General features: G+C 40.2%; 2 protein-coding genes across 7 annotated transcripts in view; both read right to left on the bottom strand.

Annotated features, from left to right (window-relative positions):
• SEMA4G (semaphorin 4G) overlaps positions 1–7,646 on the bottom strand; it is a 12,623-nt gene extending 4,977 nt beyond the window's left edge. For 2 of the 3 annotated variants that reach the window (XM_068548385.1, XM_068548386.1), the window contains exons 1-8: positions 7,553–7,646; positions 4,067–4,546; positions 3,824–3,972; positions 3,495–3,557; positions 680–778; positions 465–558; positions 202–315; positions 1–12 (exon numbers count right to left, since the gene is read on the bottom strand). The exon at positions 1–12 is cut by the window's left edge and continues 158 nt beyond it. In XM_068548385.1, coding sequence (XP_068404486.1) covers positions 1–12; positions 202–315; positions 465–558; positions 680–778; positions 3,495–3,557; positions 3,824–3,972; positions 4,067–4,190 — 655 coding nt within the window. In that variant the 5' untranslated portion in view covers positions 4,191–4,546; positions 7,553–7,646. The remainder of the gene's footprint in view (positions 13–201; positions 316–464; positions 559–679; positions 779–3,494; positions 3,558–3,823; positions 3,973–4,066; positions 4,547–7,552) is intronic. The other variant, XM_068548387.1, reaches the window with a different exon arrangement.
• Positions 7,647–12,541: 4,895 nt separating this feature from the next.
• Positions 12,542–53,857, bottom strand: SLF2 (SMC5-SMC6 complex localization factor 2). 4 transcript variants are annotated; one of them, XM_068548381.1, is made up of 20 exons: positions 53,629–53,857; positions 50,997–51,040; positions 49,764–50,488; positions 48,361–48,418; positions 43,202–44,190; positions 42,146–42,216; positions 39,316–39,438; positions 38,172–38,339; positions 36,936–37,038; positions 33,790–33,865; positions 32,847–32,988; positions 28,546–28,648; positions 27,442–27,618; positions 26,201–26,298; positions 25,536–25,623; positions 22,520–22,651; positions 22,004–22,081; positions 20,248–20,334; positions 18,235–18,303; positions 12,542–15,824 (listed from the first exon to the last, which is right to left on the bottom strand). In XM_068548381.1, exons 1-20 carry the CDS (start codon positions 53,766–53,768, stop codon positions 15,789–15,791), a joined length of 3,507 nt encoding a protein of 1,168 aa, XP_068404482.1. In that variant the 5' UTR covers positions 53,769–53,857; the 3' UTR covers positions 12,542–15,788. The 4 variants fall into 4 exon arrangements, with proteins under 4 accessions (XP_068404482.1, XP_068404483.1, XP_068404484.1 ...); XM_068548382.1 differs by having other exon boundaries at positions 43,202–44,187; XM_068548383.1 differs by lacking the exon at positions 49,764–50,488 and having other exon boundaries at positions 53,629–53,645.
• Positions 53,858–72,089: the final 18,232 nt, after the last annotated feature.

The raw sequence follows: 72,089 nt of genomic DNA, 5'->3' as shown, positions 1-72,089 counted from the left end.
CAAACTCAGCATCTGTGGGTCAGGCAGTTCAGGTGGCTTCTGAGATAGGCTGGGATCTCCCCCAACCGCCCTCACTCAACAACACACAGGAATAGACACCATCACCTGGGGATATGGGGATGGGATGGTCAACTGCCCAAGGGAGTAAAGATGAAGAAATAGTCCCCTGCCCCCCATCATCCTGTGCCTCGTCCTCCTAACCATTGAGCCAGTGCATTGGTGCCTCCTCAGTCCTCAGGGAGTGCGGGTGGCGGCTCCGGCGGATGTCAGGGATGCTCCGGAATTCATACCGAGTAGCTGTGTAGAGGCCTCCATCTGAGGCAGGGACATGCCAGCCATGAGAGACATGTCACACAAAACAAGACACATAACACATGGGTGGCAAGTCCTAGCAACGAGATCCATGTCCCACAAACAGCATGCTTGTGGATGAGGGGCCGATGTGGGGAGGAGGGCATGCTTACCAATGATGAGGCCTGTGAAGCCACGGGCTGGGTCATAAGGACACTTCTCCTTCCCCTCCTCAAAGCTGGTTGGCAAGGTGAAGGCCTCAGCATCCTGGGGGAGTGAAGGAAGGGCCAGAAGTCATTGATCCTGAGGATAGGCCAGGGTTGTTGCCGAAGGTCAGACCAGTCCAGGGTCAGGGACCAGCAATCAGGGCAGGGACAGGCATACTCACAATGGCTGCACAGAGAGGCTGGAAGGCGTGAGTCCCGCACGCGTAGAGGTGAGTGGCATTGAGGCGCTGTAGGAATCGCACGTGGTTGAAGCACTCGGTCTGTGGGACAGGTGGGGGAGGGCTGTGAGCCCTGGGCCTCCTTAGAGACTGCTTCCATTAGGCCAGCTTTGTGGTCTGCCTCTTGCCCCCACCCACAGGACAAATAGTTCTTTCCAAGAGCCTGGTGGGCCTTCTCACTGCCCAGAACACAGACTATTCCCTGGAACTCACTGTCCTTTGGTCTCCCAGGGGCATGACCCCTTTTCCCTTGGCTATCTCTTAGATTGCCTGACACACTTGGCTGGCTTCTCCTGCATCTTCTGTAGTCCCCTGCACCCCCCAGTTCGGGGGCTCCAAGGGCTCTCACCACCCTAAGATGCTTCTCTCTTACATCTCCTCAGCACTGTCCCCCAGTCATGGAGCTCCCACACCTGCTTCGGGGTGGCACTACCCAGTCTACCCCCAGGTTCCAGCCATTGCTCCACCTGATACCCCACAGACACGTCAAACTCATGCTGTCAGAAACCAAGCTCATCCCCTCCCCTCCCTCACCTGCATCCTCCCTCTTAAAACTGTTCATCCAGTCTTTCCCACTTCACTTCATCAGTCCATCCCATACTCAGTCCAGAAACCAGGCGTCATCTTTGCTGCTTCCCATTCCCTCACCCCCACATTCAGTCTCTCTCTGTGATTAAGTCTTTGTCCTACATGTTTCATGACTTGGTCTACTCCCCCTCCACTACCACCACCCTAGTCCAAATTACCACCATCACCTCTTCCTGGGCAGCTACACGACCACCTGGCAGTTCTCCCAACTCTCTGCCACTCTTTACAGAAACCATTTATTTATTCAGTGAATGAGGAATACATGCACACAGTGTAAAATTCAAAAGGTAGAAAGGGATATGTTGTAAACAGTCTCCTTTTTATCCTTGTTGCCTTCAAAGGAGACTGCTGTTACCATTGTCTGGATTTTCCTTCCAGAGAGATTCTACCAGTCAGCACCCTCTTGCAACCCACTTTCCAAGGCATATTTAAAAAATGTAAACCAGATCATGTCACTGCTGTATTTAAAAACCCTTCAGTGACTCACCAGAGTCCTGAACATAGGGTCCCATATGCTCCCGGCCCTACATGATAGGGCCCTACCCCTTCCTCTGGCCTAATTCACCCTACTGCAGCCACACTGGCCTCCTCTGCCCATCAAATGCCCTAAGCTGCCACCCTCTTGACTTCTTTGCCTTGTTAATGATTTCTCCTCCTGCCTATTACCCAGGGTTTGAGTCCATGCAGGCCTCTTTGTCTCATCCCACTCCCTCACTAGGTGCAGTACTTTGGCATCCATCCCTCCTCTCCACAAGCCTGCTCAGGCCTCCCTCCTCTGACCCATATGATGCCCCCAACCTCCTTACTGCCTTTCGTGCCTCCAGACTCACTCTGTTTTAAGCCATCTAGTGCCTGGGACCAGATAAATATTCTTATAATAGTGTTTCCCCAAGATGTTTACATTAAAAAAACGGGGGAGCTGGGAGGGGGAATTCTGTGGTCAAATAAGTAGGAAACCACAGGTAAAACCTACCTTTACTGAGGACTCCTCAAAGCCTTAAGGGTATTGCTGTGCATTGTGGGATTGAGCATGCAGCATTTCCCAAACTCATCTAAATATTAAACATCTCTTTTGAAAATTAATGCTCCTCAGAACATGCTTTGGGAAATGTTCTAAAGCCAAAGTGTGGTTCGGGACCAGCAGTGTCAGCTTCATCTGGGAGCTTGTTAGAATTGCAGAATCTCAGGCCCTTCCCCAGACCTACTGTGTTAGCATCTGCATTTATAATACACCCAGGTGATTCACTGCACATTAAAGTTTGAGACCCTCTAAAGTGTCAAATGGTGAGGGTGCCCATTGTCCTAGAATGAAATCCAAACCCCCAGCTGGGTGTTTACAACCCTCCATAAACTCGGCTCCATCTGCCTCACCAACCCCATTTTCTACCCATGTTATACTAAGAGGCAGCCTTTGATGGCATCTCCTGGAGACGCCTCTTTAAATGCAGCTGCCTCGACACCACCACAGACCCACTGAATCAGAATCCCCAGGCCAGTGGGCCTTGGGAATGTGTATTTTTAAAAAGCTCTCCAGGGATCTCCCTGGTGGTCCAGTGGTTAAGACTCTGTGCTTCTACTGCAGAGGGTGTGGGTTTGATCCCTGGTCGTGGCCAAGAAAAAAAAAACCAAAAAAAAAAACCAACCCACTGTGTAAAAAGCTCTCCAGATGGATGTTACATAGCCAGACACAGGACCCCTGCAGACACCCTGTTCTTTAGCCAGAAAGGGCTGACACTTCACTAATACACCTCCACGGAAAACTGGGTACTTGAGCTATTCCTTGACCAAAGCCTCATTTTTCTCATCTGTAAAATGGAGGATAATACTATTTCATAGGGTTATTTTAGAATTAAATGAGATAATAGCTAAGTCAGCACTTACTAGAGATTAGTTATTGTTATCATGATTATTATTTGGGAGCCCAGAGGAGATTAAGATGCTGTCTCAGACCAAGCTAGTAGGTCACCAGACGTTTGGATTAAAAATACTGCTCCCAAAAAAAAAAAATACTGCTCCCAGGGCCTGCCACTCCAGTGGCACGTACAGTGCTTACTGTGGTTGCTGCAACTGACTGGCTGATCTGTACCTCTCCATCTGTGTCCCCACCAACCCTGACATCCCCCACTGAAAAGAAAGAGGAAAGGAGCTGGGGAGAGGGCGAACCACATACCTGGTTGTTTTTCCCTTTTTGATGACATTTACTTTGCATCTCTGGGGAGGCCTCCCAGTGAATCTGGAGGGGGCGGTAAAGGGAATTGGCTGATGCATTGAACCCAATGCCTTTGCCTTTCCCCATTACCTGTGGGACAAGGTGATAGGACCCCAGGGCGGGGGTAAGTTTCAGGAAGAGTATTGGAAGTAAGGGAGACCTGGGCCAGGAAGGGCAGTGCTGTCTGACCAGGAGGTTATGGAAGGCTGACAGGGTTTCCAGGAAGTTGAGGTCCCAAGGAGCTGGATGAAGCTGGAGACCCTCTGGTGGTCCAGGTTCCAGGGGCTGACCTCTTTGTGAGTCCCGTCTCCTATGTTGTGGGCATTGAGAGAGAACAGGGCGCCTCGGGCTCCCACCAGCAGCCTTGCTGAGGCCTCCTCCAGCAGCAGCGTTGAGTAGTTCTGGGCTCGGCCCTTGAAGTGCTGGGTCCCGGAGAGCTCTGGGGAGAGGGGGAGCTATAAGCCCAGGTCTGGGGCTGCCTCCCCACGCCCAGCCCTGGCTCCTGCTGCCTTTCGAGGTTGGGGATGTCTAACCTTCGTAGGGGATGGTTATCCGCGGGGTGGCATCTAGTTCTCTGGATGGTCTCCGCAGCAAAGGTCCAGGGACTGCAGTTGCTGTGAGGAAGCTCAGGAGGAGGGGCCAGAGCCTCCCCCACATCTTCCTGGGGAGGCCCGGACCAACGAGACCCCCAAGGGGAGCCAGGGCCAGAGTTAAGGGGATGATGGGAAGAACAGTCACAGGGGTTAAGGTCCAGGGAGTTCACTTAGAAGGTCAGGAGTCATGGGGCCAGGGAGGGTCCTGGAATTGGGGAGACATGGAATCACAGGGTTGTGTGGCCATGGAATCCCAGGTAAGAGGTCAAGAGGAGGGATGGATTACACGCTGCCTGTCGGCATCAAATACAAACGCCATGGTGAGAGGGAGTTGTTGGGGTCACAGAGGGGTTGTAGGTCACTGATGGGGTCACCCTGCCCCGACAGCAGGGCTAGTCCTGGTTCTCTGAGGTCTGTTTTCTGAAGAAAAAAAAACAGGAAAAAAAGCCCTTTCATCTGTGTGTGGATGGAAAGTAGATAGCATTACCCTCAGACTTCAGGTGGTACCAAAGGGAGGAGGCCCAGCATCTACGAAACTCCCACAAGAAGATGGATTCAGCCATTCTGTCCCCCTCGCTGTTCTGATGCAGGAAGTTGGGTGGAACTTGTCCGCTTTCAAGACCCTAGACTCCCTTCAACCCAAACCCGAGGTAATAGCCCTCCTCTGACCGAGTCAGAAGCTTGGCTAGGCCTCCATCTTGGTGGAGCTCGGGTTCCTAGGGAGAGTGCCTTTTCCCAACAGGGAGACCCAACTCGGGCAGCAGCTGCCCCTGCCGCCTGCGGGGGTGCCTTATGCAGGAAGGCCTGGGCAGACATGCTTAATGGGCCTTTGTTTATTTTGTCCTGTTTTCCCTTTGTTTTTTCTTTTCCCTGGCCTGAAAGTTCCCTCTGGAATTTCTCTTTAATTAGATACTTCTCCTCCTCGGCATTCCTCTACAAGGGGGTGCACATCTCTGCCCTGCCCATGCGAGTCTGTACTATACCCTCTGGCTAAGCATCCACACGTGCCCCTACCTGCAAACAGGCACTCACAGGCACCTCGGGGTGTATCTGCCTCCCTCTGCTCTCCACCCCCCGCCGCTGTACAGTTGTAATACCTGTACAGGAGCCTCTAGTGTGCAAGGTCACTTAATTGAGACATGAGCAACATGTAAAAGGTGAACGATAGGATCCCTGAGCTCTTGGCCACCTCTCCTGGCACATCTTAGAGACTATTCCCACACCTGGACCCTCCCTCACGCCAACCAGCTGGGGGTGGGGTTGGGATAGGTGGCAGGTCTGATATGATCTCTGTAATAGGCCTGATCTCTGAAGTTCCTGAGGCTTGGCTGGGCTAGGGGTGGAGAAAAACCTGACCCACCCAATCTCATCAGACAAGGCCAAGGGGGCAACTGGCCTCTCCCTTTCCTTCCAGGTCAAATATTAACTATGTGGCCTTGAAGAGAGGGAAGGGACTGGGAACTGGCCAGAGGGAGAACAGGAATTTGGAGGGTTTTTTCAAGAGGTAAAGGTCACCACTGTGGTGGGCAGAGCCCAGAGAGGGGAGAATGGAGTATGAGTAGGCTGAGGAGAGTGCCAGGCTCACAGAAGGGGCATGGGCCCCTGGTGTGGGGGCTGGGGCAGCAAGAGGCCCCAGGCAAACAGCACATGCCCCACCTCTCACTGTGGAGGCACACCTGTTTACCTTTGGGCCTCCGGTCTGCTTAGTGCAGAAGCGGGGGTGCGGGGAGCCCTATGGCTAGGAGGGATCAGCCTCTAGAATTGGGCAAGAAGAACACAGCCCAGGTCAGAGGAGCCACTCAGAGTGTGGTGCATGGCACACTTAGACAGGTTTAAACGAGTCACATATGTCCAGAGGAGGGTGATGTGCATGCACATAGGTACACACACACATACATATTCATCAGAGGGCTGTGAGCACGTGTACTTGCAGGAGAGTCATGCGCACACACATTCACAGGGAGGTTTGTGCACACATATGTTCACCTAAAGGGCCTGCCACATGTTTATACATACTTACACGTAAAGTTGTATTTACATGCCCATTTGTTCAGCAAGTCACCCAGCCTATAGGGTTAACAAGGAGGGTTATAAACCCACACATGTCCCTATGAAGGATTGTACACCTATTCACAGGAGGGTCCTGCACATACACATGTACATGTAGGGACATGCACACAAACCCATTGATATAGTGGGTCAGGCACCGTCATGTTTGCAAAAGTATCAACTACATGCGTATGCACACAGTCCTCAAACACACAGTTACATCTACGCAGAGACAAACATATGTACATACAGGGGTCCAGTTCTCACTGCAGGCTTGGAGGCTGCCAGTGTCCACTGGGGGTGAGATGCAGAGCAGAACCCTGCCTCCTTTCCCGAAAGTCCCAATTCTAAGGCCAGAATCCAAGTATGTGTTTGTGAGTGTGTGTGTGTGTGTGTGTGTGTGTGTGTGTGTGTGTGTAGTGATGGGGGAAGTTTCTGACCTCGCATGCTCAAGTAGGATGGGTGCATGGGTCAAGGCTGCTCTGTAAGGGAGGGAGGGGCTACCTAACCCAGGCAGGAGGAGGCCCCTAGTTTTAGCAAAGTAAAGATGCAATGGAATGTGTAACTTAGTCCTCCTCTACTCCCATGTATACTGCAGTTCTAGATATGGGAGTTGGGCAGGAGCTCTCAGCCCCCATTTAACCTGTTGGGAGGGAGGATGGGGCTAAAGGGGGGGGGCGGAGCTGCCACCCCCCTCCCCCAGTGGCAACAAGGCTTCAAGGTCTCCAGTCCACATCCCACACTCCACCCCCGGTTCCACAGCTTGGGTTCCTCCCCCAGGGCCAGCCCCCTGAACTCTGACCACCTTCCCTCTATTAGATCTTAGGGCGGAGGGAATTGAGGAGGGGAGCCACCCCGCAAACAGGATCAGTGTAGGATGGGCAGGCTCTCGACCTTCATCCCAGATGTCCACCTGCCTAGTGTAGGTGGTATCTCCCTCTGCCCAGTAGGATGGCGGTCCCTCCTGGCCTGAGAGCCCCTCCCCCGCTACCCCCTCTCTCCTCCATCCTGGACAGTCCGCGGTTCTCTCCTCTCCTCAGGTCTAACCTCAGTCTCTACTGCTGCAGCTCGAGGACAAGCTCTCCTTCGATGCAGCCAGACGCTGGGAGACGTGACCCAGATCCCAGGGAACACTGTTCGCCACGCGGGCGCCCGCCCCACGCCAGTTCCCGACTCTGCGGTGGCGGGTCTGCGCCCAGCGCGGCCCGAGGCCTGGCCCGCGCCCCTCTAGATAGAGCCTTTACACGGGACCAGGGGACTTGGCGGTGAGGAAGGCCTGGCCTAGCTTGGCGGGTTTAATAGACGTGGGAAGGCCTGGCCTGGCCCCCGCCCCCCGGTCCGGGCACCGCCGCCGCCCGCACTCCACGCCTCTCTCACCTTTGCGCTCAGATCCCCGGCCATAGAGACGGCGGTGCGCGGCTCCGCGGCCCCACAGCACCACAGCACCACAGCACCAGCGGCTGGAGGAAGGGGCCGCGGCCGGAGGAGGGGAGGGGTGGAGGCGGAGCCGGGGGTGGGTGGGGCGGGAGCCTGGGAGGCGGGGCCAGGGAGGCGGGGCCAACAGGGTGGATCGCGGGGAAGGGCGCTCCCCACCCTACACTATAGGTCAGGGCTCACACACTGCCCTCGGGTGTCTGGCGTGCCCCGCCCCCTAGGGCCGCGGCCCCGGTAACGCCCCCTGGTAGTGGCTTCACCACCCCGTGCGCCCTCGAAGGGCTGATTCTACCTTCCCACCCCTCAGCCCTAGAACCCCTTGGACTTGACTGCTCCTGGAGATGTGCACACGTCTCCTCTCGGGGCTTAACTCTCCGAAGGCCCTCTGGCCAGTCCTCTAATCTGGAGCTCACTTCTTGTGCTCCTGACACCTCCTTCTGCTCTCTGCGTAGGGCAGAGGGCCAGAGTAGGTGGAGACCAAGAGTTGGGGCAGCTCTCACCACAGAACAGTGTCTTGATTCCTAGCTCAAGGGTCTCCAGCCGCCTGCTCTTTCAGCTTGAGGTCTGAGGAGGTGAAGGGGGTCAGGCTTGGAGGGATGAAGTAACAGCTTGACCAGAAGTGCACACAGAAAATGCTGTTTTTCTGATTAAATAAGCCACAACCATTTGCACCCATCCACTCAGCCAAATCTTAGATGTAACTGGGGTTCACCTCCTCGGGGACTGGGTCACTCAGCTCCTTACCTTACAGCTCATCTTGAATATCATTCTTACTCCAGATCTTACAGTGAGCTCCTCCTAGGCAAATATCCTGCTCTGCCTAGGCTTAATCATCTTACCCAGCAACAATCTAGGAAGCCTCCTCAGAATCAATTCCCCAACTCCCTTAAACTCAGCTAGGGTAGTCCTCCCATGCCATCTGGCCCTGCAATTTCCCCTCAACTCAGGCCATGTTTCCTTCCCACCGCCTATTAAATCCCCCTCTAGGGTTTGAATCAAACCTGAGCTCTAGCCATGATATGGCCTGATCCTCCCTCTCTCATCCGTGACAGTACTTTTTTTTTTTTAATTTATTTATTTTATTTAATTTTGGCTGCATTGGGTCTTCATTGTTGTGTGCAGGCTTTCTCTAGTTGTGGAGAGCGGGGGCTACTCTTTGTTGCGGTGCGCAGGCTTCTCATTCTGGTGGCTTCTCTTGTTGCGGAGCACAGGCTCCAGAGCGCAGGCTCAGTAGTTGTGGCGCATGGGCTTAGTTGCTCCGCGGCATGTGGAATCTTCCCGGACCAGGGCTTGAACCCGTGTCCCCTGCATTGGCAGGCGGACTCTTAACCACTGTGCCACCAGGGAAGCCCCCGTGACAGTATTGATATGGGCCCAAGAATAAGACCAAAATGATGAGGGCCACAGGGTCATAGGTAACAGTATCACATTTGCCTAAGAGTCTGAGCTCTGGAGGAGCAGGGGGTGGGGGAATAGGCAGATGAGCACTGGCCTGAGAGAGAGTGAACAGGATTAAAGTAGCTGCCATTATTTAACTGAAGGGACCCTGGGAAAGACATGTCATCCCTCTTCTCAGAATTCCCCAAAGCTCAGTTTGGCACTTCATCACATACAGTCTCGTAGTTTGTGCGGTTGTGTGTGACTGCAGACTGCTAGACAGCAGGGCCCACGTCACACTTCCACCACCCCAGCACTCTGTAAATAGGATGTGTGTGTATGCGGAGGGGGAGATAGCTGGGGAGAGATGTTTATATTAAAGTATACACAGGGAATTCCTTGGCAGTCCAGTGGTTAGGACTCTGCGCTTCCACTGCAGGGGGCAAAGTTTTCATCCCTGGTTGGGGAACTAAGATTCCAAAATAAATAAATAAAATGTACACAAACTTTTACAAAGAGTGTCCAACTTCTTTTTTTTCATTGTAGCCTCATTCCACCCTGAGGGATTAATAGCCCTATTTTATAGATTGGAAAACAGGCTCTAAGGGGTTAAGCAACTTGCCTTGAAATCAGGACTGGAAAAGCCTGAGAAGAGGGAAGCAGGGTAAACCTAAAGGGGAATTGTCAGAGCAAAGGCAGAAGTGTGCAAGTTTGTGCACAGATGAGTAGGCAGACAGGAAGGGGCATGAAAGAGGAAAGTGAGTTTGATTTGATGAGATGAGAAGGTTCCTAGTAGGAAACAGAAGGGAAAAGTCAGCAAGTAGTGCAGAAAAGACTACAGAAAAAAATCCTAAAAAAGAGCTGATGGATTGAGTAAGGAAGTCCAAGCTGGGAAGACCAGGAGAGACATGGCTATGAAAAATATATCTGCAGTCCTTGTGGGAAAGTGGGTTGGGGGACAGTGGAGGGAGGGCAGGAAGACTGCTAGTCCCATGGTACCAGACAGGAGAGAAATTAAACTGCAGGGGGCCAGTGGGCTAAGGGACACAGCTCCTCATGTTCTCACAGAACTCAGTGCCAACCTCAGATACCTCAGGAGGTGGCAAGAAGGCCAAAGTGACTTGGTGGTCGGTTTGGCATCCCACTTGCGTACACTCTACGAGGCAAGCCTTTCTCCTCTAAGGTGCTCTGATGGCCGATTCAGAACCTCACACATTTTCAAATGAACGGAATGTACAAATCATAGAGTTGAGTTCCAGCATGGCACTTGCTAAACTGTAGCTGGGCAGTTACTTTGCTATCTCTGATAAGATAGATTCAGACCAAATCCATTTCTCTATGCTGTCCTCCCACTTCAATCTCTGAACTTAATGAAATGATCAGATGTAACAGCAATTAATGGAACTTTCTATAGGAAGCCCCTTCGATTGACAATACTCCTCTCTACAAATCAAGCTGATAAAATACGAATGAGGGGATAGTGACAGTGAAAGAGATTCAAAATCAAACCAAGCAGTTAATCCTAACCTAGCCATGAATCTGTATCCTGGGACATAGGAAGGTCGTTCTTTGAGTGGGTTGTTACTTACCCCTAAAGTCACTACCCTGGCTGCTTCATAGGGTGGCTATGAGAGGATCCCATTTGAAAACCTTCTGGTGTACTTCAGAAACACAGAACACAAATATGGGTTTTATTTTTGCTAGGCTATTCTCCCTAACTCCGCTGTAAGAGAGTGGCAGAGGGCAGTGCTGGTTGTCCTCAGCTACCTACACACCAGCGTTTGGCTCCAGGCTTTGCACAGAGCATTTACTCACTGTAGCAGAGATCCTAGGTGAAGGGGGTAGGTATGAAATCCTGAAACTTGAGCAGAGGTTCCCTGAGGCAAGAGAACTCTGGCCTAGTCAAGTTGTCCTGCTTCCTGTTCACTGTGGCAGCATTTCTGTTCCTACTTTGCCATCTCCAGCTCTGGTCTGCCCAGTACTCTCCCTTTAGGTGGTGTGATCTTTATTTTGGCCACACATACAGCTGAGGTGCTTCTTCTGTAGGCACTGTCACCAGTGCAATAATGCTGTAGTCTGTCCCACTGTGCCTCAGAAGCCTGTTTTGCCTGTTAAGTTTTCCTCCTTTGGAGTCAGACCCAAAGCTGGGCCTTCTGGTTTGCCCTCTCTCGACTCCAGCCTGGGGAATGGTTAGCAAGGAAAAGGGAGTGTTAGGACATGTCCACAAATGATGGAAAATCACCACCCACCATTCCTTTCTTAGCTTTAGCATGCTGGGTTTTAAAAAAAAAAATCACAATTTTTTGCCAGCAGAGACAGAGCTGGACAGAGCAGCTTCTGGAGGTCCCTGTATCAGAAGGAATAATCACACATACACTATAATATTAAGAGATATGGTTTGCTCAGATGTCAGTGAACCCCAAAGTGCCAAGATCAATTTTGTCATCTGAGAAGAGCCTCAAAGTAGAGCTAAATAATAACAGCTATCATTTATTGAGTTCTTGCTATATGCCAGCCACTTTGCTAAGCACTTTTCATGAATTAGCTTATTTAGCCCTCACTAATCCTGAGGTAGACACTGTTATTATTCCTTTTAACAGATGAAGAAACTAAGGCTCAGAGGAGCTAAGTAACTTGTCAAAGATCACATGGCTGGTATGGTGAATCTGGGATCTGAGGTCAGGACTAAGGGCAAGGTCAAGGCCCTTAACTTGTAAAGGCTATACTGCCTGTCTCCCAGTAAGTATTTAAGGCAATTTCTCTGCTTTGCCTAGGCTGTTGCCCCCTACCCCTCCATCCCATGTCTGGAGAAAAGTGCTCACAGGCGGGTTGGTCTCCTCCTAACCAGCCTGTCAGAAGGGAGAAAGAAATACTGGCATGGTTCTGGAACTCAAGCCTCTGGCAACCATGCCCAGCCCTTCTTTGAGCTCGTAAGAACAGTTTCTCCTGTGAGGAGGTCTCAACCTATGTCTCCTCTCAGCTGGCATATCCAGAGCTGTATCTGCCTGGCAGGTTGGAAGTGGTCCTAAGCTCTGCCTCTGCACTGTATGGCTTCCCCTTTCTTTGCCCTGAGCTCTAGAACAAGGGAGCCAGGCCGAGGGAATTCTTTTCCAGTCCCCTTTGCCTAATAACAGAAAATATTTTCACCTGGATTTCAGAAAGTAAGATTCATGACAGCTGTTTGTATTGTTTACCACCGAATCCTAAAAAGAGTGCTTAGCATGCAGTAGGTACTCAACAGTTGTTGAATGGACATAGTGAATGAGGTAATCTAAAAATGAGATTACCAAATTCCTGACTGCAAAGTATGCAGCAAATTATTAATTGGGTTATATAAAAGTGAATTATGTACAACTATGGCTTTATGTATTCCAGAAACAGGAAACATCAAGCTAAAAAACTGACTGGAGAATCCAATGCAAGAGGAAGAAAGGAAGAAATCAGTTTAAAAACTAGGTGGGGCAGGGGAAGAATCAGGACATTCCAGATACTTAACCATCCCCACTCCCAAACAAATATTACTAAACACATGTCCGAAGTGAAGAAAAAGCCATTTTAATAACAGACACATACATTCATAGGACTTAAAACAAGATGTAAATAGTATAAAATTAAAAAAAAAAAAGAGGAAAGAAAAAGGAAATCTGCATTTACTTGTAAACTTCATAAAAGCTGGTGGATTAACTGGCTGATAGGACTGCCCAGGGAAAACAAACACACGGATAAGGAGGTGCACCAACACTGTTAATGAATAAGAAATAACTGCAGATCATGCTCTACATGCCCAAGCCACCTGTACCCTAACTTGTCTCCTTAGAGACAAACCAGAACAGTCCTCCCCTAATTCTCCAACTCAGTCACTTGTTAATGGGTCACCTCTTAAATTTTTGTTTTTTTAAATTTCAAAACTACTCTTGGTTTAAAGACTCCACACATTATTACTGGCCAGTCCCCACCAACTATACTTGTTTTGACAGAAATAAAAATACAAATGCTCCAACTGAGCCTGGATGACAACACATCATTTTCTTTTACATCTGGGGAGATTTCTGTGAAGTCCAAAGCAAGCTATTACTTGTACTTCAAAACAAAAACAAAATGCCAGCCTTCTAAAAGGTGACAAAGGCACCACTGCCCTCAGGAGATAGACAGAAAATGTACAAATGCTGTTACTTTACTGCTACATAGATGCATTTTGTGCATGGAAAGCCTCTTCATTTAACATGATATAACCAACAGAATTATATTTTAGGATAACAAGAAAAGCAGTTTAGAAAAGGCAAACAGTTACACACAGAAGCATAAACACAAGTACCTTATTTTTCAGCTTGCAGTAAGGGTAATAAGTTTGACATACATATCCAGAAAATTAGACAAGGTGATTTTTGGCCGAGTAATATTGCCAAACACACCACCACTCAGTGCAAGCTTTGTTTGCCAAGTCCAAAAAAGTGGCCTGACATTCTCTGTGCAATGAACATATTCTCCCCCACTACCATCCCATTCACTGGGCAACAGCAGCAGGAGGGAGACAAAGCATGGGGACTCAGAGGGAAAAGGATAATACTTAATTTGGGAGAAAAACCATGGGCTAATTGTGCTAAAGAGACTCACAAAAATTTTTGAGAACGCCAATGCAAATACTGGCTGGAATATGACCTGGAGACTAAAGACACCTACCAAAGTCATAAATACAAGGGTCCAAACTGATGTTTGGCCATTGATTTTAAAGGGACAGATGAAGTATTTTTCTCTAATGGAGAAAGACAATTAAAAATAGAGACTTTTCTTATTGGAACTGCTAAATAAACATGTATCAAAGTGGTTTTAAATTTGATGGGCAGTTATCCTTTGAAACTGCAATACAAAAGGGTCACTTAAAAAAAAAACCTGAATAACCCACTTGTCCCCCTGTCAATGTACACAATTAGAAAATATTTACACACTGTAATTACAAGCAATATAAGCAGTATTTTATACTTTGAGATATTGTACACTTTACACAATGCAAAATGAGAAAAATATGGACACTTATAAAATTACACACAAATAATGTATCTACAAAGTATTAAATTACAGAGAGTGAAAGCCCCCATCGTTGGGCAGATAGATGCCAGAGTTTCAAGCTTCTGTCAATATAACTCTTTGTATCTATCTCATTAACCATAAGTGGCATTTTCTAACAATACCCTTGAGAGGTAGTATCAAGATAATAATATTCTTACCAGTAAACTCAACACAGAATAAAACTTTTGTTGGTCTGACTCTTGAAGCCTCATTCAGCCCGGGTTCTTGGGAACTGGATTAACTTAGTCTTCCCTATAAAGTCTAACTGCTCAATGCTTGACATGGGCTCAAAAGTTAGATACTATTTTAAATGATAAATTTAAGATAAAATGGTTTTTACTCCTAAGCCTCAATTTAGAGGTAGAAAGCTATTTTTAAAAATTTATTTTCTCCCCTCTCAAACCATAAACGTCAAGCCCAATTCCCTTCCCCTCCATCATCCTTCCCTCACAACTGGAGGAAGCAGAATGCTCAGGAGAGCAGTGTCATCCAAGTCAATATTGAAAGAAAGGAAAACAAAGCTGGCATTATCTTTCAAGAAACAAACCCTCCTAAAAGGGACACTCAGTCAACAAAAGAATTTTTCAGTTAGCTAGTAAGAGGCTATTACTACCTAAGGCTTCAAAAGGCCCTTAGGCTAAGACCAGCATGTGCACTTCTACTAACCCTCCACCATTTAAACCAAAGGATGGCTTTCCAGTGTTTAAGAATTTAGAGCAGCTGTGGTTTTCAAGTGCAACAAATTTAAAATACAAGCACACACGCGCACACACACATACACACGCGTGCGTAGTGTACCAAAGAATAAATGCCATTCAGGTCTCTGCCAAGGTTATATACTCATGAAAGTAAGATTTTTGGAAACTTGTCCAGATCTTTAAGGTTTTACAATATAGACTTCTATAACATGGCTACAAAGGGCCAGAATTCTAAGATTTAGCCAAGGTTCTAAAATTTAACCAGTATTAAAAAAATATATATATATATATGCACTTAAAGAAAATCCAAAACAAACTGCATATGTATGTTTCGGAATAAAAACAGAGCCACTATTTTATAGCTTAAACTCTTCCCCTTAAGGGGATCTGACAATATACCAAACTTCTGTTTCTCAACTGTTTGTTCTGATGTATTTTAAAAACCCAACAGATTTATAATCTTGAATAGCCAAGAAAAATGCATGGATTAAAACCCGCCAGTGGTTTACAGGAGTAACAGAAGAGATTTATCCTTTCTGTTAGTAAACTCAGTTCTAAGCGGTCCCTTTGAGTCGTAAAATAACCAAGATGGAAAATTAAACCAACTGGAACTTGATCTTGGTTTCCATGTCCATCTCCTCAAGTTCATCCAAACCCTTTCTTACATCCTTTCTGTGATTATCCAAGTGCGGCAAATACAATCCAAACAAACAAACAAAAAAGATAACTGGCTTACAATTTAACAAGAGTTAACAGGGGAAGGTTAGACACGCAACTATTAGCTGCTTCCACCCCTCCCCTCTTGTTATGGGATTCTGCTCTTTTAAAAGGCTGGTTGCCTTTTTAAGCAGATCGCATTTCGTATCTGCTTCAGAAATGGCAATTTCTTCATTACCAGCTTCATACTAGATATTCAAGTAGCACATCTGCTGAACATTTTCTTAGCCTTCCACTGGGTTCTGTACTACTTTCTACTCCTTTAGGAAAGGCTCTTATTGAATTTCTCTTGGTTCATAATTTTGCTGCTGCAACTCCTGTTAAGAATCTGGTACCCAGAAGTCATGAAGCTGCCCCTAGAAAAGGGAAGGGGGAAAAAAACAGAATAAAGGAAAATCAGATTATGAATTAATCCTTATAAAACCACTAATCATCAGACAATGGGCTTTGATAATGAAAGTAATAAAGTCTTGATATTATACATTGCTCTGAAAATTTACGGTAATCAGATTCAAGTTTCACATTTTATAGTCTAAAATTTTTTTTAAAGTATAAGTAAGTACAAGATGTTTTCCTCAGTAACACACACATGTGGAGGGACATATTTAAAAAGATTAAGTAAAACGTTAAGCTGATTTTTAAAAAATTATTTATTTATTTGGCAGTGCCGGGTCTTAGTTGTGGCACGCGAGATCTAGTTCCCTGACCAGGGATCAAACCCGGAGCCCCTGCATTGGGAGTGCGGAGTCTTAACCACTGGACCACCAGGGAAGTCCCTGTTAAGCTGATTAATACAAAGTTTTGGTATTAAATTCTTTTCTGTTTTAATGTTACATCAACAAAAATGGCAGGCCTAAAAAAAAAGTCTACTGAGATTAAAAACTAAAACAAGAACAACAAAACGTTAACTTAAGATTTCTCAAAGACTTCTCTATCTTATGAAGAACACCAATAGCAAAAGAGTCAAAGTGTCGTAACACAGCGAGACTGCTTTTCTTAACTAATCTTCAGTGTTCCTGCTACTTTTATATAAAATATGAGCAACTTCTAGGCCCTATCTAATGAAAGTATGGTCTCCGGATCAGCAGCATTGGCATCAGTCTGAGAACCTGTTAGGAATGCAGAATTATCTCAGGCTACACTCCAGATCTATTAAATCAAAATCCGTATTTCAACAAGTTCCTTATTGAAGCCTATGTACATTAAAATTTTAGAAGCAGGGAATTCCCTGGCAGTCCAGCAGTTAGGCCTCTGTGCTTTCACTGCCAAGGGCACAGGTTCAATCCCTGGTCTGGGAACTAAGATCTCACAAGCCACATGGCGTGGCCAAATTAAAAATAAATAAAATTCGAGAAGCATTTTAGACAATCCCATATTAGTTGGTTTGTAAGTAAGCAGGATGGCAAACTTAACATCAGGTGTTTAAACAATGCCCCTCTTAAGGAAAGTCTCCTTAGATATAACACCAAAACCCTAAGTGACAAAAGAAAAAGAAAGATAAAACTGAACTTCATCACAATGAAAAACTTCTGTTCTACAAATATTATCAAAACAATAAAAGACAACACACAGAATGGGAGAAAATATTTGCAAATTATATACCTAATGAGGGACTTGTATTTAGAACACATGGAAAATTCTTAAAATTAGAAAATTTAAAAATGGGCAAAGGATTTGAACAGACATTTCTTCAAAGAAGCTATATGAGTGGCCAATAAACACATAAAAAGATGCTCAACATCAGTAGTTATTAGGGAAATGCAAATTAAAATCACAATGACATTCCATGTCCAACCCCCTACTATGACTATATCAAAAAGACAGATAATAACAAGTGTTGGCAAGAATGTGGAGAAATTAGAAACCTCATACATTCTGGTGGGAAAGTAAAACAGTGAAGCCACTTTGGAAAACAGTCTGGCAGTTCCTCAAAACATTTAACACAGAATTACTATACGATCCAACAATCCCACTCCCAGGTATATGCCCAAAATGTTTTCATTTGAAATCATACATTTACACCAAAACCTATACACAAATGTTCATGGAAGCATTATTCATAACAGCCAGGAAGTGGAAACAACTCATTTAATAAGTAGATATATAAAATGTGATATATCCATATAATGAAATATTATTTGGCAATAGAAAGGACATACAACATGCTACAATATGGACTAACTTAACAATATGTTACATAAAAGAAGCCAGTCATAAAAGACTACATCATATATGATTCCATTTGTATGAAATATAAAAACAGGCAACTCTATACAGACAGAAAGTGGATTAGTGGTTGCCTAGGGCGTGGAGTAGGGACGGGAGTGCAGGTGGTTGGGAATGAGAAGTCACTGCTAATGGGTATGTGATCTCTTTTTGGAGTGACAAAAATGTTCTAAAGTTAGATTGTGGTGATGATTGCACAACTCTGTGCATATACTAAGAAATACTGTACACTTTGGGTGAAATGAATGATATGTGAATTTTATCTTAATAAAGACATTAAGAAAAATACTCCACGTGAAATAACCTCCATTTGATGCAATGTAACATTTTAAAATGGGGTCAAACACCTTTGGAAATAAATTAATGAATATAAGAGCAAACAAAAATTTAAAAACATACATAAAATATTATACTGGGGCTTTCAGTTCATTTTAGGATACCTAGAAGCAAGTGCTCTGTCATACTTTTTTTGAATAGTATGAAGAAATAACATTTAGCAAAACTACTGAGAATAAATGAAACTGTTTAATAAAACGACACCTGAGTAGGCCGACAGTTCTGGATTATTTCCTGCCATTTTCCATGTATCCTGGCAACCAAGTCTTTTACCTTAAAAATATCAAGAAGGGGAAAAGGGATCAGAGCAAAACAATTTAATGCTTGATACAAAAGACCTCATAGCTGTGACAGACCCACACCCGACAACTCAATGTGGTTTCTGTTAAGAGAGAATAAACTCCTCAACTTCTGGAGGGGCTTTCAAGTCACAGTGATTACTAAGACCTTCCTTCATCACCATATCTAAAATACTGAATGCTTAGGACTCCATTTTCCCATTAGTTACTAAAGATCATCCAGAAAAACATACTCCCTGCCTTCAAGACACTTATATTTTCAACTCGCTGTCTTCTGAACACCCACAAAGGGATGCTGAAGAGTGGCCTTTGTTACAGGACCCAAAGCTTTGGCTGTTCCCTGCCTTCCAAGTTCTATTTGAAAGACTCAAGGCCACAAAAAAGGGTTGTCGTTTGTTCCTCTTCACACTATTAGGAGATCCAAAATTCAATGCTAAGCCTCTCTACGTTTTTGCAAAGTACAGTGGACTCTTGAACAACGCGGGGGTTAGTGGTGCCAAGCCCCCGCACAGCAGAAAATCATACTGCTCTCTCTGCCTCAAAAACAAAGAAAGTGATAAATGACTCACCCAAGGGCAGGAAGCTGAAACAATTTGGACAGAATCAGTACTCAAATCCGTGTTGTTCAAAGGTAGACTACACTATGAATCCTCTTTAAATACCTGATCTATTCCTATATTTGGAGGTTTAGCAAGTCTCTGTGTTAAACTCCTACCACATTAGAGACTCTCAGTTAGTTCCTGGACATAATTGCTTGACAAAATATTTTATTTAATTAAATTAATTTATTTATTTGGTCGTGCCACACGGCATGTGGGATCTTAGTTCCCTGACCAGGGATCGCACCCATGCCCTCTGCAGTGGATGCGCAGAGTCTTAACCATTAGACTGCCAGGGAAGTCACAACAAAATGTTTTAAACAGGTCAGGAATTTTATAGTTGCTTTAAGTTTATAAAGTAAATTTCAAGGTCTGCTTTTTTCTCCATTTAGAGTTCAGCAGATTCAGTTTCTCTAAAACAATCACCACCTTTTCTACCAGATGCTTGTGGAGAAGCATGCAATTCATCTATTTCAGCAGGACCATCCCCTGAAAGCAACTGCCACAGACCTCTGTGTCATTCTCTGCTCTAAGTAAGAGGAGCCCTGGCAGCAGTCTATGCCCAGCCTCTTGGCTTTAAGAAACAAAAACCTTGGGTGGTCCCCCTTAGCACGTCTGTCAGCAGTAGCCACTACCACCAAGTTCTATGGGCCAGTAACTTTAATGTTCAAAAGAATGTGCTTCTGAAACTACAGTTTCCACTCTAAGGCAAAGAGCTATCCCCTACATGTATTTGAAAATCTGCAATCTGATACAATTTCATTAGTTGCTCATTTTTTATTTAACTTAAATCTAGTAAAATAAATACAGATACTAAATCTAAATGAGCATTGTTGAAATATCTGACCTTTACAGCTAATTAATGTAAAATATAAAGTTACAAAGCCGAAACTATCCAAACACAAATGGCAAGAATGGATCGGCTCTACACTACAAAAGCTAAAAGATGATTTAGAATAAAAAAAATCCTTAGAAGAAAAAGTTTCCAGAAAAACCTGTTTTGTTTCAGGAAAAATCGTCAAATTGTTTTATTAATACCAAAGTTGCTTTCCTAACTCCATACTCATATATTCAGCTTTTCTATTTGGCTTGTCTTAAAATGTATTTGCTATGAGAGTTTTTCCCCTCCTTTACTTTCAATCTAGCTAGAAGTACTTAGTAGAAGTTAATTTGTTATTAAAGGAGAAAGTCATATTTCTAATCTTATATGTTCCTTCTTAAAGAGAGGCTTATATGCTTTTCTTACTCAAGTATTAATGAAACCAAGGTTAAACAAACAAACAAAAAACTAACAATAAGTAAGAAAAACACACACTTACCTTAGTTCTATAAAACAGTCTTGCATCTTCCCTAATATCACACTTAACATGCTTTTCTAAAGCCCCACAGAGGTGCACAAAGTGTTTCTGTGTAAAACAAATGCAAGGGATGAAAACAACTCTGAAGCATTACAAATTAACAAAGAAAAGACCATGTAGCTAGAACAGCTAACAATCATTTTAAAAAATCTACCTCAGCAATTTCTGATATTAACCATCCAACATAATAGCAGTCATATCAGTAAAAAGTACTAACTGCCACACAGTAAGACTGTTATGGTTTATGGCTAGTTAATGCATAAAATATACACAAAAATAAAGGTTGTTTTGCTATGTATTAAGGCACATTAATGAAAATCAACCCTAGAATTCAGACTGTGAAGTAGTGCCTAGAAATTTAAGAGTCTTTCCATTAACACATTCTCTAATGAAATATTCAAGTAACAGCTAACCTATTTTTTTCTCTATGAACAAAAGGAGGTTTAGTGGTAATTCCTTGAAAAATTAAGTGTCTTAAGTTTTAGAAGTGTATGGTCCAAAACAGTCACACTCATATATATATATACTAAGGTTGAATATACTAAGGTGAGAATGTAAATGGACATTTTTTGGGAGGGAAATGTGATAACAACCATTTTAAAATAATTAAAATTTGAAAAATTTATAACCTTTGATCTAGCATTTCTACTTCTAGGAATTTACCCTAGAGAAATGCTTCCAAAGGTTCATGTAATGCTTCCAAAGGTTCCAAAGGTTCATGTAATCATACAGAAAGGAATGTTCATCCATAAAGGTTTTGAAATACTACAGTTATTAGATAGATGTGCCAGTAATTTACAGTGGGGGAAAAAGAAAGACAAGTTGCAAATAATATGAATAACATGTCCTCATTAAAAAAATAATTATGTTAGTATATGCATAAATTATGGAGAAATTTATAGGAGGGCACTGGATTATAAAGTCTTTCACTTTCTACCTTATATGGTTTTATAATAATTGAATTTTAAAGCAATAATCCTTGATTGTTTTCTAATCAGAAAAAAATAATTTAAAAATGTAAAGACCATATATAAGAACAGATAGATGACTATGTTAGGTTCCAATCAGGAGAGCAAACATAGTTCTATGTACAGCAGTGTTTATAAAAAGACATGAACCAGTCTTGTGTCCTTCTGATCATGCCTAAGGAGATACAAAGTTTTAAACAGGGGTTGGATTACCTAAGGTGTGAAACATGAAGAATTAAACAAGAACTTTCCCCAGGAGTATGGAACATGATAGGACAGGAAGAATAAAATAATTCAAAATGAAAATCTTAACATGGGGAGATAATTTAGAAATGCATATCTGAAGTAGCCTGACTTACCATCAGTTTAATTTTGAAGGCAAACATTATTTCTAAAGAAACAGGAAGTGGAGTGGGAGCAGAGATGGGAAGAAACCAGCTAAGAGCTAGCCCATTTGGTATTTGGTGATCTTGATATCTTATTAATGTATTACACTACTGCCAAGTTATCACAGTTAAGTTCCACTCCAGTAAACAGAACTAACATGTGCAGACAAATAATTTTTGTCAGTGACATCGCTGCAAGGTTACTATTACTTCTCTCTTTCCAGTGTACACTGGGATTTCTATAGTGAATCCAAAGGTAACTTGATAAGTCATTTTATTAAGTTTTCTCCTATATAAAGAATGTTCATTTATTCCATCAATAGTGACACTTATTAAAAACAAAAAACACTAAAAAATACCTACCCGTTGTCCAGAAGAAAAAGAGTGAGAACAACTAACTTCACCGACTAAATGAAGAAGAATGTAGGTCAGGTAATATGCCTGGTAGAGAAATGAATAAAATCAACACCCATGAATTAGCTAGAATACATGTCATCCCAGTTTATACATTAGGAAAGCTGCCTAGCAAGGATTAAGGATTCGCTAAAGTTAACTGAGCTGGTCAGTAAGGAAAAGCCAAGCATTTATCCCAGGTTTCTGATTTCTAACTCAAGTGCATTCCTTTTACCACCTCATGACTGCCCTAGTAAAGGGCTACAAAAAATACTCCCAGTATTAAATTACCAACCACCATCCTTTTACCTCAATCCTCAAGTTAACTGAAGAATTTCATGACAGCAATAAACAAAAATATCATTCACTATATAGTTGTGTTTGCTAGAATGTATCTAGTCTCTAAACCCAGAAACGTCTATGGTTAGGAAGCTGTCATTGGTTATGCTCATATGTACTCTTTTGAGATGATCTAGCCGTGGATACCTGCTTTTCAAGTTCCAAATGAAGACTATCATCAATAGTGCCATTTGGTTGTTCAGCCCTTTTCTTCAAGACCATCTTCTTCAACAAATCTGAAGGCTTCATTTGCACAAGATAGCGATGCAAGACTGATATCTATCAAAAGAAAGAGGAGACACTGAATAATACTAGGCAATACACTTGCTCTTTCTTAGGCTATTTTTTTTTCAGTGTGTCCTCTGTTCATTTTGCCTTCTCTAATTTTGCCCCTTTAGCTTCTTATAGTCCAGTGATATTCACTTCTTTACTTAAAAGTCCCCAAATGACCCACCAAGGTCATGTGACTTTTCTGTACTATTAAACTTCACTACAATAAAATGAGAGTAAAAAAAAAAAGGTCCCCAGTTGCTTAAAAGGGATCTTATTTTTATTTTATTTTTTTGGCTGTGCCATGCAGCTTGCAGGATCTTATTTCTCTGTTCAGGGATTGAACCCAGGCCCCAGCAGCGAAAGCGCTAAGTCCTAACCACTGGGCCGCCAGGGAATTCCTTAAAAGGGATATTAAAGATTTAGTACTTGTAATTGAGGATGAAAACTTAAGGAGGAGACCAAATGGCATTACAATAGAGGTCAAAGGGAGGACTTCCTTTGAGAAATTATTTGAAAGGCAGCAGAGTTGAATCTTCCTCCCCGTGAGTAGCATTATTGAATTCTGAAAAGAATTCTCTTTTTTAAATAAATAAATTTATTTATTTATTTATGGCTGCATTGGGTCTTCGTTACTGCACGCGGGCTTTCTCTAGTTGCAGCGAGCGGGGGCTACTCTTCATTGCGGTGCGCGGGGCTTCTCATTGAGGTGGCTTCTCTTGTTGCGGAGCACGGGCTCTAAGCATGCGGGCTTCAGTAGTTGTGAAGCACAGGCTTAGTTGCTCCGCGGCATGTGGGATCTTCGCGGACCAGGGCTTGAACCTGTGTCCCCTGCATTGGTAGGCGGATTCTTAACCATTGTGCCACCAAGGAAGTCCAAGAATTCTCTTTTGATGGCAGTAAATATCACTGAAAGGACTGAGAGCTATTTGCTAATTACCCTGGTGGCTCAGGTGTGGTCCCCCAAAAAATCTAGAATGAAATCTACATCAACTCTATTAATGTAGAAACCAGCTGTCCTTTTCAATCTCTCTGTCCCACAGCACCTTGTGCATACTTCCATCACAGTTCTTGCTACACTGTACCACAATGGTTGCTTAATTCTGTTTCAACCACTACATTATGTTTTCAAGGTCAGAGTCTCTATGTTATTCCCTTTTTTTTTCTAATCTGTAGGACCTAACGGACTATCTTGTACTGAACTGCAATTCAAACAAGAACACCACATCTAGATCAGGTTCTGTGTTGAATTTTCAGATTCAACTATGAATAACCCCATTAGTGCTATTATGCTTGTAAAAAGCCTTCAGGACTTCTCATTGTGGGGTTTCTATAGGACATGTTTATACACACTCATATATACATGATATATTCACTACTGGGCAACCACATTTAAGCTCTATAATTTAAAGACTGTTTAATATTAAAATAGGTACAAGATGCAATTAATGTTTAATAGTTCTGCAATTTCTAATCGTGTGATAAAATTGCTAACATTGACAAGGTGAACTAATTAAATAAATAATGTCATATTTATATAGCACATTATGATTTTCCTAGTACTTTTTTTTTTTTAATTTATTTATTTTATTTATTTTTGGCTGCACTGGGTCTTCGTTGCTGCGTGCAGGCTTTCTCTAATTGTGGCAAGCGGGGGCTACTCTTCGTTGTGGTGCGTGGGCTTCTCATTGTGGTGGCTTCTCTTGTTGCAAAGCACGGGCTCTAGGGGTGCAGGCTTCAGTAGTTGCGGCACACAGGCTCAGTAGTCGTGGCGCACGGGCTTAGTTGCTCTGTGGCATATGGGATCTTCCCGGACCAGGGCTTGAACCTGTGTCCCTTGCCTTGGCAAGCAGATTCTTAACCACTGTGCCACCAGGGAAGCCCTCTCCCAGTACTTTTTATTTATTTATTTTTAAAAATAAATCTATTTATTTATTTATTTATTTTTGGCTGCATTGGGTCTTCGTTGCTGTGCGCGGGCTTTCTCTAGCTGCAGCGAGCGGGGGCTACTCTTTGTTGCAGTGTGCGGGCTTCTCATTGCGGTGGCTTCTCTTTGTTGTGGAGCACAGGCTCTAGGCATGCGGGTTGCAGTAGTTGTGGCACGTGGGCTCAGTAGTTGTGGCTCGCGGGATCAGCAGTTGTGACTCACGGGCTCTAGAGCGCAGGCTCAGTAGCTGTGGCACACGGGCTTAGTTGCTCTGCGGCATGTGGCATCTTCCCGGACCAGGGCTCGAACCTGTGTCCCTTGCATTGGCAGGCAGATTCTTAACCACTGTGCCACCAGGGAAGCCCTTTCCCAGTACTTTTTATACATTAATTCATCTAATTGTCCACAACCATCCTACGTGGTAGAGGGTGTGATACTGTCTCTATTTCACACATAAAGAAACAGGGTCTCATTAGTTAAGTACCATGCGAAAGATTACATGAATAGTATTATGCCTGAGTTAGGCTCTAACCTCAGTACTTTTGACGTAGGATCCATCAATTTTCTCTACACATCACTAGCTCTCCCATTTATTAAAAGAAAACAAGGGCTTCCCTGGTGGCGCAGTGGTTGAGAATCTGCCTGCCAATGCAGGGGACACGGGTTCGAGCCCTGGTCTGGGAAGATCCCCCATGCCGCGGAGCAGCTAGGCCCGTGAGCCACAATTACTGAGCCTGCGCGTCTGGAGCCTGTGCTCCGCAACAAGAGAGGCCGCGATAGTGAGAGGCCCGCGCACCGTGATGAAGAGTGGCCCCCGCTTGCCACAACTGGAGAAAGCCCTCGCACAGAAACGAAGACCCAACACAGCCAAAAATAAATAAATAAATAAATAAATAAAAATAAATGTACTAGGAATTTGAAAGATTTAAAAAAAAAAAAAAAAGAAAACAAAAATGTTATTTATACCTGCAGATTATTCGCATTAGGGATATCTTCATGTTTCTCATCCAAAAGCTTTGAAATAATCACTAGGCTGAGGCACTGTCTCAGTTGCCTGAAATTAGAATTTTAAAATATTTAGAATGTGTTTAATCAATACTGCTTAAGAAGCAAATGAAGTTTGCCAAAAGAAGTTCTTCTAATTCGAAACATAGCTAATGTTTCAAGAGAAGGCTATACAAGAATATATAAGCTATACTAGAACAGTAAAATTTTCATGTAAAATATTTGTACACAAAGTTAAAGTTGCCTGAAGCTCAGGAAAACCATTAAGAGCCTTTATCTTTGACCCTGATGATTTACTGTTAGAAAATCTATTTTACTGCTGGGATTTCTTTTTACTAAAGCCAAAAAAAGAGCAAAAAAACAAAAAACAAAAAACAAACTGATTCATTTTCATGGTATATGCTATCTATATTAAGTTATCAGATAAGCTAAAATCAAAAATCAAGAATATTACAAACTGATCTAAGTATCAGAATCAGGCTGTCAATGCCTTTTCCCACAACTGAATATGAAATAAAAGACTGATTTAACATTCAAGGAATGATTAAAGGAAATAAAGGACCTAAAAGCATTTCATTAATGTAAACACACATTTTTCTTAGTGTTTAATTCTCACTTTTCAATACCTTCCACGTGATGTCCAGTTAGGGACCAGCTGTACCAACCACAGAAGGTTGTGGGGATGGCTGGAGAGTTCATTTATGGCCAGACAGAGTTCAGGCACCTGAAAACAAACAGTGAGCAAGATTTTTCAAATAGGTCAGTGGAATCAAATATCTAACAGATCATCCACATCCCTTCTTAATGAAGCATTATTATAAAAAGCATTCATTTTTAGAAACAGCATGGAGTACACATATTCAGTTTTATCTTAAACTCTAGAATAGACTGAATATTTACCAGAATTTCATTTGGCTTTTGTGTTTTGTGCTACATCATATCTATCTGTATTTAAACAGTCCTTCGAAGAATAAAGTAATCTAAGTACACATACCAGTTTCCAAAGGTATATAATGAGAGTTGCACAAGATAATACATGTTCCTGACCTGGGATTTCTTGAATTTTAGGAATCCTCAACTATTCCAGTATTTAAAGTCTAACAGAACTGCTTCAAAATAATCCCTGAGTAGGGAAGGGAAGTATGGGATGAGGGTAAGAGATAAGATTGATTATGTTTTGATAATTGTTGAAGTTGGGTGATAAGTATTTAGGGGTTCATTAAACTCTTCTCTCTACTTTTGCATGTTTGACATTTTCCACCAAAAAAGGCTGAAAAATATAATTTTAAAAAACCTAACAAAAACTATACATGTTTACCACCAATGGCTGCAGAAGTTCAACTCAAATTCTTGTTGTATGTATGATTCACTCTACCATTTCATTTAGGTCTCTGTTCAAAGGTCACTTCAGAAAGGGCTTCCGTAACTGCCTCATATGAAATAGTAGAGCATCCCTGCCTTGTCCTGCTTTATTGTAATTTGTAGCACTTATTATAACTTAACGTGATATTATAATCTACATTTACATTGTTTATAACCTAACCCTTTGACTAGAATAGAAGCGCTGGGAGAGCAAGGGCTCTTCTTCTTCACAGCTTTATCTCTAGCACCTGCATTAATGCTTGGCCCACAGTAAATCCCCAGTAAACATAACACATTTTTTGTGGAATGAATTAACTGCAGTTTTAGAAAAGATTCAGTTTCATGAATTTAAATACAGTGCCAGCACAGACAGTCGTTTCTTCAGTTTATTTTTCATCTGCTGAAGATCTTAACTGAGGTTAGAAACTTTCAATTCTGCACGCACTATGAAAGTCAAATTGTGATGCTATACAAAAAACAATATTAAAATTTTAAGTAATGTTACCTTTGTATTCCAATCTCTGATGTTTTTCATCAGGTTTATCAGGAGGCTTTGAAAGTCCACTAGAGGAATCTGTTTCAGTTGTTTCTCCAGACTCATTTTAAACAACATTAAAATCAGTAACATTATTTCACAATCCTGGTAACCTTCCGGATGTATAGATGTACACAAGCCTAGAAACTTTGACACATATCAGAGACAAAACAACTTAAGGAGATATATTCTGCTTGAAGAGTTTACATTATAAAAACTTTTTAACAAAAAATGCAAAAGAGAACTATATAGAAATTGAAACATCAGTTGTCTAGGAAAAAGAAGGCAAGAAATACTCATGTTAACAGTTGACTTGATAAGTATTTTCTTCCCCATTTTTAATTTTCAGAATTTTCTTAACAGTTCAATATCATTGATTTGATTCAGCCACTAAAAATGTTTTAACAATGTTATTAATTCTTGGTCACTAAGTTATACTGTAAGTAACAATTTTTTTCTTCATATATTCTAATTCTAAAAAATTACTGGTTTCAAAACTACTAGTAGCAAAAAGCTTCTTGGTAAAGGTATTCCTAGAACTATTTTAATCACATAACTGATTCAAAGTTCCCTTTCGTTCCTAATATTAAAACAAAAATAAGGGACTTCCCTGGTTTGTGTTAGGGTTAGTGGTCCAGTGGTTAAGACTCCAAGCAGGGAACCAAGATCCCACATGCCGCACAGTGCGGCCAAAAAACAGAACAAAAAATAAATAAAACAAAAATAAAACAGCAAAAACAACCTTTAATATGAAGATTATTGCTAAGAAATTTCAGAGACTAGAAATCCCATGGTAAAACACTAGTGAATTTTTTTTTTTTTATTTAATTTGGCTGTGCTGGGTCTTAGTTGTGGCACACGGGATCTTCGTTGCTGCATGTGGGATCTTCAATGTGGCACGCGGGGATCCAGTTCCCTGACTAAGATCGAACCTGTGCCCCTTGCATTGGGAGCATGGAGTCTTAAACACTGGACCACCAAGGAAGTCCCTGATTTTGTTTTAAAACCATTAAGCAAAAAACTAAGTGGTTCCAGCTCTGTGCTAAAGACATACAAAAAAGAGTTTTCTCCTACCTTGACCACATTTAAAATGTTGGTTTCAGGGAGAGATGAAAATATTGGCTTACAAGATGAATCTTCACTTTCTTTCACCCCCAGTGTCATCTGTGTTTCAGAACTATGGAAGAGTGAATAAAGCAATGAGAAATTAGGCACAAAATTGTGAGAAGTACTGAACAACAAAAGTTTTACTGAGGTATAATTTACATACAATAAAAGGAATACACACATTTAAAATTTTGATGATATGTATACTAGTGTAACCACCATCCAAATCAAGAAATAGAACATTTCTATTATACCTCAAAAGTCCCTTCATGTCAGATCCGAGTCAGTTGGCTATCTCCACTCCAGGTGATTTCTATGCATTAGTTTTCCCTTGAACAGCTACTTTTTATGAGGCATTCTCTCTGTTGCTCTTGGTGTCAGAGAGCTATGTAGAAGGTGGCTCTGACTACAAAGAACTCATAATATTTAAAGGCCTCATAAGTGGCCCAACAAAACTTCCACAGCAATATAAACAATTCTAAGCACCCCAATTTTGGTTGAGGAATCAGTGAAGGTTCATGGAAGAGGAGACACATGAATTTGGCCTTCAAAACATAGATAATATTTTCTTGTTTAATTTTTTTTGAATAAATAACCCTTTCATATGGTTAAAAAAAAAGTTAAAAGAAATTAAGGCACAGTGTGCTGAAGAGAATTGTCCTCCTAGTCTAGGCCTTCAGCCACTCATTTCCCCTCCTCACAGACAATCACTACTAGTTTTAGTCCTTCCTCCCACAGGCATTTTATATACATACAAATAAATATGAATACACCTCTCCCCACTGCTTTAATACAAATGGTAGCATACTATACACTCGGTTGTGCACCTCTCTTTCGTCACTTAATATGTCTTACAGATACTCCTGTAACTACATGGGAAGAACTTTCTTATTTTTTAAAATATCTGCTCAGTAGTCCTGTGTCCATTCCTAGCTATACAACCTCAGGCAAGTTACTTAATCTTTCTGTGCCTCACTCACCTGTAAATGGGAATGAAAATACTATCTAGTAGTTGTAGTGACTATTAAATGAAGTACTATATATTAAGCCCCCAGAACCATGTCTGGCACATAGTAAACAATATGTAATGTTGGTAATTCTACTCTTATAAACAGTGCTTCAACAAGTGAGACAGATAATATTTTGGTGAGTAGACACTGAGGATGGAGGTGAGGGACTAGCGTGAGGAAGATCCAATGCAGCAACGGCTAATGTGGAGGAACAGCAACAGAATCAATTTGGTTAGAACAAAAGGGTGAACAAAATAGAAAACAGGTCAGAGTCAACTGTAGAGTCTTAAATACAGGTGTAAAGGTTTAATAGTGGAGAAACAAGCTTTCATAAAAGGAATCCTCTAACAATGAAAGGAATAAATATCTTGGAGGTGTAAAGCCCCCACGGGAAAGGAGATTTTTGCCAGGCTAGGCATGAAACGAGGATCTGAGTTAGACTGACACCGGGAACGAAAAGGAAAGAATAGCTGTGAGATAGGTAAAGGAAGAGGAACACAGGGATGTGACAATTGATGGAATACAGACTAGAAAGAGGTTAGGACTAGGTCTGTATTTCCTGCAGAATGGTAAAGAAAAGAACTGTCCTAGTATCCTTTAACATCTTACTCTCCCTACCTGAATATTTACTCTAACAACTTTTAAACATTTTTCACTCCAAACCTCCTATTTGGATAGAAACTTGCTACTGTGAATATGCACATATATACCAGCAAAAATGGATAAGCTGCATGTGAGTCCTAGTGAGAAAAGAGTGAGTTGTGATATCTCAACAGAATTCACTCTTGTGCTCATGTTGTTTAAACAGGTATTTGATTATGTTTCGCTCATCCCTTCACCAGCTTACTCTTGCTTACCTGTGTTCATCTTCGCCTACCACTACACAGCAATGGTGGTGACTTACAGCCACCACCTCCCAGCTCCCAAACCTGACTGAGGCAACTCTTCAGTTGGTAAATAATCAATCAAAAAAACAATTTTGCTAAATATTATTTGCATTTATTATGTCTTAATGAAATAATTATATATCTTTATTTCACTATTTCCACTACAGTACCTGTTCACTACAGTGAAGAAAGGAAAACAAATCTGTTGCATACAACATACAAAATCACCACATACTATTCAGTTCATTAAATGTTAAATAATAAAATAGTATTTTAACTTTCTAAATATAGGTATTTGAGTATTTTGGTCATGTTTGGGGTTTCTGAATGGTCTGAGAAAGCATTATTTTTCCTATTTAAATGGAATAGGATGGATGATGGAATACAGCCTTTATGTGAAAATTTGCTGTCCAACATATTTTCAGATACAGGTTACATCTGAGCAACAAGGAGGGATCCTGTATGGGGTGGAAAGAAACGGAGAGATGAAGAGTTTGGTTCTGGATATACCAAGCAACAAAAATTTGCTTTTTTTTTTTTTTGAAAAAGTGAAGATGAGAATATTCTCATAAAGTTTAAGAACTGTTTTAATTTCTTTTCTTTTTCTGCCTATTTCCTTTGTCTATTTTTCTAATAGGTTATTGATCTTATTAATTTGAAATTAAGCCTTTGTCTGTGACCAGAGTTCCATTCTTATATAGTTGACCCTTTTTTTTCCTTTTTTTAGTATGTATGTATGTATGTATTTTTGGCTGTGTTGGGTCCTCGTTGCGGTGCACGGGCTTCTCATTGCAGTGGCTTCTCTTTGTTGCGGAGCACGGGCTCTAGGTGCGTGGGCTTCAGTAGTTGTGACACGCGGGCTCAGTAGTTGTGGCTCACGGGCTCTAGAGCGCAGGCTCAGTAGTTGTGGTGCACGGGCTTGGCTGCTCCGCGACATGTGGGATCTTCCCAGACCAGGGATCGAACCCGTGTCCCCTGCATTGGCAGGCGGATTCTCAACCACTGTGCCACCAGGGAAGCCCCTACAGTTGACCCTTAAACAATGCAGGGGTCGGGGCACCCACCTGCTGCAAAGTCAAAATCCTCGTATAAAGTATAGTTGGCCCTGGGCTTATTTTGTTCCACTGATGGAGCTATGAATACCTGCATTTGTCCCATGTTATTATCTGCAAAGGTCAGTCCCACCTCAAAACTCTTCTTTCTCAAAACTTTCCTGGGTATTATTTTTTCTATATGACTTTAGAATCACTGGTAGAGTCCCCAACTCCCCTCGTCCCCACAAAAATCTGACTGGCATTTCTTTATTTTATTTTAATTTTATTGGAGTATAGTTGATTTACAATGTTGTGTTAGTTTCATTTATTAGGATCTCATCAAGTTCACAGTTTACCTTAGGGGTAGCTCTAATGTATTTATGATGTTGAATTTTCCTATCTGGTCTTCTTTTTTGTCTCTTAGTAATGTTTACACACACACACACACACACACACACACACACACTTCTATTTAAGTTTATTCCAAGGTATTTAATATATTTTTCTTACTATTGCAAATGAAGTGTATCTTTTAACTAGCTACAGTTCATATACCTGAAGGTTACTAATTTCTCTTTATTAACATTGTACCCTGGCATCCATAACAAATTCTCTTACTGGTTTGCCATAGCTTTTCAGTTGATTCTTAGGCTTCTATGTATACATTAAATCACTTTTTCTGCAAATAATGAATCTTTCACCAACTCATTTCCTATCTTTATATCTCTTTTTTTTTCTTGTCTAATTGTTTTGGTCAGTAGCTCCAAAATAATGGTAAATAACAATAGGCAGTCTTATTTAAAAAAATTTTTTTAATTTAAAAAATGTTCCCATGTTTTCCCTGTTAAACATACTGATGGCATTTAGATTAAGTTAGATATTAAGAATATATCTAGGGGCTTCCCTGGTGGCGCAGTGGTTGAGAATCTGCCTGCCAATGCAGGGAACATGGGTTCGAGCCCTGGTCTGGGAAGATCCCACATGCTGCAGAGCAACTGGGCCTGTGAGCCACAACTACTGAGCCTGCGCGTCTGGAGCTTGTGCTCCACAACAAGAGAGGCCGCGATAGTGAGAGGCCCGCGCACTGCGATGAAGAGTGGCCCCCGCTCGCCGCAACTAGAGAAAGCCCTCGCACAGAAACGAAGACCCAACACAGCCAAAAATAAATAAATAAATTTAAAAAAAAGAAAGAATATATCTAATTCAAGATCCATTTCAACTTTAAGATTTAAAAAAAATCAAGAATGAATACTGAATTTATCAAATGAATATTGACTGTTTATACATAAATTGTTTAAAAGACAATTTTTGGAGTTAATTATGAAAAGAACACTTACACTAGATCATCTTCATTAAAGTCTGGCTGAAGATTCTCCAGAGGAAACAAAGATTTAAAATCAATTCCCATATTGAAAAACACAGCAGCTATATCAGACAATGACGGAATCCAAGGCCAAACTGGTGAATCACTGAAGGTATCTAGTTAACAGAAGAAAATATTTTATCCCAATTCCTGGGTTCACAAACCCATAGTTGCAAGATGACAGTCTGCACATGAAACATGGATTATTACTATGATTTTATAGAAATGGCAGCTGGTAATGATATGTTAACCATATAGTTACTTAGAATGATCATATAGGAATTACAGATTTTCAAATAAATGTGAAGGAAATGACATTTATGAACAAAATACCTGCAAGTGATGGATAAAAGTGTGTAACTCAGGAGGAACATTTTCAAAAGACTGGAAAATAACAAGAGTGAAAAACCAACTACTGCTAACACAAAGATTTTACCATGTTCAGTGCCTATATAGTCCCAAGCCTTAAAACAAGTGAAAAAGGTAAATCACAATGCTTGTTTCATTATAAGGGATCTCAAAGGTAAGAATGCAAGTGTCATAGTTCTGCAGTGGATACGTTCAATCTTCTCAGTGCATAATCAGTACAATACTGCTGCTCACCAAAAAGCCATCAAAGTTAATTGGCTAAATGAGCTTGCAACTATTTCCACTTATCCAGCACAGTAAGCTATGTCTTGGTAAAAATTAGGTAAGGGATGCCACTTGTAAGATCTTATACCCTTTTTCTCAATGCAACTAGAAAAATGCACTCATTTTTTATTGGAGTTTAATTTCATTATTAAAGACTTTATATTACAAAAATAATTTTTTATTCTACATATCCAAATATCCTAATTGTTTAGTAATATGAAAGAGATCATGTACAAAGCAACCAATAATTCACACTGTTAATCACAATAAATTTATCAACTCACCATTTCTTATTGTTATTTCCATTAATGTACTTAAAATCTGCACAGACACAATACAGTCTGTATGAACTGACATCATCTGCCAAAGTAGATAAATGATAGAATATTAAGAGAGAAGAAAGAGCAAAGAGGCTCAGAGAGATGAACATACTCCACCCAGCATAATACATGAGTTGGAATTTAAATCCAGGTCTGATTTGTAAGTCAGAGCCCTTTCCATTCTAACATGCTGCTTGTTTTTTTTTTTTTTTTTTTACAACTTTCATCTATAATTAGATAAATATAACTTTAAAAACTATCAAAAATACCTTTCTAGTTCATATTATGCCATGAAACCCAAAGACCATAAAGGAGAAGGCTACTAAATTGATCACATCACAGGCAAAAATCAAACCACAAACTAGTAAAAATATTTGAAAAGATACAAATATACAAATTAATAGACTAACGTATATTTTAAAGAGCTATTCAGTATCACTAGTAATCAAAGAAATGCAAAGAAAAATGACATGATATCATCAGCTGACTTCAAGACTGGTAAAGATTAAGAGTTTTCATAATACCCAGTGCTCACAAGAGTACTAGGAAAGAGGGAGTATGTCCAGCATGAGTGTAATTTGGTAAAAATTGTAAAGTCATTTGGTAATATTTATGCAGAGTCATTGTCCTTACACTTTGATCTACTCAGCCTTTTTAACATACAGGAATTTATATACAGAAGCATATAATTAATGTAATTTTACAAGACAACTTTTTGGGAACAAAATCTCAAGTTTAAAAGACGTTAAAAAATCATAACATATTGAAAGTTATTTTAAAGTGGTTTTGTAGAGAAAAACATGTTGTATTTCTATTTCTCTTTTGTTTTGAAACCATGGATTATGATTATAATAAATTTAAATCTAAAATATAAGGGTGAATAGTCCAAACTCCGGTTTCAATCAGGCATACAACTTGTGTCATTTTGAAGTCAACCTATGTGAAAAAATGTCTTTGCTATGATGTTTGAGTCATTACACTCTGCCACTAGGGGCAGCACCATTCAAAGGCATGTTGGACACAGGACAAGTCCTGCATAAGAATCTTTTTGTGGGGGGGGTGATGAATTTTAAGGTGGGCAATACAGTACATGAAGATAAATAAATATGTAAAGAGATACATACATACATATAAAACAATCTAATGTCTGTCAATTGAGATTGGGTTAAATAAATAAATAAATCATGGTACAGCACTACAAAGGAATACTATTACTATTACAATATAGTATACAATATAAAGCCATTAAAAAGAATGATAACATGTCTATACTGAGATGAAAATACTCAATAATTTATTGTTACCTGAAAAAAAAGTTATAAAACAGCACATATTCTGCTCACATTGTCTTTCTGGTCAACTATGTTTAGACACATGATAAAATCATGAAGATGCAAACATTTCAATTACATTTTAACAATTAAATTTCAAACTATCAGGACTATAGCATTAAAATGAATTCTGACATACTTTATAAAAAAAAAAAAACTTAGAAGTTGGTAAGTCTCTCCATCATGAAAAATGGACTTGGAATTGAAAAGGAGAAACGAGACAAAGTGTCTTACACAGAAAAAGCACTTAACAAATGATTATTAGTTTGCTTTTCAAAGAATAAATATAAAGAGTACAAAAAGCTGCTTACATGAAGATATGCTTGTATGTCATCATTAGGGTTTTAAAGGCTATAATGATGGGCCCACACCAACAAGATGAAAACACAGATAAATGCAAAGTCCTACTTGTAAGTTTAAGAAAAGATATATTACATAATTAGAGAATAATGAAGTCCTGGTGTGACAACAAATGAAGTTTTGAATCGCAATAAACATAAGTATGTGGGGGCGGGGGTAGATGCGTAAGAGCCTTGCTGGAAACTGCTGGTAGGAAAGACCTTATCTGGAGCATATATTCATTTACTGGGGGGGAAGGAGGAACACTTTAGGAGGGAAACTGACAAGCTAAAGGTCATTCAGAAAGGTGATCGGTAAAGGGACTGGATATTTAGTGACTCGAGAAAGTTTAGTGTGGGGAGTGATGAGGGTCATGATAGTTGTTTAACTGAAGGACTGTTAGACAGATGAGGCATACTGCGGGAAGCTATAGAAAAGATAATTAGTACTACTACTTAAAAAACCATTTGGAGGCAAATTTTGTTTAATTAGGACCGTTTAAAAAAAAAAAAAAATCACTGGGATCCAAGTAGTGAGCTCCTAACCACTGGAAGCAAATGCTCCTGCCCCACAGTCTGTCCTACCTGTTATTCTCTCTGCCTAGAATGCCCTTCTCCCATTTACCATCTGACATATCTATAAACGTACACACACCTGTTTATTGTCTATCTCCTCTATACGAGAATGTGGGTTTCATGAAATCAGAAACAATGATTTTTTAAATTGCTGTTCTCTCCAGCACCTGGCACAGCTGGCACTCAAACATGGCAGCTATATGAAAAATGAATGAAAAACTATATTGGAATATCTAGTTCTTGCAAATATGAGATTCTTTGAAATGTAACCTTAAAGCCCAGATTAGAAACTGCATATATTTTCCCCACTTCTCACTTCACATATATAGTAGTTACAGTTCTCTGATACCACTGATATTTATAAAGTTACCATGTAGATAGTACAAAATTAATTATTTAAGTGGATTTAAAAGTTAAATATGAATGGGGAAAAGAAATATTCAGTTGGATTTGCACTCCCCATACCCAGTTATGAATGGAGAAATATCAGTATACAAGTCAAATCCTAAAAATGTATGTAGGCACCTCCACAAAAATGGGGGGAAAAGGTAGAAAAAAATCCCCCCAGGTACGCAAGCATTAGAAGACTTCTTCTAAAGCAAACTACAATAGTGATTTACCAGTGTGATGAAACGTCTTAGGCACAACTAGCATTATTGCCTATCCTGCACACTATCTGCATTAGCATTCCTTTTATAATCTCTTTATACGACTCTTTTTGCTTCATTCTAGCCCACTAAAATCATGGGTTTGATATGCTAGATTTTTTCTCCAGTAATGTGCAAATAAGATTATATTTTAAAAGTTTATTTTCGACTGCAAAATATAGAAAGAGGCAACTATACCCCCCAAATATTTCTCTTACCCGAAACAGCCACTTTAACACAGGTACAGGACACTGGACATAGTGATAAGCAGAGGTAAGAAAGCCTTGTGTTGTCAAAAAAATCTGATCTGTTTTTCCTGATCTGAAAAAATACAGTGAAATCAATATGACTGTTATCTTCAATGGCAAGAAACTTCTACCACCACCACATCTGACATAATCAGGGAAATGAGCAAGCAAACCATCGCAGTCCGTGGAGGTGGACTCTACCCCAATGTGGATGGGTTACTCATTAGAAATTCAATCAGTGGCCTAAAGCTGAACCAATCTGTTGGCTTGGCTCCAGATTTATCTGGTGGACAAATCTACAGTAGCTGGCAGTGTTGAAGAGCCTATCAAGTCTCAGAGTCTCGTCTGCTTTTGCCAGCTTGGGTTTGTACTTCCATAAAACTCAGCACCACAATTAATGTGATCTCTCTGGATCTGAGCTATCATGTACTGAGAGAAATTAGACCAGTTTGGGTATTGTGGTAGAGACTGTTAATCCCAACATCTATTCTTGTCTTTCCTCTTGGTAACTGAACCCTGGGGTTTTTAGCTGGGCACACTGGCTGCCTGAAATAAAAATCACTTCTCAGCCTTCCTTGTAGCTAGGTGTGGCCATGTTGACTAAGTTCTACCCAACTAACCATAAGTAGAAATGTTGTGTGGGGTTTCTGGGAATTTAAAGGCTGGAGCTCCAGTAGCACCTGAAGCAACCAGGTGCTAAGGATGGTGGGGAAGAAAGATTATATGGTGAAACACCAGCCCTGGACTTCCTACCTCTGAACTTCTTCCACATCAGAAAGAAATATACTTCTTGTTTAAGCCTTGTTATTTTATTTTATTTATTTATTTTTAACATCTTTATTGGAGTATAATTACTTTACAATGTTGTGTTAGTTTCTGCTGTATAACAAAGTGAATCAGCTATATGTATACATATATCCTGATATCCCCTCCCTCCTGCGCCTCCCTAAGCCTTGTTATTTTGACAGTCCCTGTTATTAGATACTGATCTTAACCCTAACTAATAAAGGTATGTAATATGCCAAGCGACTATCTTACACTGCTTCCTATAACTAAATAATAAAACATAAAGAGCAACAGTAATAAGTAAGAGGATGAGGAAACTGGATAGGTCAGAATAGAAATTAACCTTTCAGAAGATTACATCAGTCAGAAATCTTTCAATTTTTATACAAGAAAAAGTAAAATGTCTATTTTCATACTTACTTAAGAATAAGCTTTTCTACAGCACTTTGTCCGATAAAACCAGAGTCTCTTAAATCCAAGGTATACTGATTGAAAATTTTTCCAGAATTAAGGAAATTAAATATTTCTTCGCCTGGATGATGATCAGGAATAGCATCAATTGTAACTGAAAATTTCTTTAGAAATTCTCTGAAAAAAAGAAGTTATTGAATACTGAACAGTTATACTGCATATAATTTTGTATTTAAAGATAGGGTGCAAAAAACCCTTTTCTTAGGACCACTATTAATCCCACATTAGAAGACGAACATGAGAACACATGTTCTGCTCTCCCACTTTTTGCTAGTATTGAATAGTTATAGTCCAAAGCCACTAAATGTGTCTGTGTGAAAAGAATAGGAGAAAAGACAAAAAATGTAACTTGGCCTTAAAATCTGCCTTTCAAATCCACCTCAGATGGATTAAAAACCCATCACAGATTATTCACAGAGTAAATAACCATCAATGGCCCATTTATTTTACGAAAACAAAATTTTAAAATGTATTTTTAATACAGCATACATCATGAAAAATGCTGTACCTGTGCTCTTTTTTCCTCTGATTTTATTTATGTACTTATCCAGTTTTACTGAGGTATAACTGACATACAGGACTGTTTAAGTTTAAAATATACAGCATAAGGATTTGACTTACATACATCATGAAATGATTATCACAAGTTTAGTGAACATCCGCCATCTCATATTGATACAACATTAAAGAAATAGGAAATTTTTTTTTTTCTTGTGGGGAGAACTCTTAGGATTTACTCTCTCAACAACTTTCATACACAACATAAAGCAGTGTTAATTATATTTCTCATGTTGCACATGACATCCCTAGTACTTATTTACCTTATAACTTCAAGTTTGTACATTTTAACCACCTTCATTCAATCCCTCCCTCCCCCAAACCTTCTGCCTCTGGTAACCACAAATCTGATCATTTTCTTTTGAGTTTGTTTTTGAAGTGTAACTGACCTACAACACTGTTAGTTCCTATTACACAACGTTATATTGATTTTGTACTTCTATACATTGCAAAATGATCATCATGATAAGTCTAGTTATGATACACCACCGTTTACAAAGATATTATATAGTTATTTACTATATTCCCCACATACCTGTGCTCTTCTAAGAGGCCATCTTCATCATCTGTACTGTCTTGATCGCCAATTCTGATTGGGGATTTAATGCCTCGGCCCTGCCTTATGTCTTCCTGTAGTTGCTTCTGCAGTTCATCTAGCCTGAGAATCAAAAGAATGTTATAATAAATGGCTTAAACTAAAGATTTTTTTATTTTTAAGGTATGTCTAAAAGCAGCACCAAAGAAAACTCTTATTAAAAGATTTGAATATTTCTTTACGGCTAGGACTTCAAGAATGATGTCCAAATCATTTAGAGATCGGGGGAGGAAAAATCACAAAGAATAAACACCACTGATTTGATTATCCCTCTAATCTTTAATGCTCACTGGACTTCCAGTAGACCAACAACCTGATAACGTTAACTAGGCTTTCTAGAAGCAGTAGTCATCACCATTGTCACTGTGATTATCACAACACCCAACACTTACTAAGCAGTTACTATGACAGTGTACCAAGGACTTCATGTATTAACTCTTTTAACCCTCACAACAATTCCATGAGGTAGATTATTACCCATTTCATACACGAGGAAACAGGCCTTAGAAAAGCTAACTTGCTCAAGCTCACAATGTAAGGAGCTGGGATTCAAAGCCAGAGAGTTTAGCTCTGGAGTCCTTGCTTATATTGCTTGCCAAGATTAAGTTACTTTAACCAAGGTCCTTATTCCCAGCTCCAGCCCCACAGTAGATGAGTATAATACAACAGTAAATGACCAGTGAAGGCACTGCTCTATCACTACAGGAAAGTTAATCATCAGATCAAACTAGAACCTCTGCCTTTGGTCTGTGCAATGTTCAATTTTAAATAAGCAACTTCAGATCTGACATCACAAATCACATGAATTCATGAAACTTTTAAAGAATTTTACAGTTGACGGGAATTCCCTGGCAGTCCAGTGGTTAGGAATCCATGCTTCCCTTGCAGGGGGCACAGGTTCCATCCCTGGTTGGGGAACTAAGACCCCAAATGCCGCACAGTGAGGCTAAAAAAAAAAATAATAATAATTTTATAGTAGAGACAAATTGCTCTAGTTAAATTCAGAAAGGGGAATACTCCTCACTTACTAACTGTCTGCAATTCCTATGCTTAGCTACTTAAAGACACATATATACCAACTTCAAGCCAACTGAGGTTTCAGTGAATTTCTCTGCATTCGTTTCAAGGATAGTCTTTGAACTAATAAGGAATATTATTTTTCCCCTTTCATAAGCAAAAGCAGTTTGCAACTAGTTACATAAATTTCATTGGGGTTATTATAATTCCCAAACTTTTTGATTTCTGTATGTGTGTGTGTGTGTGTGTGTGGGGTATCAGTAATAATTCTAAACTTCTTCCTCAGAAGAGTAATTTGATGTAGAAATACCACTTCTGGTTATACTCATTTCAAAACTTGGACTAGGATGGCATACAAATGTTTAACAAGTATGAAGATGCCACTTCATACCTGTTAGGATGGCTATCATTAAAAAACCAGAAAAACCAAGTGCTGGTGAGGAGGTAGAGAAACTGGACCCATGTGCACTACTGGTAGGAATATAAAATGGTACAGCCACTATGGAAAACAGTACAGCAATTCCTCAAAAAATTATGTATAGAATTACCATATGATCCAGCAATTCCACTTCTGGGTATATACCCAAAAGAACTTAAAGTGGGTACCTGAAGAGATAATATGTACACCCATGTTCATAGCAGCAAAATTTACAGTAGTCAAAAAACAGAAGCAACCCAAATGCGTCCATCAATAGATAAATGGATAAATAAAATGAGGTACATACATACAGTGGAATATTATTCAGCCTTAAAAAGGAATGAAATTGGGTCATTTGTAGAGACGTGGATGGATCTAGAGACTGTCATACAGAGTGAAGTCAGAAAGAGAAAAACAAATATTGTATATTAACGCATATACGTGGAACCTGGAAAAATGGTACAGATGAACCGTTTGCAGAGCAGAAATAGAGACACAGATGTAGAGAACAAACATATGGACACCAAGGCGGGAAAATGGTGGGGGGAGTGGTGGTGGTGGGATGAACTGGGAGATTGGGATTGACATATATACAGTAATATGTATAAACTAGATAACTCATAAGAACCTGCTGTATAAAAAAGTAAATAAAATTCAAAAGAAAAAAAAAAGGAAATTCTGACACATGCTACAACATGGATGAACCATGAAGACATGATGCTAAGTGAAATAAGCCAGTCATAAAAGGACAAATACTGTATGATCCCATTTATATGAGGTACCTAGAATAGTCAATTTCATACTAACAGAAAGAGTAGTAGTTGCCAGGGGCTAGAGGGAAGGGGAGGATAGGGATTTATTGTTTAATGGGTATAAAATTTCAGTTAGGGAAGATGGAAAATAAAAGTTCTGGAGATGGATGGTGATGATGGTTGCACAACAATGCGAATGTATGGTAATGCCAGTGAACTATACATTTAAAGATGATTGAAATCGTAAATTTTGTTATATATTTTTGTCACAATAAAAAAAATACAAAAAAAAATTTCTACCCATGCTTTTGATCAAGAACTTCAGCTACCAGATACCAGCTGTGGTAAGCAGAAAGGAATTCATACTATTAATTAATGCAGTATGCCATAAAAACCAGGATCTTCTGATTGAGCCTGTAAATAAGAACACCTTATTTCTAACATAGTTGACAGCAAAACTGTTATAACAGCACTAGCACAAAATACATGCTCATTTCTCATGTTTTTTTAAGGTAAATTAAAAGCCAGCCATATAAACAAACAGTATGTTAAATTTAGCAAGATAGTCACGATGCTAACCTACCTTTGTGTGTCTTCCATCTCCTTCACTAGACGCTCTAAAGTATTTGTATAAGTTCCACTCTGAACATGTTCCTAAAACAAGAAGAAAATTTGGGAATACTTTATAACATATCTTAGTAGAAGAATTGGGATGTTTTAAATTATTCAGAACACTAAAAAATATTTTCTATTTCAATAACCTGGGCCAGGAGGATATCTTTCTTAAAAAGATAATTTTCACCATCATGCTTTAAATCTAGAATTTTGTACTGCAGGCAATTTGATTTTACCATCTATTAGGAAAGGCACTACTTATAAAAACCGTGCTAGCCTTAGGAACTGACTGTCAACACCCAAGGGCTCCACAGCTACCCTGTCTTTATTTTTAAATTCTATTTTAGTGGAATTAAACTACTAATTTTTAGGTGTTACCATGAAACATTAACACCTTCCCCACCAAATTTTACACACATGAGAATTTAATTCAGCTTATTCCCAAGATAGAATGAAGCACTTTATAAATAAAATTGCACACCACAATTAACAACATTTCTACACTCTACCTTCATTTACAGCAGTGGTCTCCAAAGCAGGGGGTGTGCAAGGTGATCCATTGGGGTGCAGGAAGAAAATAATAGAACTTCTATTTATATGGAACTTCTATAGAAACTCCAGTAGAACTTACTCTATTGTAACTTCTATATAACTTATATAGGAAAATACTTTTTTCGTCTTCCTTTCAAATTCTGTTTTCTTCATATGCTTTAGAAAGTACATAGTAGTATAGTAGTACATGTATATAATCTATAGGTATACATATATATTGGGGTACATGCTCAAAATTTTTTTTACTAATAAAAGTGTGTGTGATCAAAAAAAGTTTGGAGACCACTGATTTACAGTTATAAAGCTGAAGATATGGGAAATTCATTAACCAAAAAAGAACTATACCGCTTTCAGTCTAATTATAAGTTGTAACAAACAGTGAATTTTAAAGTAAGTTCTAACAATCTATCCCTCTTTCACTAGTCAATCCATCTTTCTCTCAAGTAAAGATAAGTGTCATAAAACTACTTACTGTATAGTCTGATGACTGAGATCTAAGCCCCTTAGAAAGAGCAGGAGGCTTTCCTGTAGTTGCAGGAGTCTGATTGAAGTTCAAAGCCATTATTTCTTCCAGTGATTTTAATGTTTCCTCTTCCTCATCACTGTCTAGGTTATAACCTAAACTTTCTTCATCACTATCAAAATCACCCCTTAGTTTTCTTTTCAGTGCATTGCTACCTGCATTGGAATTTCCTGAACTCTCTTTATCTGAAGGGGCTTTATCTGAAGGTGCTGTTGGGCTCGGAATACATGGCACAACTTCCAAAGCAGCCGGGGGAGACTTTGTAGGAGTGCCATATTCTGAACGCAAAGATCCCCCACAGATTTTCCCTGTAGATACGTTAGAATCAGACTTATTAGTCTTTGCTTTGTGTTCCTTGTGTTTGGAGGACTCTGTAGAATGCCCAGAACATTCTTTAGATGAGGAACGCTCTTTATCTTTTTTAGGAACTGGAAGAGTGCAATTTTTAGCATTTAACGGAACCCGAGAGGAACCAGCACTTGGAACATGGGAAAGTAAAGGTAGAAGTTTTGTCTCCTGTGATGCCACAGAGCTAGCAGTTTTATTTTTCTGAAGGTTGCTAGCTTTTTTAACTGCAGACTTTTCCTGAGGTAAAGATAAGTGGGGTTTCTGTATCTTAGTCTCTTTGGTACTTGCCACACGAATTTGGTCACTATTCCTGGAAGAATGGTGCCCAGAATTTGAAGGTGCCAAGCCTGCAGAGGAGCAATCAGCTTCTTCACTCGGTTCCTTGGATATATCTTCCAAGCGCAATACACCACCAGGTGTCTTCAGTGCAATATGTTTTATAAATTTTTCTCTCTGATGTGGTCCATCAGGACGCTTCTCAAGGAAGGACTCTTTTGCTTTTGGCATTATAGATTCTCTTGTGCTTTTCAGATCTGAGTCCACAGAGTTCCTTTTTCTTTTGTCAGGGAATTTATTCTGCTTAGAGCCTGCTAAAATTTAATTTTTGCCAGATTAGTGAAAAGTATACTTTCCTATCTTATTAAAGTTTATTCAGTAAGTGTCTAGAATACCCTGACAAAATGTTTAAATTCTAAAAGTTTAGGCTGAGATTATTAACCACATATGGAATGAGGAAACAGAGTTAATATTTTATTTATTAACTGATAAATAGTAGTGTCCATGAAATTTAGTCCAAAGCTAATGACAAATGCTCATTTTCATTCAAAAGCTATTAAAAGTTTACCACCTAAATAGAATTAGAGATGTTACACCCCAAAACACTAAAAAACTGCTTATCTGTATCAAGGAAAGGATCCTAAAGGCACTTTTCCTCAAAGTGCATATACTCTTTCTTAGACTAAAGCCTACCTGGTTCTAGAAATGTAACACTTTTACATCTAAATTTATAGTACCTTAAAATACATATACAAGAACTAGTTGAAGGCAGAAAAATTTTAATTTCTCAATTAAAAAAAATTCCCCTAAGTCTTTTTCCCTACATTTAAATTGTTTATTCTTTCCCATGTATCCCTCTAGTCTTCAGCTGTGTTATGGGTTGAACTGTAGCTCCCAAAATGATATGTTGAAGTGTTAACTCCCAGAACCTCAGAATGTGACCTGAATTAGAAATAGGGTCTTTATAGGGGCAATCAAATTAAAATGAGGTCATTAGGGTAAGTCCTAATCCAATACAACTGGAGTCCTTATAAAAAGAGGAAATTTGGACATGGAGAAAGACATGCAGAAGAAAGATAATATGAAGACACATAGGAAGAAGATGCCACGTGACTGAAGTGATGCACCTACAAGTCAAGGAATGCTAAGGATTGTAGACAAACACCAGAAGCTGGAAGGGCAAGTAAAAGGAGTCTCCCCTATAGTTTTTAAGAGAGAGCATGGTCCTGCTGATAACCTTAGTTTGGGAATTCTAGCTTCCAGAATCATGAGACAATAAATTTCTGTTGTTTTAAGCCACCTAGGTTTAGGTACTTTGTTATGGCAGCCCTAGGAAACTAATACAACTTGTCTCTGTGTTAGGAGCTCCATCCAGAAGCACATATATTTGAGTTAACCAGTTTTTTAAAATTTCTGTGTTTAAAAATGTGATGTTTCATTAATTCACTCTTAAAATTTATTATTCATTAAAAATTCACTATTTATATAACTAGTATTCTCAAAATCAAATTTCCCTAAATCAAGTTCTTTCTGCACATGGACAGATGTCCCCAAATTCTTAACAGCTTGATTTAAAAAACAAAAACCAAAAAACCTCAAGAGTTAAGCAATTATTTGCATAACCTGATCAATACATACTCTGGAAAACTCAATTTATAAGAATGAAAAATCAATTAATAAACAAATGCTCCTATCTACATTCTTCTACAGATACTTTTATTACCTGAGAAATCATTCCATGCCCACTAAGTTTTCTGGAGTTAAATGTCTTATAAAAAAGGACAGAGGTCCCTTATAGGGCAGGATGAGAAATCAGGTAACTAAGAAAAAGAGAAGACTTACACTGATTATCTTAAGTTTGGGGGTTACAAAAAAGCTACAGAGCTGCTAATTTGAGTTTTGCTCCATTTCCTTAGAGAAGACAGACAATTTATACACAGTTAGTAATGAGGGGAAATTCCTGCTTTGTTTAGGAAGTAAAGACTTACCTAGGAGGAAAGAAAAACTGTGTGCAAAGTTTAGGAAAAATCAGCTTATTATTATTATTTTTTTTAAGTGACGGTGTTTTTTTTTTTTTTTATTTTTGGCTGCATTGGGTCTGTGTTGCTGCGTGCGGTCTTTTCTCTAGTTGCAGCGAGCAGGGGCTAGCCTTCACTGCCACGCGCGGGCTTCTCACTGCTGTGGCTTCTCTTGTTGCACAGCACAGCCTCTAGGCACGCGGGCTCAGTAGTTGTGGCGCACGGGCTTAGTTGCTCTGCAGCATGTGGGGTCTTCCCAGACCAGGGCTCGAACCCGTGTCCCCTGCACTGGCAGGCGGATTCTTAACCACTGCGCCACCAGGGAAGCCCGAAAAATCAGCTTATTAAGAGCTTTTAACATCTAGTGTTAAGAGGAGGGTGAATTGGTATTACAGGTCTCCTTTTGCAAGCTCTCTAGGGCAGTAATGTAACTGTAAACATTTCATGATTCTTTTCATACTTCTTGTACAACCTGTAGGCTGAATGTTTGTTTTATAACACTTCAAATATCTATTAATGTATAAAATACTCAGATAAGATAGGGACTGAATTTGTAAAAAGAAAAAAAGGAAAGATCCAAATGCTCAATAGGGGATTGGTTATTAATAAATTATGGAATAAACTAGGGAGGGATTAAGTTGGTCCTCAGAATTCAGCCAAAGGACAGGGCTCTGGAAGACCAAAGAGCTAAATGCCTACCCTACCAACATTTTTGAAATCCCTGAACTTGTGTGTGATTAATGAATGTGTGACTATGTATATCACCACAACTGTTAAGTGTAATTAGCAGTAATATAAATATAACATAATATTTGGATTATTAATATCTATTCATTATTTATCTATCAGATAAAGATAAACATTCTTCATGTTATCTAGAGTGAAAAATCCCCTTATGCCCTTTATATTCTGTTGACATTCAACTGAAGTATAAATGTATGTTTACTAAGGTTACAACACCATAATTATTAATGAGGATTATGAAAACATGCAAACATATTAGAAATAAAAATGCAAGTGAAGGCAATTATCTTAAACCTGCCTCTGAAAATATGTAGAAAGCATCCTTTTCAAGCAGTCTTCAAGAATGCGGGAAACAGTATATGGGAAACTACTTTAGTCACCACTGATGAAATCTGCAAACCCATGAACTGAAGAGAATTTTTATCTTAGTCATTATCAGAGAAAAAAATGCTGAACAGCTTGGTGGCAACACCGCCACCAGTGGTCCCTTATACTAGCAGAGGTAGCCTAAAGACATTTTGTTTTCCATTCACCTCAGTGCAAAGTGATCATTTATTTAGTTTTACAAATATGTAACACAGTACAGGAGCAATCTCATGGCTCATGGCTGAGAAATTATTGTTCTTGTACTATAATGTCAAAATCCACTAAAATTTGATCACTAAAACCAACAATACTGTAAAATTTTTAAAAATTAAAAAAAAAACACATAAAACCTCAAATTTATTCTTTTATCCTAGAAGGTCCTTCTACAACAGTAAAATATGATTTCAGCCTTGGCTGCAGATGGATTTTAAGACTCAAGATCACTTGGTCAAAATGCAGTACGCCTCTACAATGTATAAAAAACAGAGTTTTACATGAAACCTGAAGAAGAATGAGTCAGAACTGTCTCTCTGTACCTGTTTTTTCATCTCTAAAAGTAACCACCTTATAAGGATGTGAATCAAATGATTAAAAGCATGGTGCACAGTAAGTGCTCAATAAATGTTGGCTATTATCAGTATGTCCAATGTATCTTACTGATTGTGGAAATTTGTAAAGTCCATTTTTCAAAGTCTGCAGTTATAGCAGAAAAAGAAATTTGATACACCAGACTATTCTGAACAGTTGGCATTTCCGGGGGCCTTTCATTTTCTATGTTATACATTTCTGCAGTGTCTGAATTTTACACTGTTCTATCTTCTAGTTAAAAAGAATACTTTAACAATTACTGAATTAACAGTAGCTGTTTGTTATTATGTATTTTCTCAATCAACAGTTACTGAAAGTACAAATTAATATCATGTAGGCGTCCTTGAATTTGATATTAAAAAGGGACCTTTGTATTTGAAATATTAAGAAACAGTTTTGGACCTTGATAACAGTTTCAAACTTAAACAAAGCATCTATAATATCAAGACCTCAGTCCATAACTCCAAGAATTTAAGATTATGCTTCTTAATGTAGCCAAGGATTCAGAAATAGAACACTGAGTACCAATATGAGAAGCACATTGTTAGGAACTCTCGAAGAAGGCAGAGAAGAGCCAAGACAAACCACTGTTTACACATACTGAATTCAAGAACTATTCCTTCTGAATATAACATTACCAAACTTTTAACTAATCTGAGACACCCAATTTACCTCTAGGAAGGAAACTGCATATTTAAACAAATTTAAGTAAAAAACAGTGCCATTAAGATGCAAATTTATTTAAAATTCTGAAAATTTTGATTCTACCTGAAGCAGGTTCCCATGAATCAGAAGAGGATCTTTTTCTTGAGAGAGGTCCATTTTCCTATTAGCAAAATGAGAAAAAATTAATTAGGAGTTGGGAGCAGTCAAGAATGTGAACTTTTCTTCATAATATTTAAACACAGATTTCTAGACTGAATAAAGCAAGCATGAAATTTGGAGGTAAACCCAAACTTCTATAATAAAATATTTCAAATTCTTAAGTCTCTTCATAAAAATGAAGTACATTTATATATGTAAAAATGTCAGTTTTCATAATGTAAATTTAGAAATTTTTATTAATAGCTCAAGATTAATATTAGAGCACTGTACTACTATTATTTTAATAAAGAAATAGCCTAACATTTGCCTATCAAATGGCTACAACTCACTCTTCAACACTTCTGTTTAGGTACTGATACACCACCAAACACTGAAATGTTATGAAAATGGACCAAATGTTACTAACTTCTATTGATCATTAGCAAATCTCACTGGTAAAGGCACCAAATTCCTTGCAAACAAACCCATGAGTTTACAAATATAATTTTCCAGCAGTATAAAATACAACTCCATTCACTCTTAGAATGTCATAGTTTGGTTTATTTTTGGTCCATCTGGTTTTAAAATCTCATAGTATCTTATCAACATAGCACTTTCTTGATATCTCATCTTCCTTTAGTTGCTCTGTATGTAGAGAAGCTTTCTGATACAGATGTACTTAACAACTTGACTTTCCAGGGGACAGGAACACCTTTTATGCTAATTCTCAAAACAGAAGTTTGATGAGCTTAAGATGTTTCTGGATAGTTTTCATCATATTCTAAGTTTTCTAAGACCTATACTCAACTACTTAAGACATATAACCTAAACCAGTGATTTTCAAACTTTAAAGTGCAGCAGAATAATCTGGAAGGCTTGTTAATTGCAGATTGCGGGACTCTACTTCACAGTTTCTGGTTCATTGGGTTTGGAGTGGGGCCTGAGAATCTGCATTTCTAACAAGTTCCTAGGTGATGCTGATGTTGCTAGTACAAGAACATTTTGAGAACCTCTGTTCTAAACCATTTCCTGTTGTTTTAGATTTTCCATTCCCTTAAGAATCTCCCTTCAGTGCAGCCTAACTTAAAAATGACTGTACTTGTCTTAAAAAAAATGCTTACTTTCCTGATTAAGAAAGATCTTTGTTCCTGGTCTGAAAAAATTATGGGCAAAAAACAATGCTTTACTAAGTTCGACAGACAGTTGGAGGAAATTTAATGAAACTAGCTTCTATACAAACTGTGTATCAGTATTTCCCTAACAAAAGGTACCAAATTGTTTCTTAACAATTATCAAACATTTTTGGATTTAGTATTCTAAATACGATAAAACAGTAGCCAAGCTAATTCAGCATTTATTGCACATACCAGGTTTGAAAGATTACTATTTCCGGCTGTGACATCATTCTGTTTACTCTGTTCCTGCCTTGGTTTGCATCTTCTTCCTATACTAGAGGATTTTAAGGAAAGAGTGCTTGCTGCTGAGAAAGAATTTTCTGAGTTGATTCTCTGCTCCATTTGCTCCCTTCTCAACCTCTTTAGTTCTCTTTCTCTGCAGTAAGAAGCTAGAGACAACTGGAACTTAGCTCCCAGTGGGCTTTCTCCTGGGTGGTGCCTGGATAGGCTGCTCCTGCTGCTAAGGCTTCTGGAGCTGTTCTTGAAGATGTCAGCTTCTGTCACCACGGCCTGCTTTTTAGAATCTGCACTGATTTTGCCTCGATCTCCATCATTCTTCTCCCTGCTATTTTCATGAATGAAATGTGACTTCCTTCCCTCTGGAGACTGATGTTTTTTCTTCGTCTCTTTTGACAAGAGATATGAAGGAGGAACGTATTTTGTAACTGCCTTTGGACATTTGGTGGCCAGTGACACACAAGGCTGACGTGACTCATGTACACCATGATCTCTATGGTGCTCTTTAACACCTTTCATGAATGCCTCTAAGACGGGGCTCTTTTCTGATGGCACCCTTTTGGGTTTACATCTTTTTGGTGAGGATAGTTTCCTTTCAAACTGCTCTGTCCCACTGATGGACAATCCACTTTCTCCATATTTGATGTTCGATTTTTGTGGAGAATCCAACATATGTCTATCTAAATAGCCAATTAAAACACATACACATTGTATGTTATTAAAAATAGCACAAACTATTACATTTGTATATTTATTATAAATTATTATACTTAAAATATTAAGCTATCACAAAAGTTTTCAAATTGATAATTAAATGATACACATATTATTGGGGGCGGAAATTAAGACATGATTTAATAGCCTTACTTTCACAAAGCTCCCTTTTGTTACATCATGTAAGCTCCCTATAGCTCCACTTATGAAATAAGTTACTTTAATACAGAATCGAAATAGTATACATTATGAACATTATTGACTGGAATATTTTCAATTAAGAAAGCGTAACAGCAAACAGTTTCTTCATGATGTTTAGAACTTATCTTTGTAAACAACACTGCATCTTCTTTATATTTTCTATTTTGAATACCATGTTTAATCAAATTCATAAGAGTTTAGAGTAGATTTAAAAATTGACTCCATCTTCCTCCCCAAAAGATCCCACAAAAGATGCATTAACAGTATACATACCTTGTTTTGAAGCTGGTTTGAAGAAATCTATAATTGACTGCTTCCTGAAAATAAAAGCATAACTAATATGGGATCACATTAGCAAATATTAAAACTTCAATAATTCAGATTAAGTGGAGAATATTAGTAGATTTATAGACTATAGGCTGAATTTCACTATCTGGTTTAATCAAGTTCTGACAATGACAATAATGCTTTGCTAAGCTGATTATAAAAAATTTTTACAATTAAATTCAGCACTTCCTGTAGGAGTAAATTTATAAAAGCAGTATTGAGGTTTATATACTCTATAGTACTAAAATGATAAGACTGGAGTGTGGATCTAAGGAATTGGTAGAGTATTTCCTAGGACTGGAAAGCTTGCTGCTGTGTGGGAGAAGAAAAGAACTTGAGGGGATCTGATCCTATTCCTTGATATCTCCAGTGCCAGGTACAAAATAATGCTCAATAGATGTTTGCTGAACAAATAATGGAGATTATAAAAACTAAGTAAAACCTGAACAGACTCATAACAAGAGCAGATGGTAGAATGGCAAATATGGGTGATTTTGCTGGTCTGGAGAGGCAGATGAAGAGTGTACTGGGCAAAAGGAAGAAAGGATCAAGTTCTAACCTTATACTATACTCTTTATACACTACAGTTAGATGTTAATCTAAGTAATAGCAAAAACTGGAATGAATAGTGTTTCAAAATCTTAATTTTTTACTAAGAATTCTTAAGATATTTACGAAAATAATGCGTTGCCTGGGAAAAACACAAAACAGAGAAAAAGGAGAAAGTTAACAAGAGTAACAAAAACCAAATTGTTTTAATTTTTAAGGGTTTCTGCATCCTACAATGAACACAAAGTGAAGTAGGACCATATTACCGTAATTTGTATTCTGATTTGTTCATGTGTTTAGAGTTGTCAACTGCATAGAGGGATGTTATTGTATGTTGAGCAACAAATCACCTTTCTGGCAAATTTTGCTAAAATGTATTCATTTTAGCTGAAAGAAAATAAGCAGTAGATGAGTTTCCCTAAATATTTGTCCACTATGAGCTTGGAATGCTCAGAGGAAACTTGAACAATCCAAGTCCTTTGAAGGTTATGCTTCTTCTACATCTTGTACTCTTTACTTGCCACATTAGAATAGCAATGCCCATTCTTAATGGTTTACTGAGAGTCCACAGTGTTTGTTTGAGATGCTGGTAGAAAAGCTAAGCAGCTATGAAATGAATGAGTGGGAATGTATGCATTTTTTTCATAAAATAAATTATATCAGAGGGTAAAAGAAGAAATACCAGAGGTCTGCAAAGGGGAGAAGGATGATGCCTTCAGTTACTGGTTGAGTAAAGAGAGATGAGAAAGGACTAAAAAGCAGCTAATTAACTCAAAACAATACTGAATGTTTTTATGTTAATTACTAAAAGTAACTCTGTATCTCTTCCGTAAAGTATTACATCTTTTTGGTTAATACACCTGAGAGAAAAATGGCTTTGGGTAAAACATACAAGAAACCTGTAAAATAACCATGAATGTGACTTTCAAGAAAGAACAGTCCCCTAAGTTCATATGCACAGAAAGGTCCATTACTTATTTATAACTAATTAAACTAATTAAAAAATTATTTGTAACAGTACACAAACCCTTATCTGAAACTTTTGGGGCCAAATGTGTTTTAGAATTCTAAATTTTTTTTTTGGATGCATTATGTAAAGCCCCCAGTGGGGTCTGAGACTGCACCCTGTAAGCAAACACATTAATATTTCTCCAACAAAACTTACGAACACTCACACCTAATGAGATAAAGACCATCTATAGCCTTCCATTAGTTCTGGTCAGGTTTGGCTGCCAAGCTAGATGTGGTGCCAAACTTATTGAAAACTTTCGATTTTCATAGCTTTCTGAATTAAGATAAGAGGTTGTGGACCTGTACCACAATATTAGAAGATAAATTTACTGTTAAACTTATGTTACAAGCTTTTAAACTTAAAATAAAAAAGACAGTACCAAGTGCGTAGAGAATTTAAACATGTTTTATTGTCAGAGGATTTCATTTGATTAAACTCCCCATCTCATTACATAGCTCCCACAAAATCTTTACAAAAAAACCTGGCCTCTTGGAGAGGCGTAAAGTTACTGAAGGAGAAAACATATCACATTCCAAATCTGCATGTTTTTTAAATTAAGACTTATCGTGCATAGTGGACTTTAAAGCAATTCGTGGAAGGGTTTGCCTCATCACATCTTACATAATTTCACCCACAATACAGAAAAGGCTTATACTATTCAACCACTAGAATCAGTAAAACTGACAGCGTACAGAAAACCACTTAAATATGCATTTAGCAGTCAGGGCCCCGGGTCCAGCTAAAGTAAAGGACAAAAATCACGTTCTACCTAAGGCGGGTGGTCCGTAGCCATCCAGGCTGTGGTCACTAGACCAAGAACAGCGTCCCAACTACAGAAAAGGAGACTCCAGCTCCCAGCAGCCCCCGCGCGGAGGCGGGGCGGTGGTTTGCCAGGCCCCGGACGCGGAGGCCTGAGCTCGCGGAGGATGGCGGGAACTGGAAGAGCGGCCGTCCGCAGTCCTCCCTCATACCCTTGCCCCCGCGACCCGGCCCCTTCTCAAGCCCTCTGCACGGTACCTGTCCCCAGGACTCTCTGTTCTCTTTCCCGCTGCAGCAGGGGCGGTACTACCGGGTCTCAGATGGCAGCGCGGGGGCGACGACCCCGGGGCTGGGGATGAGGGGAAACCTGGCCTAGCGGGCATGCAGCGCCTTGTCATGTCGGCGCCGCTGGCGACGGCGGCATGTGCTGTGGCTGGAGAAGTTGGGTGCGTGGTTGCCGTCTTGCTGCTGGGACTCGGGGAGGCTGTCGGAGCAGAGGTGGGCGGCACCCCCTTCTCTCTTCATGGCGGTTCTCTCTCTTCGGAAGTGACTCCGGTGTGAGCGGGAAGGAACCTGAGGACCAACAGGGGGCGGGTCTTACTTGAAGCGTCGCGTTTTGATTGGCTGACACGGCGGTCATTCCTGTCGTGGCGCAATAGAAAGCCGCAGCCTCTCAGGGAAAGGCGGGGTTTCGGGGAGGGGGAGGAGAGAAGGAAGACTGCCCCCCGTCACGTGCACAGGGACGGAGACGGAGATGGGGACGGGGACGCGGGGACGCGGGGACGCGGGGACGCGGGGGGCGGGTGGGGGCGGGTGGGGCCGCCGCGGCCTCCGGGCCGCGTCGGCTTCGGCGGGCGCGTGGGGGCGGGCAGGCGTTGGCAGGCGCGGGTGGCAGGCGCGGGTAGCAGAGCGCGCTGCGGCAGCTGGCGACACCCATCTTGAAGAGGGCGAGGGGGGAGGCAAACCCGGAGCTCGGTAGCTGTCCTCAATGAAGATGGCCAACATTTGGGCTTCCAGTGTCACACAGTTGTGCCTCAGAAATCCCCAGCTGTTCATTACATCTTCTCTTTAACATCTTAGGCCAAAGTGCCCTGATGCTGTCACCATTTCCTCGGTAGTCTGCACAGCCCAATCTGAAGACTTGTTCATTCTGTGAGGATTCTTGCTAAGTGCTGGGGGTGGCTCCTTTTTCTCTTTCTTTTAAAGAAGAAAAAACACCTCATTGAAATAAAGACTATTTTTATTCCACAAACGCATTTTGTTTCTCAGTTGCTGAAATGAGTTATCCATAAAATCTCTGCAGCCAGATTCCTGGGAGATTTCTGAAGGGAACATAGGCTCAGCTTTCAATTACCCATGTTAAGTGTGGAGAGCATAGTTTAGTGAAAACTGCCAGCAGCCTCCAATCCTCCTTTGCAAAGGGCTTGTGCTTTGGAGGCTGTTAGCGTTTTCCCTACACACTGAGAGGCTGGTCAGAGTATCTCTGAGCTTGTTTCCACATCTATAAAATGGGCATTCTACTTTTCTGGGCAATTGTAAACCATAAAAATGGTAAGCAATGCAAAGTGCACAGCTCAGAGTCTCTCATGTAATAAGTACTGGGCAAATTAGTGTTCCCTTCCCTTGTTCTTTAGACAGACTCTTACACTTTAACTTACTACAAAATCTTCCAGAGACAGATCAGATATTATAATAACTATTAACCAAAATATCAATCTCAAGGTTGTTCAAGCCTTAACTGTCAGGCCTGTTCAATCAGTTGGATGGAACAAAATCTTAAATGACACGGAATTTAGATGGGTCTTTAAAGTTTATTGTACTCAAGATTTAACTGCTTTGCTAACTAAGCATGCCTGACTGGCCTCAAGCTCACCTCCTTCCCTTCCCCGTTAGCCTTCAGGAGGAAGAATTAATGAGGAACAAAGTGGCTAACAGGGTGGCAAAGTGGAGGATAGAAGGTAAACTGAACGTACAGGTCTCTCATTCATCCCCAAAGTATGTATCCATAGGTATATACTAGGTAGCAGGGATGCAACAAAGGAAATACTGAAATAAGGGGCATTTTTCTGCTCCTAATACTTGAGAAGTTACTGTACCTAGCATCGTTTCTTAGATAAAAAAAGAATATAATAAATGCTCAAAATGTGTTGAATGAATAGTGACTTATATGTTTGTTTATTAAGGGCGTTTCACACATATTATTTCCAATCTCTTGTCTTATTGCGTTCTGTTGGATGTTACTACACTAGCAAGCTCCTGTTTCTATAACAGCACATCTACAAAACATTTAATCTGATTCATTTCATTGCATGCTTGGATCATGAAAAAGAGATGCATAAAAACATGTTCTGCATAATCAATTAGTTGCTTTTCTTGGATTATAGTATTTGAATCATCCAGCTTCCAAGGTGTCGCTTTAAAGTCTATAGTCGTGCTACCAAACAATAGTTTTCGGATTTTCTTAATCTGAGCAACAGATTATGGAGTTAAGTGAGGCAAGAAATCCCTTGATCAATAAATGGAGATGGAGTCATAATGAAAACACAATTTAAAAAATCTCTTCCTAACAGTGAAGTAGTTATCCAAATCCTCAATAAGCATTAAGGCTCTTCTTTGTTTAAACTGTGTTTGAGAATGATACAGATTTGGGTTGCAGGGTGAAATATGCTCAACATACCAACCGGAACTGCCGGGAGCCTCTAAGGCTCTTCCCGCCCCCCTCGCCCCCCCACCTCCCACCAAATAGTGCTGGTCGGTCTATTATGTGTTTATATCCCTTCTCTCACTTTGAATTTGTGTGTGTGTGTGTTTGTGTATGTGTATACACACATGCGTACATACACTGTGTGCACACACATGGTTAATGTAAGGGATTTTTACACATTACTTTGTAGTGGGCTGGAAATAGATGGCCTGGAATCTGTACACTAGGTGAAAGATGTTAAAGAACCAGGTATTTGCACGTGAGGAGACCAGGGGAGAGAAAAACTGGGGTGGGGCTGGGGGAAGAAGATGATGAATAAAGTAGACAAGACTGAATTAGAGACTTAAGACAAAACTTCAGCCAGGATTGGAAAAGTAATTTAGAGAAATGAATGCCGGATGACCATAAAAGGCTAGTTGGAAAAGATTTCTGGGCATGGGGATGAGGAAGCAAAGATCACAGGAATGGAGTGGCTTCTAGGCCTGAGGCTTCTATGGGGTACCCCTCAGCTCAGTTTAGCACCCTGAGCAGTTAAAGGCAATAGGAGAAGCACAGACTCTGGCCTTGATGGGAAGGGATGGGGCAGCCGCAGAAACAATGTTACATGCACGACAGATCAAATCTGCTGGGACCCTCAAGCCCAACGTGGGAGTCCTGAGAGGAGTGACAATATAGCTGATGCCAGAGATCCAAGCAGTCACAGAGAGAGAAAACAACTTAGGGAGATTGGCTCAAGCTGTACCGTAGCAGGCAGGGGCTAAGAGAACAAAAGGTCAGTAAGTTGCGCAGAATGTTACTAATAAGCAGGGAATTCTACCTTTTGATTCAACAGTAATGACATACTATTGCTCTGAGATTGCTGCACTCTGGAATAAAGCCCAAGGCTCTTGTTGGAGGGTGCTCCACGGCAGGCGAGAGACAATGATGGGTTTGCTGCAGAGCTGCCTTGATGGTGGCCAAGAATGTGTGTGTGGAGGGGAGGGTAGAGGGTGACCTGGGAAAGGGGATAAGGAACAGACTCAGAAAAACAGGAAATAATTAACTTGAAAGCCTGACAGAGAAAGACCACGTGATGATCTGGAGGAGGGAAGGCGAGCTCCAGCATCTCAAGATCTGCACAAATCACTTTGCGAATGGATGCTGAACTCAAAACTGCCTAACAAGTGCTTGGAAAAAGCACTAGCTTGGGTCTTAGGGGCTGCTGGGGAAAAGCCAAATGTAATATAACATAATGTCATGTCATGAAACCTAAACTTCCTGGGAGTAATTAGTAAAACTGCGCAGAAGCAGATCTAATGTTAAGGAAAGTAAGTTTCTTGTTATTTCATTATGGAATGGTGCAAGATAGAGTTTCCCACACTTTAGGGCACAAGTAACATATTTGTAAATTTTGACATACCTGAATGTTTCCTATATTAATAGTTAATTAATATTTTTCTGTAAATCACTTTTTAAACTTAAATACATTTATTTTAGAAGAAAAAATCATTTCCACAAGTGGAAAATCAGTATCACTTGGAAAGGGATATCTTTTCAAATGGAAGCTAACTCTCAAAATTAACAAATAACTGAATAATATCTAGAAAAAAGTCTCCATGTTTCTTCCAGAGACCTCTTGTTTTCTATTGGTGGTAGGTATAGATATTACCCATACATCTGAAATATAAAAGACTCTTTGGGAAATATTGGTTTTGGGAATTCCAGCCTGGAATCAGGTGTTTTTCACACTGGGTTAACAACCCATTAGGTTTTGAAATTGGTGTAATGGGTCACAGACCACATGAAAAGAAAAAAGAAAGAGAGACAATGGAATAGAGAGTATTGATGCACTGCATACAGTGTATGAGTATGTGTTTTGCAAGACTTTTACTTATTCAGTTGTACATATATATTTTATATGGCAGTGATGTAAAAGGTATTCCTGTGGCCCTACTGTAGGTGGTGGCATAAACATTTGAAAGTTGTTGCTGTAATCTGTATTCATATTTCACACTTCTGTGTATTGGTGGCAATGAACAGCAGAAGCTGCTTGGGGGGCAAAAGATGGGCTTTCTTTGGTCACTCCTGCTGGTGGAGAGACATAACTCCGGCTCTCCTTATGCCCTTTTAAGACCATACCCTCCAGGAGTGGGGGAGGATTGTAGAGAGAGGCAGACTGTCTCTCCAAAGAAGCTTTCCTTTACCCCTCCCGGGCTGTAACAGCTTCAAGATGGGGAGGAGCGGCTGAAGTGGTCCTGTCAGATCCCTCCTTGTCCTCAGTAATCTTGAGACTGCGAGGGAGAAATGGGAGAGAAGGGAGAATGATACAAAAGAGGTGGAAAGACCTTATATCCCTTGACCAACTTGCCCCTCACATAAAACCCCACCACCCTGGAAAGAAGAGAGCCTGTTGAGGATAGTACATCTGATCTCACACCTTTGCAATGCTCTTCCCAGAATTCATCACACCTATCATGACCCATAAAACCTTTCTTTATCGGGCTCAGACCTGCCTCTTCAGAGTCATTCTACCACCACTGTCCTTAAGCTGTAAACTTCCACAGCACCAAAATACTGAACCCTCTATGCGAGGCATGGTAAGACGGCCTCCTGAAGGAGCCATCCTTCATCTCCTTCTTTTAGCTCCCAAAGAGGTTTTGTTTTTTTTTTTAAAGATATGGGGTAACATTTAAAAATCAAGAGATTTCCCACAAAATTCTAGATTTCTGGCTTCAAGAATTACAAAGAGGGGTCTCACATTTATGTCTACAGGGGCTAGGTAGACAATATAAGTACGCGAATCAGGTCAGTTCAAGGACCCCGCAGGCTGCTTGGCCACACAAAATGGATGCCAAGGCAGCAATATATGGAGTAATTTAGCTGAACTCTCAACACTTGTAAACAATATAAACTGGTATGGAATAATCTCTGAAATATGTTAAGTGAAAAATTAGGTTGCAGAACAGTGTATGCTACAATGTATACATATATTACGTTATTGCTTGTATAAATAAAAGGGGTTATTTGCGTGTATATGCCAAGACTATCTCTGGAAGGATGCTGTGCTTTCCAAATAACTTCCTAATGCAACAGAGTATTCTACTGTATGGATCTGCCATAATTTACTTGACTAGTCCCCCACTGCTGGCCTAGTTAGTTCCCTTTCAGCCTTATGTTACTGATAATGATGCAACAAATACCTTTATACATCCACCTTTGTGAACATAGAAGCATATCTCTAAGATACATTGGGAAGGGAATTGCTGGGTCAAAGGACATATACATTTTATATTTTGATAGACATCATCCATTGGTCCTTTTAAGTGTCTAACTTGAGCATAGGTAAATAAGCTCATAACAGCAGTTGCCTCTGGAGAGAGGTTTTCCCCTATTTGTGAAATTTATATTTTACCAGGTGCATATATTACTTTTCCAAAGAAACACATATGTCTACCTCTATCTATCTATCTATCTATCTATCTATCTATCTATCTATCTATCTATCTATCTATCATCTATCTATCTATCATAAAATAAAAGGTCAATGGTTTTTGATGAAAAGTTAGACTGTGTTACATTAATTGCTTTCCATGAAGACTTCGCCAGATACGTTCCACTATTTCTGTTAGCATCTGCTCATTTCTCCTTCATCTCCCTTCTGTGGAACCTTGCCACTGACACCCCTATTCCTACCTGCCCCTTTCAGGCAGCGTGGAGCCTATTAAGTTATGTTGCCTGACCAGGGATTTGGTAGTACAAACATTTGTTGTTGGGTTCTCAAACTCAACGTGTCTTAAATAGAACTAATTATCTTCCCTCCCTGACCTCCAGATTTGATGTTCTCTCCTCCTGTATTTCTTATCTCAGTGAGTGGTATCATCATCTTCTCTCACCTGTCACTCCAACCAGAAACCTGTGAGTCTTACTAATCTCTCCCCTCCTTCACCCTCAACCCCCACCTGTTATGTCATCAAGTCAATGGTTTTGTTAAATATCACTTGTATCCTTTCTTTTCTCTTAAAAACACATATACACACCTACCCATCCATCCATATTTGATTCTTTTTAGAAATGTAAAAGATATAGACAATACAAAGAATAATATTACAAACACATATTCACCATTCTGAACTCACAACTGACTGTTAAAATTTTAACCAGGTACTTCTCTTTTCTGGTTTTCTTTATTTTTATAATAAAACATTACAGGCGTAGCTAAGTCTCTTTTTATTGACACTCCAGTTTAATTCCCTTCTCCCCTACTCCTGTGGTTTTTCAAGTCCACAAGCCTCAGATTCCTCAGTTTTTACGTACATGTATAGCTCGTCATAAGGAATACAGAGGATTATTTTGTATATGTTTTTTAAAAAATATGCACACATGTACATTTTATTTATGTATGCAGTTCATATGTCACATTTTATTTGTCCATTACAAACAATAGTGTCACAGACATCTCTGTACATGTTTCTTTTCACCCATGTGCAAGAATTTCTATGTGTTATATAATCAGAAGGGAAATTGCTGGGTCATAGGGTATTTGCATTATCAAGTTTATTGTATGCTGCCAAATTGCTTTCCATGAATGGCTGAGTTAATTTGCAGTCCCACTAGAAATATATGAGAGCACTGTTCTCCTCATGTCTGCTCAAATATTTGATATTGTCATCCTTTTTTATTTTTGCTAATCTGAAGGGTGAAAATGGTTTCTCACTGTTTTATTTTGCATTCCCTTAATTGGGTATCTCTTCATACATTTGGGAGTGGGTCATTTGGATTCTTCTTTTGTTAATTGCCTATTTCTATATTTCACCCATTTTATAAGCTCCTGTGTTTTTCTTATTGGTTTGTAGAATTTAAAAAATGCATATTTTGAATACTCAAAAATCCTTTCCATCCCTCCTGCTGCACCCCAGTACAGGTCTTAATCATCCTTTGCAAAGTCTCTTGCAACAGCTTCCAAATTGATCTCTCTGACTTCAGTTTGCCCTTCTTCATTCCATCTTCCACACTGCAGCCTGAATGATCTTTCTAACAAGCAAATCTGAGCATGCCACTCCCAAATTCATTACAGGGAAACAAGGCAAAACAAAAACATCATCATCAACAACAGAATTACCAAATAAACCAACTTTAAAGCCCTAAACTCTCTGGCATACCATACCAGCTACTCCATGAACTGATCCCTCTCTACCTGTGCGAGGCCATTATGCTGTTCCCCCCCATACATCTTACATCCACCCATTCAGAACGATGGTACTGGCCATTCTTTGAACACATCTGCCTCACTCATGCTTCTGGGCTTTTGTGAACCCCAATTCGTACTGCTATCTTGTCCTCCTAGAAAAAATTTCCCTGACATCCCTAAGGAGACCTGGTTGCTCCTTGCTCAACTGTTATATGCACTATAGCTCCGCTATAGTCTTTATGACTTTGCATTGACATGATTTATTGTGTATATGTTTTCTCTCTAGATTGGAAGCGTCGATAGAACAGGGCTCTGTCTCTTGGTCTCAAAAGGCAGTATAGCAGAGTGGTTAGGAATGTGGGCTCTGAAGCCAAACTGTCTGGGTTTGAATCTTAGCTCTGTTACTGTTTGGGAAGTTGTTTAGCTTCTCCATGTCTCAGATTCCTCATTTGTAAAGTGGGGATAATAATAGTACCTATCTCATCCGCTTGTTTTAAATCAGTTAATAAATATAAAGTGCTTATTACTAGCCAAAAGGTGAAAACGACTAAAGTGTTGATTAATCGATGAATTGATAAACAAAATGTGATATATATATACATACAATGGAATGTTATTCAGGCTTAAATAGGAAGGAAATTTCTGACATGTGCTACAACATGGATTAACCTTGAAGACATTATGCTAAGTAAAATAAACAGGTCACAAAAGGACAATTACTGTATAATTCCACTTATACGAGGCACCTAGGATAGTCAAATTCATAAAGACAGAGAGTAAAATGATGGTTACCAAGGGCTGCAAAGAGGGGAGATTGGAGAGTTAGTGTTTAATGGGTATAGTTTCAGTTTGGAAAGATGAAAAAGTTTAGAGATGGATGGTGGTGATGGTTGCACAACAATGTGAATATACTTCATGCTACAGAACTGTACACTTAAAAATGGTTAGGGAATTCCGTGGTGGTCCAGTGGTTAAGACTCCACACTTTCACTGCCGAGGGTGCGGTTTCGATTCCTGGTGAGGGAACTAAGATCCCATAAGCAGCATGGCACAGTCAAAAAAAAAAAAAGGTTAAAATGGTAAATGTTATGTATTCTTTATCACAATAAATGAAAAAAAGTGCTTCTAATGGTGTCCAGTATATAGTAGGTGTTCAGTAAAGGTTAATTCTGATTATCTCTATTAACAACCCATTATTAATAACCATTATTTATTCATGGTAGGCACATAGTATTTTTGCATGAATGCCTTGTCCACCCACTCTGGATATCTTAATGCTATTTTCAGAATTAGGACTGAGAATGTTGAAACACTTTCCCACTGTCCTTGAGGTGTTGCATCCTCCAAGGGGGCTAGCTCCTACAGCTGGGTCAGTTCCCCCAGTATGTCTCCTGTCCAGTCCTAACTTCCTCTGATTTCCTGACACAAGGCCAATTCCTCAGAAGGAGATTCCTAGGGCAAGAGGATGTACTTGGTGTAGGAGCAATGTTAGCCTAGGTGACACTTGGGCATCCCCAACTATAATTTCAGGAGTAACTCCCACTGTTCACTTAATCCTGGCTTGAGTTCTTGGTCAGTAGTGACCCCCGCTTCCTTCCTTCTTTCCCCAGCTCATCCATCCCAGCCACCTAGCTACCATACCAGAAATAAGTGGAGGCATTAGAAAAATACATTACATTAAATGAATCTGAGAACATTCTTAGCACTTTAAAAACCTGTGCTAATTCCACTCCAGTCCTCTCCAAGCCACTCACCAAATCTGCACTTTCTCTCTTCTCTTCACCCTAGATGCAGGCTTCAGTCTGAGGTCTCAACATGTGGTAAACACAAACCATCCGTTCCAAGATTCCTCCAGAATCCAATTTCCCATGTTGGGGCCTCAGATGGTATTTACCATAATGTTCTCTTTTTGAAGTCTTTCAAGCACAGAATTCTCACTTTGTGTTCTTATGACCAGAATAGAAACAAACCTTTCCTGGGTAGTTGGGAGCAGGAAAATATGCTTTGTTTTTGTTTTTTAGAGCACAGCCTAGAAATGCCATGCCTGATTTTCTAGAGGCCCTTGGAGTGCTGCTGGCTTAGATCACAAATGAAAAATTCAGATGTGGACAGGTGTGAAAGTCAAGGGCTCAGCCTGGGGGATTCTGGGTGTCTCCAATTCAGCAGAACAAATGGCAAAACAACAGGTGTCCACAGATGTACCGACCCATGAGGCACTCATACCCAAAGCTCGCCTTGGGATTGAATTCTCTCATTGAAATCTGCCCCCTCTTTGTGCGGCCCCCATCACCTAATCTCTGCAGGGCTTGGGAAATTATGCATTCTGCTGGCCTTATATTACAGGTACGAGGAGGCTATGTGTGACTCACCCAGGATTAGCTGGCTTTAGGACTAAAAGTTCTGACATTTTCAAGCTGTTTATTAGTCATAGAATGTTGCAGCCTACCTACAGATGTTGCATAATAATGAAAAACTATAGCTGGAGCAAATGCTCAGGGGTGACCACAACTGACAGGACAGAGAACTGTGGAACTGGGAACCCAGTCTAGGGTCTTCAGGGCTGTAAAACGTTTCTTTTTAAAAAAATATTTATTTATTTATTTTATTCTTGGCTTTCCCAGGCGGCTGCCGAAGATGGCGGAGGGACAGGTCCTGGTTCTTGATGGCCGAGGCCATCTCCTGGGCCGCCTGGCGGCCATCGTGGCTAAGCAGGTGCTTCTGGGTCGAAAGGTGGTGGTTGTGCGCTGTGAGGGCATCAACATTTCTGGCAATTTCTATAGAAACAAGTTGAAGTACCTGGCATTCCTCCGCAAGCGGATGAACACCAAACCCTCCCATGGCCCCTACCACTTCCAAGCCCCCAGCCACATCTTCTGGCGGACACATCTATTCTTGGTGTCGGATCTTAGTTGCAGCAGGCGGGATCTTTCGTTGTGGTGTGTGGGCTTCTCTCCAGCTGTGGTGTGCGGGCTCACGAGTTGTGGCGCGAGGGCTTAGTTGCCCTGCGGCATGTGGGACCTTAGTTCCCTGACCAGGGATTGAACCCGTGTCCCTTGCATTGGAAGGCAGATTCTTTACCACTGGACCACCAGGGAAGTCCCTGTAAAGTGTTGTCTTGAAATAAGACATTTGCAGTTTGGGGAAGAAGGAGTACTATGGAAAAAGAATCAGTATGACTTTTCCTAATTAGGGGATCAGAAATGGTGTTGGTAAACCTTGGAAATTAGGTATTCCATTTACTGTTTCTTAAGGTAGACAGAAACCAGGGCCAGGAACTGTTAAAGTAAAAACTTTACAAGCTTTGTACCATCCCACATTTGTTCTTATTGTTATTCTGTGTTTGTTTCTTGGAGTGATGGCACAGAACGCAAAAAACCAAAAAAGCCTGTGTGCTAGTCATCAGAAGCACCAGCAAAACAGGGAGCTTAGGTAATTCCATGCTGCTCCTTAGCCAGGCTTAGGATGGGTGGGTGGAATGGCAGCCTCCAAAGGAGAGGGTAGCAGGTTGAACACCTGAGTCTGCAACAAAGAAAAAAGAGGAGAGCTTTGAGTGAGGTACACAGTGGAAGGGAGCAGTTGCCCTGAGAAAGGACTGAGCCAAGCAGCAGCAATTTCGTGTGTGAACCAAAGTTGCTCACAGCAACGTTGTCTGTCATAGAAAACTAGAAGCAACCCAAGTGTCCATCAACAGAGGACTGCTAAACAGATTATGGAGCAGCTTTACGATGGAATACCATTCAGCCATTAAAAAGAATGGAGAGGATATAAATATGCTGATACAAAAAGATGCCTGGGCTTCCCAGGTGGCGCAGTGGTTGAGAATCTGCCTGCCAATGCAGAGGACATGGGTTCGAGCCCTGGTCTGGGAAGATCCCACATGCCGCGGAGCGGCTAGGCCCGTGAGCCACAACTACTGAGCCTGCGCGTCTGGAGCCTGTGCTCCGCAGCCAGAGAGGCCGCGATAGTGAGAGGCCCGCGCGCCGCGATGAAGAGTGGCCCCCGCTTGCCGCAACTAGAGAAAGCCCTCGCACAGAAACGAAGACCCAACACAGCAAAATAAATAAATAAATAAATAAATAAAGAAAAAAATAAAAAATTAAAAAAAAAAAAAAGATGCCTGAGGTATGTTAAGTGACAAAAGCAAAGTGCATAACAATATACATATGTAAAATCCCATTTCTATATGCTGTTTCCTTTTAAGGTGAGGCATGTTAATATGTATTTGCATTTTCTTGTATGTATATAGACAGTGTCTGGAAGGAAATACATAAAAAAGTTAACACTGCCCCACTTCCCCCCTCTGGGACTGAGACTTAGGAGAGGTATTAGGGAATTATTACTTTCCACTTTATAATTTTTATTCTGTTTGAAAGTTTTAAAAAGCATTTATAGTTAAAAAAAAATTCTTTTTTGTAAGTCTTTTGAGGGTTTCAGCCAGGCAAATTTCAGGACTTACAATTATTGGAAACCTGTCCCTCAGTTCTAATTTCAAATTAGGAATGTGGACTTTAGTTTCCTGATTTTTTTCCTTCACCCAGGATGGTGGACAAACTTGCAGTTTTAATATATATTCTTTTCAAGCACATGTGGAATATTTACAATGACCATGTTCTAAGTCACAGCAGGATTCAACAAGATGCCAAAGGACTGATAGCATGTAAATAACATTCTCTGTCCACAGTGCAATAATATTAGAAATCAGTAACAAAAGCACCATATTTAAGCAAGAGTTAAATAACCAAATCAAGATGTAGTCTAATTCTAAATTCTCTCTCTAACAGTGATAACATAAAGGAAAAACTTCTATTAATGAACTTTCTCTGATTTTTACCTTCACCCTTAATTACGATGAGGATATTCACTGCTCCTAAGTTGATCTACGCTGTGACTAAATGAACGAGTCAATTTATTTATTTATATCTCTTCTCTTTCCATAAAGGTTTGAAGGCAGTTCAGTTGCTTGAACTCAATTCTGAATCTGGAGGAATCTTCTTTGTCACTGGTTATAATGTTAGTGTATTAAAGCCATAAAATTCCTCCAAGATCCTAACCCTTGGCTACAGGCACCAGCAGTTGAAAGATCCTTTTTTTCTCTGGAGAGGAGCCCACACCTGCCAGTCACAATAACGTTTAGATACTGACATGGACAGATGCCCAAGATACATCTTACGTGAAAAAGAAAAACAAGTTACAAGACAATGTGTAATATATGTAGTATTAGATGACAATGTGTAAATCAGGCATATGCTTAGGGTGCCAAGAAAGCTAAAAAGCAGTTTCGAAAGAATATATATGTATATATATATTTTAAAAATACTGAAATAATAATTAAAGGAAAAATAAAAACTTTGACCTCCTTATGCTTATTTTACTGTTTAGTATTTTTATTTTGAATGAAACACGGGTGGGGTAGGGGACATCCTAACCATTTTCAGGTTTAGGGTTGCCTAAGTTCTAAGTCTGGCCATGATTTAATGATACTGACTTTGTAAAACTTTACATACATAGCAAATGTTCATCTATGAAGAAAAAGCAATCTGGATAAATACACCTCTGATTAAAAGTGGTTATCTCTGAAGGACAGAATTTTAATTTCTACATTATATATTTCTGTAACTTTTAACATTTTTACACTTACTCACTGCAGTTTCCCATGACTTCTTTGTGACCTTCTGCTGCCACCTCTGATCTCTGGCCACACTCTTCTTGTCCCTTTGTCCAGCTGGGCTTGGTGGGTATTCATCTAACTATTAAGATTCCCAGCTCTTTCTCTTTTCCAGCTTGGCTTGATCCCTTGGGATTGACATTACTGCAGACCTTCAAATGAAACCCTACTTCTTTTTCCTATGTAAACAGGCCTTCTGGCCATTTTCATGCATGAGTCATACTTTCTGTAAATGCTCTGGCAACTGGATGAATGTAAAATGTGGACGTGATCCATTAAAGAGTGTGAGCACAGTAAGTTCCTAAAGCTGCGCTTGAATGGGAGATGGCCAACACCAGGCAGAGGATGCTCACCAGTTTCCTGACAGTCTAGGGATGAAGGCGAAACCACTGGAAGAGAAGAGCAAGACAAGAGGTGGCTAGTTGGCAGTGAGGAGATAGCAGAGTTTGGGGAGGTGGAGGTATTGGGTGGCGATGAAGGGTTTTGACAGATGAGAGACTTCTCTGGGTGGAGAATTCATCAGGGTCTGGAGCTTCCTGAAGGCAAAGGCTATTGGGGCCAACTGGGATTTACTGGGCTTTAGCTAATCCTGGGCTTGGAGACACACAGATTACCTGTCTGGCCTATTTGTGGGTGTGTCATACAGAGAACAAAACCCAGTAAAAGAGAGGTGGAAGAGCAGAACTCCTCTGAGGTGGAAGGATCCTTCCCCAAGGTAAAGCTGATGGCAAGTCAGTAGGCCTTGCTTGGTGAATAGTTGGCCACCCAAAGACAGAGGGTCTGAGAGAGAAGGACTGGGAAAGCGAACGAAAGGGGACAGAGGCAGCCCAGTGAGCACTTCCAGCTCCCATATTAGAAAGGAGTCAACAGCCAGGCCGGGGAAACAAACCTGGTGACACCTGTATGATTCTTTTTTTAAATTTATTTATTTATTTTTGGCTGTGTTGGGTCTTCATTGCTGTGCACAGGCTTTCTGTAGTTGTGGCAAGCGGGGGCTACTCTTTGTTGCAGTGCGCGGGCTTCTCATTGCGCTGGCTTCTATTGTTGCAGAGCGCGGGCTCTAGGTGCGCGGGCTTCAGTAGTTGTGGCACGCAGGCTCAGTAGTTGTGGCTCACGGGCTCTAGAGCGCAGGCTCAGTAGTTGTGGAGCACGGGCTTAGTTGCTCTGCGGCATGTGGGATCTTCCCGGACCAGGGCTCGAACCTGTGTCCCCTGCATTGGCAGACGGATTCTTAACCACTGTGCCACCAGGGAAGTCCCACCTGTGTGATTCTTAACTGTTGTGTGGCTTCCGCATTTGTGGTGTTTATGTTTTTCCATGTCAGTTTCCGTGGTGATTAGCTGTAAACCAGTAGCAGTAAAGCAGCAGAAGCTTTAAAATGAAATGGGTTTGTCTTTGGGGGCAGCAAGGATGGGGGAGCTGGGGAGGCTGGCAAAGGCACCTCCCTAAGGAGACAAAAGCCCGCCGGTCCCCAGGGCCCACTGCAAGAAAGTGGAGGAAACCTGGACCAGGCAGCAAGTTGGCGCCAAGGAGGGCCTCAACTTAAAAAAAAGCTCTCCCTGTGGGATTTTCTTGCCCCTACCCTCATTTTACTTATCCCTCTATTGTGGCACTTATTTTGCACCTCATAGGAGAAAAATAACTTGCCCTGTGACTTTTGCTTTTACATTTCCAGCTAGAGTGAAACCGTGTCTCACATGTTCCTATATTATCAGGAGCCTTGTATAGAACTGAGCATGTATCAGAGGCTCAATATATCTTTATTTTTGTAAATTAAAAATAATTTTACTTTTATACAGATATATAATGCATAAGTGTGTCCTTTTTTTTACTGTTTTTCCTTGTCTCTGCCCTCCCCCTCTTCTCATATTCTTATGACCATATATAAATAGAACACACACACAGAGTTTTTTTTCTTTGTCGATAGATGTTTTACAAAAATATAATTATGTCATCTTAAACATTTTCTGCCCCCTTGCTTTTCTTCCTCAACAATACCTCTTGGAAATCTACCAAGTAAACTTCTATAGGATGATCTTATTATTTTTAATGGCTGCAGAGTAGCTCAAGGTGTGGCTTTGCTATAATTCATTCATGGTGGGATTGTGCTGGAGCCCCCAGCTTTCTAGAGTCAATTGCTCACATCTCTTCCCAGCTTGGCATTCAGTGACACTAGGATGGTAGCTTGAAATTGGGCATGGTGGGAATATTTACATGATAGGAATATGCAAAAGCTACAAATCAGGGCTTTTCCAATGGTTTTAACTAGCAAACCACTGATCTCTATTAATGGATTTTAGTTTGTTTCTAGTTTTTTTTCTGGGGTGGAGGTGTAGGGGGAGAATTGGCCAGTACAAATAAACAATGCTGATAGTACAAATAATGCTGAAACACATACACACACACACACATACATACATACATGTGTATATACCTATATCTCCTTATGTACTGGTGTCTTCATTTCTGTGGGATATAAGAGTAGGATTGATGGATCAAGGGAATACATATTTTCAATTTCAAAAGATGTTGCCAGATTATAAAGGATTGTAGAAATTTACATTTCTACCAGCAATGTAAAAACTTTTTTCTGTTCATCCCTGCCAGCAATGGAAATTAGCCTCATTTCAATTTTTTTTTTTTTTTTTAAAGAAATTGTTTAAATTTATTTATTATTTATTTTTTGCTGTGTTGGGTCTTTGTTTCTGTGCGAGGGCTTTCTCTAGTTGTGGCAAGCGGGGGCCACTCTTCATCGCGGTGCGCAGGCCCCTCACTATCGCGGCCTCTCCCGTTGCGGAGCACAGGCTCCAGACGCGCAGGCTCAGCAACTGTGGCTCACGGGCCCAGCTGCTCCGCGGCATGCGGGATCCTCCCAGACCAGGGCTCGAACCCGTGTGCCCCGCACCGGCAGGCAGACTCCCAACCACTGCGCCACCAGAGAAGCCCCTCATTTCAATTTTTGCTAGTTTGAAAGGTATAAAATAATATCTCATTGTACTTTAATTTGCACGTCTTTGAATACTAATAATTTTGAGCTTTTTTCCCTAAGCATGTTGACCATTTAAATATGCTCTTTTGTGGGGTGCTTTCTAATAGCTTTTGCTCATTTTTCTATTGGGTTATTTGTCTCCCTCTTGTCCATTTATAAAACCTTTTTGTTTATAGCTGTTTTTAATTATCTGTCTGTCCTATACCTTATGAATATTTTCCCCCAAATCTATTGTTTGTCTTTTGACTTTATTTTATTTATTGCCATACAAATTTTTTTTATAGTTACAAGGTAAAATATATCTATATTTTCTTTTATGGCTTCTGGATTCCAGTCTTGGTTTACAAAGCACCCCCCCCCACCCAACCCCCACCCCTATATTGAACATGTAGCCTCCTAAATTTTCAAGGTTATTGTCTTATTTTTTATATTTGTCTTTAATCTATATGGAGTTTATATTTGTATGTGGTATAAAATAGGAGTCCAGTTTTATCTTATTCTAGATGGAAGTTGTCTTGGCACCATTTATTAAATAATCCATCCTTTTTCATGGAATTGAAATACCAACTATGTCATGCAGTAAATTCTCACATATACACACTTGGTCTATTCCTGGGTTCTCTATTTTATTCCAATGATACACTTATCTATTCCCATGTCAATACTGAATTGATTTAATTACAGTAGTTTTATAGTACATTCTGATATCTGGTAAGACAAATCTCACCCTTTTTCTTTTTCATGTTTTTATTTGCCATTCTAAAGCATTTATTCTTCTATGTAACTTTAAGTTCATTTTATTCAATTTTCTTCCCAAATCAAAACTTTCTTGTTATCTAATTACAATTGCATCAAATCTGTACATTAATTTTGGAAAAAAATGACATTAAAAAATAAATTTATTTTATTTATTTTATTTTTGGCTGCGTTGGGTCTTCGTTGCTGCGCACGGGCTTTCTCTAGCTGCGGCGAGCAGGGGCTACTCTTTGTTGCGGTGCACGGGCTTCTCATTGCAGTGGCTTCTCTTGTTGCCGAGCACAGGCTCTAGGTGCACAGGCTTCAGTAGTTGTGGCGCATGGGCTTAGTTGCTCCACGGCATGTGGGATCTTCCCGGACCAGGGCTCGAACCCGTGTCCCCTGAATTAGCAGGCGGATTCTTAACCACTGTACCACCAGGGAAGCCCCAAAATGACATTTTAATCAATATTCTTTCCAAAGATATTTACTGAGTGCCTACTTTGTGACAAGCTCTGGGGATATAGCACTGACAAAGACGGATGTTGTCTTTGCTCTCCTTGAGTTCAGGTTGTTTTTTTTTAAATAAATAAACAGCCCAGCAATTCCACTCGAGTATATACCCAACAGAAATGAGTGCTAACATCCACCAAAAGACGTGTATAAGAACACTCATGCAGCTTTACGCATAATAGAAAAAAAACTGGAAGTAACACCAATGTCCTTTCAGTAGAATGGATAAATAAACAACGACGTAGACGAATCTCAGAGATATTATGTTGTGCATAAGGAGATGGACACAAAAGAGTACATACTCTATGGTCCCATTTATATGAAGTTCAAAAACAGGCAAACCTTATCCTGAGATAGGGTAGAACGGTGGCTATTTTTAGAGGATGGATGCATATTGACTGAGGGGACACAAGGGAAGCTTCTGGGGTGGTGGTAATACTTTACATTTGGTCTGACTAGTGATGACACGAATACATATATACTTTCATCAAGCCATACATTATGCACCATCCACTTTACTGTGTGTAAGTCATACTTCAATTAAAACGAAAAGGAATAAAAAGGAAATTTATCCTCACAGAACTGCCCTCCTCCCCTTCACGTGCCTAGGGTGAGCAGCCAACTGCCCACTTCTATCTTCTGCCTTCTCCATCGCTGAAAAACTGATTTTTCTAGTACTTTCTAGGCTGGGCTATTGCAGTCTTGAAGTGCCTGCAGCTGCTGTTCACTTCGTGACTTTCCAGCTCCCTCCCCCCTTTTAAAAAAAATACTAAAAATAAAATCTCTTGATGGAATACAGTACAGTATTGTGGAAAAGCAGCAGACCTGGACCAGCCAGCTCAAACTCCCTCTCCCCCACTGGTCAATAAGAAACCCTGGATTTTTGTGCCTTACCCCCAAAAGAGTTACAAAGTTCAGTAAGTGCCTGGAAAGCAGGCAAGACTCT

Source organism: Eschrichtius robustus, chromosome 7 (assembly GCF_028021215.1).
Source record: "Eschrichtius robustus isolate mEscRob2 chromosome 7, mEscRob2.pri, whole genome shotgun sequence".
Classification (NCBI taxonomy): domain Eukaryota; kingdom Metazoa; phylum Chordata; class Mammalia; order Artiodactyla; family Eschrichtiidae; genus Eschrichtius; species Eschrichtius robustus.
Note: the sequence above shows the minus strand (reverse complement) of the source record. Positions and strands in the feature narration are given on the sequence as shown.

Coding starts and splice junctions, on each gene's coding strand:
- SLF2 (XM_068548381.1), bottom strand. CDS start 53,768: ATGACAAGGCGCTGCATGCCCGCTAGGCCAGGTTTCCCCTCATCCCCA. Junction 38,340..39,315: donor GGCCTCTTAGAAGAGCACAG/GTATGTGGGGAA, acceptor TCTTTTTTTCAG/AGAATTTCTAAAGAAATTTT. Junction 18,304..20,247: donor GACTGTTTTATAGAACTAAG/GTAAGTGTGTGT, acceptor GATATTTTTAAG/GTAAAAGACTTGGTTGCCAG.